This window comes from Aquarana catesbeiana, linkage group LG05 (genome assembly GCF_042186555.1).
Source record: "Aquarana catesbeiana isolate 2022-GZ linkage group LG05, ASM4218655v1, whole genome shotgun sequence".
Taxonomy (NCBI): domain Eukaryota; kingdom Metazoa; phylum Chordata; class Amphibia; order Anura; family Ranidae; genus Aquarana; species Aquarana catesbeiana.
Window position 1 is genome coordinate 347,111,838 of NC_133328.1, and position 72,089 is coordinate 347,183,926.

Sequence of the window (72,089 nt, forward strand, 5' to 3'; positions counted from 1 at the left end):
TGCGAGTAGGGGGACAAACTAGCAGAGGCGGAGCAGATCAGCCTCAGCGAGGATTCTATAGACAAAAATATAAGAGCATGCTGTGACATATGTTGAAAAAGTAAGTAGAAAAAACATCATAAATGAAAAAAAGCAAAAAAGTTAAATGTATATGATCGCATAAGATCACATAGTAAGAACTGTGATACACCTATACAATACCTTTTAAAGGTGTAGAACTGCTTTACCAAACACAGTAAATCAAACTTCAAAACTTGTAAATTTTTATAACTGTAAAAATTGTTCTTTGAACCCTGCGAAGGAAGAGAAGAAAAAAAAAATCCAGAAGAAGGGTGAACTTTCAGCCACAGGTATGCATCAGTTTTATCTTCAGGTATCCAGATTTCTGAATGATGGACGTCATCTTCCTTGTCCACGACGAGTGGCTGGGGTGGCCCAAATAGGTGAAGTATGAGGAGTAGGGATGAGCCCAACACCTCCCGGTATGGTTCGCACCAGAACCTGCGAACGGACCGAAAATTCGCACGAACATTAGAACCCCATTGAAGTTTATGGGACTCGAACATTCAAAAACAAAAGTGCTCATTTTAAAGGCTAATTTGCATGGTATTGTCCTAAAAAGGGTTTGGGGACCCGGGTCCTGCCACAGGGGACATGTATCAATGCAAAAAAAAAGTTTTAAAAACGTCCGTTTTTTTGGGAGCGGTGATTTTAATGATGCTTAAAGTGAAAAAAAAAAAAAAGTGAAATATTCCTTTAAATATCGTACCTGGGGGGTGTCTATAGTATGCCTGTAAAGTGGCGCATGTTTCCCGTGCTTAGAACAGTCCCTGCACAAAATGACATTTTTAAAGGAATAAAAGTAATTTAAAATTTCTTGCAGCTTTAATGTAATGTCAGGTTCTGGCAATATGGATGAAAATCAGTGAGACAAACGGCATGGGTACCCCCCAGTCCATTACCAGGCCCTTTGGGTCTTGTATGGATATTAAGGGGAACCCCGCACCCAAATTAAAAAAAAGAAAGGTGTGGGGGGCCCCAGGCCCTATATACTCTGAACAGCAGTATACAGGCGGTGCAAACAAGACAGGGACTGTAGGTTTGTTGTTAAGTAGAATCTGTCATTTTGAACTGGTACATTTTTAACGTGTTTAGCTCCAGCCAAAAAATCTATTTTAAGCTTTTTGGAAAACATAGGGAAGGGTTATCACCCCTGTGACATTTGTTTTGCTGTCTGTGCTCCTCTTCAGAAGATTTCACCTCACTTTTTGTCCCAATGACAAATGTTTTTTGAAAATTTGGGTTTTTAGTGAAACAAGGATTGGTGATAAAGCATCAGTGTAAAGGAGAAAAGTTTTCCCCATATTAACTCTTACAGGAGAGAATTTCCCTTCCTAGGGGTAGATTTCATCTCACTTCCTGTTGTCTCCTTCCGTTTGCAAGTAGGAGTCGTTTGTAAGTTGGATGTTTGAAAGTAGGAGCCTGCCCTATATACTCAGCAGAAATTTGGGCCTTAGGTGTTGTTGTGGCCACAACACTGTAAGCCCTCACAGGGCCCTGCTGTGAAATATTAGATCAAGAATTGTAATTACATGCCTCTGTTGAACAGGGGCAGAAAAATTGGGCCTTTGGTGGTGGTGGTGGTGCTGGTGCCACAACACTGTAAGTCCTCACAGCTACGCTTGGTGGGCACAGAAACAGGCCCTGCTGTGAAATATTACATCAAGAATTCTAATTACATGTCCCTGTTGAAAAATTGGGCCTTAGGCACTGGTGTTGGTGCCACAACACTGCAATCCCTCACAGATACTCTAGTTGGAGCGCAGGAACTAGCCCTGCTGCAAAGTATTGCATCAAAAATTGTAATTACACGCCCCTGTTAAACAGGGGCTGAAAAATTGGGCCTTAGGCACTGGTGGCGGTGTCCAGAACCAAAAATGTTCTTACAAGCTATCAGCATGATCATTGAGGAGGAAGAGGATAATTACTCAGCATAACAGGATAGTCACTCAACATCAGCATAGGCAGTCTTTGAAGGGATCTGACATTTAAAAAAAAAATATTCAATTACATCAGCATCAGTTGCTTGGTAACTGGTGGTGAGCCAAGACTGATTCATTTTTATGAAGGGCAGTCAATCGACCGAGTCGGTGGACAGATGCACCCTGTGATTAGTTACAAAGCCTCCAGCAGCACAGAATGTGTGTTCTGAAAGAACGCTGGATGCAGGACAGACCAGTAGCTCAATTGCATACTGTGCAAGCTCTGGCCAGTGATCCACCCTCAAGACCCAGTAACCCAGAGGATTTTCGGTGGGAAAGGTGTCCAAGTCAGATCTTGCCCCTAGGTATTCCTGCACCATGTAAAACAGACGATGGCGATGGTTGCTGGAACCGATCATACATTGGGGCTGCGGACTAAATAATTGTCTGAACACATCAGTCAGATGGCCACCTTCTCCACCGCTCCTTCTTTGACTGACCGAAGCCTCAGCAACACGTTGTCCAGAAACAGGAGTTTGTAACCTCTCAGTCTCTGGGAACGCGTTGCACAGAACTTTCTGCAAGGCCTCCCGAAGATGTTTTATCCTCTGCTCCCTCTGCGATGTCAAGATAAGGTCTGCAATCTTACCCTTGTAACGTGGATCAAGGAGGGTTGCCAGCCAGTATTGTTCCTTCTCCTTGATACCACGAATACGAGGATCCTTCCGCAGGCTTTGCAGGATCAGGGAGGCCATGCAGCGTAGGTTTGCTGAGGCATTCGGTCCGGAGTCCTCTGAGTCACTAAGGACGACATGATCCGCAGCCACCTCCTCCCAGCCATGTACAAGTCCATGTGTTTCTTGGGACTGTAAATGATCCCTTAAAGACTGCTGCTGATGCTGAGTGCCAGGCTCCGCCTCCATATTGACACAATCCTCCTCCTCCTCTTCCTGTGTGATCGGCAGGCACGCAGGAACACTGTCTGGATAAAGGGGGCCCTTGAGAGCTAGGGAAGTCCTCCTCTTCCTGCCTCTAGTGCCCTGTCCATTATTCCACGCAATGTGTGCTCCAACAGGTGGACAAGTGGGACAGTGTCACTGATGCAAGCACTGTCACTGCTCACCATCCTTGTGGCCTCCTAAAATGGTAACAGGACAGTGCATGCATCCCTGATCATGGCCCACTAGCGTGGGGAAAAAAAACAAGCTCCCCTGACCCTGTCCTGGTGCCATAGTCTCACAGGTACTCATTAATGGCCCTCTGCTGCGTGTGCAGCAGCTGCAGCATGGCCAACGTTGAGTTCCAACTGGTGGGCATGTCACAGATTAGGCGGTTCTTGGGCAGGTTAAATTCCTTTTGGAGGTCTGCCAGTTGAGCACTGACATTATATGACCAGCGGAAATGCACACAGACTTTCCTGGCCTGCCTCAGGACATCCTGTAAGCCCGAGTACCTGCCCAAGAACCGCTGAACCACCAAGTTAAGGACGTGAGCCAAATAGGGCACATGGGTCATTTGTCCCTGTCGGAGGGCAGAGAGGAGGTTGGTGCCATTGTCGCAAACCACCATTCCTGCCTTGAGTTGGCATGGCGTCAACCACCTCTGAACCTGCCCCTGCAGAGCTGACAGAACCTCTGCCCCAGTGTGGCTGCTGTCCCCGAAGCACACCAGCTCAAGCACCGCATGGCATCTTTTGGCCTGCATACTTGCGTAGCCCCTTGAACGCCTATGGAGCACCGCTGGTTCCGAGGACAAAGCACAGGAAGAGGCCATGGAGGAAGAAGAAGAGGAGGGGGTGGAGGAGAGAGGTGTGTCAGAATCACTAGTAGTGGCATTTTGGAGGCGTGGTGGCGGAACAACCTCCAACACTAGTGCACCCTGTCCTGCATCCTTCCCAGCTGCCAGAAGAGTCACCCAGTGCACGGTGAAAGATAGGTAATGTCCCTGTCCATGCCTGCTGGACCATGATTCAGTGGTAATATGCACCTTACCGCTGACCGCCCTGTCCAGCGAGGCCAAGACATTGCCTTCCACATGCCGGTAGAGAGGAATCGCCTTCCGTGAGAAAAAGTGGCGTTTGGGAACCTGCCACTGAGGAACCGCACATTCCACAAACTCACGGAAGGGGGCAGAGTCTACCAACTGAAAAGGTAGCAGTTGAAGTGCTAGCAATTTAGCCAAGCTAGCATTCAACCGTTGGGCATGTGGATGGCTGGGAGTGAACTTCTTTTTGCGGTAGAGCAGCTGGGGCAGGGAAATTTGCCTGGTACAATCTGACATCAGTGTACCGATAGCAGATTGCCCACAAGTACTTGGCTGTGACACACCTAATTCTACACCTTCATTCCTCTCAGTGCATGTCTCAGAGAGGACTGAAGGTATAGTAGGGTTGGAGATCCCAGATGATGAGGAGTAAGGAGAGTTCCTCTTTGTTTTTTGGTGTGGGTCTTTTAGGTATGCTTGCCAACGTATGCATGGCAGGTCAACATATGTCTGGTCAAGCATGTTGTGCCCAAGCGGGAGATGTTTTGGCCATGCGAGATACGCTTGAGACATATGTTGCAAATAGCAGTGGTGCCATCTGATGCACTTGTCTCAAAAAAGGCCCACACCAAAGAACTTTTGGAATAACGCGCAGAGACAGCAGCACCCTGCACATGTGGAGCTCTGAGGTGTGATGCAGTCAGTGTGCTGCCCTTAGGCTGGCCCTTGGAGGGCATCCTCCCTCGTCGGTGATGTGCCTCCTCCTCCTCTCTCCTATCAGGCACCCATGTTGAGTCAGTGACCTCATCATCCCCTCCCTCCTCATCACTGGAGCAAACCTGGCAGTATGCTGCAGCAGGGGGAACATGACTGCCAGATTGCTGTCCTTCTTGGGCACCCCCTCTGTCCGTGCTCACGTTACTGCCTTCATCTAGCTCAGGATCATCATAAAGCCTTTTAAACGCTGGTCATCCTCCTGGAGCATGTACCCAACACTGTGGTCAAACAGTTCGAGGGACTTCTCAGGAGGACATGGTGGGGCTAGGGAAGGAGTCACTGATGCCATTGAGCCAAGGGAAGAGGCCGCATTGGCAACTGCTTTGCCAGACAAAGTACCCTGAGCATGGTACTTTGTCTGGAGGATGAGGAGGATGATGACGGCTTGGTCATCCACTCGACCAAGTCTTCCGCATGTTGCGGCTCAACATGGCCAGCTGCCGAAAAAAAGGCCAAGCGTGTCCCACGGCCACGTGCTGATGAGGATGCACCGTCTCCACGACCAGCGCTGTTGCCTCTAGACACAGAGCCTGCTTGCCCTCTTTTATTGGCTTGTGACTGTCTGCCTCTCCTTGTTGGCCTTCCAGACATACTAATGGCCTGCAGTGAGATGTAGCTGCACTAAGCTGGGATAATTATATATATATATATATATATATATACTGATACTGCAGCTAACAAAATCAACTGCCTGGCTTTAGTTGAACACAGAGGTACAGAGTACAGAGGTCGCAATACACTAACGTGTAAATAATGTAGCTGCCTGTGGTAATTATAGGATCAGGAAAACACCACCAACCTTCTACAGATAGCTTTAGCTGAACACTGTGCAGAGGACGCACTACACTAACGTGTAAATAATGTAGCTGCCTGGGGTAGTGATAGGATCAGGAAAACAACAACAACAACCTTCTACAGGTAGCTTTAGCTGAACACTGTGCAGAGGTCGCACTACACTAACTTTGAGCTTTAGCTGAACACTGTGCAGAGGTCGCACTACACTAATGTGTAAATAATGTAGCTTCCTGGGGTAGTGATAGGATCAGGAAAACAACAACAACAACCTTCTACAGGTAGCTTTAGCTGAACACTGTGCAGAGGTCGCACTACACTAACTTTGAGCTTTAGCTGAACACTGTGCAGAGGTCGCACTACACTAACGTGTAAATAATGTAGCTGCATGCGGTAGTGATAGTTTCAGGAAAACAGCACCAACCTTCTACAGGTAGCTTTAGCTAAACACTGTGCAGAGGTCGCACTACACTAACTTGTAGCTTTAGCTGAACACTGTGCAGAGGTCGCACTACACTAACTTGTAGCTTTATCTGAACACTGTGCAGAAGTCGCACTACACTAACTTGTAGCTTTAGCTGAACACTGTGCAGAGGTCGCACTACACTAATGTGTAAATAATGTAGCTGCCTGCGGTAGTGATAGGATCAGGAAAACACCACCAACATTCTACAGGTAGCTTTAGTTGAACACTGTACAGAGGTTGCAATACACTAACGTGTAAATAATGTAGCTGCCTGCGGTAGTGATAGGATCAGGAAAACAACACCAACCTTCTAGAGTTAGCTTTAGCTGAACACTGTGCAGAGGTCACACTATACTAAAATGTAGCTTTAGCTGAACACTGCAGAGGTCGCACTACACTAACTTGTAGCTTTAGCTGAACACTGTGCAGAGGTCACACTACACTAACTTGTAGCTTTAGCTTAACACTGTGCAGAGGTCGCACTACACTAACTTGGAGCTTTAGCTGAACACTGTGCAGAGGTCGCACTACACTAACTTGTAGCTTTAGCTGAACACTGTGCAGAGGTCGCACTACACTAAAAAATAATGTAACTGCCTGCGGTAGTGATAGGATCAGAAAAACACCACCAATCTTCTACAGGTAGCTTTAGGTGCACACTGTGCAGAGGACGCACTACACTAACTGTAAATACTATAGCTAATAGGACTAATAGGATCAGAAGAACACTAAACACTAAACTTAAAATACTGTAACAACACCTGCCTGCCTGTAGGAAGATAATAACAGGAACGGATCTAGCTAAACTGAATACAGTATATATATATATATATATATATATATATATATATATATATATATATATATATATATATATATATATATATATGTATATTTATGGTTGGAGCCCTATGTCCGGTATGGACATAGATAACATTTGTAGTTAACATAAGACTAACCATCGGAAATAGACCTGGAAGTGTGGACTTACCATATGAAATGGACCTGAAAGTGTGCCTTGGTCTGCTGGTCAGTATGCCAAAATAAGGGGGCAAAAACATTCAGGTAGGGGTGTAGTTTTATTAGTTTTAGCTTTATTTATTGAGCAAGTTTGGTAAATGCTTGTGCCATTTCCACCTAAGGAGTGGGGATGTACCGGGCGAGGTAGGCAGAGTTTCACCTGCTAAGTCTCTTAATGACGTGGTCTGGGACCCATGCCGAGATGGATGTCTATCCTGGAGCTTGATTGCTGGGTTTTAGACACTGCAAGGTGGAGGATGAAATGGTGTTGGCAGCGAGCCAACTACACAGAACTTAGCCTGCGGGATTGCTGCGGGTGAACTTGCTGGGCCGCCAGAACCCGTGGTAGGAAAAGTAAATGGCTGCTTGTATGACCAAACTGGGGAGAAGGCCAAATGGTGAACTGGTTAATATAGTAGATATGTCCCAGAAGATGGCAGCCTGGAACGAACATGCAGTGGACATTAAACTGGTGTTGCCAAGATAATTACACCAGCCTGCACAGGAAGGACATAACAGAGCGATGCGGACCTGGCTTCATCAAGAGGCTCACCTCGGACCGGATGTCGGTGGCAAAAGCCACAGCCTGTCCTTTCCAGATAAGACCCTAGAGTTGAGCGGCTGCCATGACCGGGTGTAGCTTGAAGAGGGAAGAAGTCCGGGTTTAGGAGTGTCTCTGGAGGCCATGTACTTGTAAACCAATGGTGGCCAAAAATTGCAGCGATGCCTGTGGCGGCTGTGGCATCTGTCACTACTTGGGGTGACAAGGGCGACGTAGATGGTATAATCATTGATACACTGATCCACGTAGTATGGGACCTTCTGTCATTGATAGGTCCGCATTCTCAGGAAAGACTGCAGCTACTTCTTAGTACACACCCGTGTATGGGTGAAGTCTTGGGGAACTGGCCTGATGCGGGTCAGCTTGTCAAGGGGGAGGCTGGCCTGCGTGGAGTTTGTTAATTCGGAAAAGGTTATTGTAGACCTCAGTTCCGGATTGTTGAGTTTTAGAGACTACAAACTGAAGGACATAATGGTATTACCAGCGAGTCAAGTGGTGTCTACATAGTACCTGGCTGCCTGTGCCAGTAAAAGTGAATTTGTTAGGCCGTAGAAAACCACAGAGGGCCAGGTAGATGGCTGCTTGTATGACTAGCCTGGGGAATGTCTGAGGTTTTTGACATGTCCCTAAAGATGGCAGTTGTGATGGGCAAGCGTTTGCCGTTAGCTATGGGCTGATGTTTCTGGACGCCACGTAGAAAGGATCCTACTGTATGAGTCGTAAACACGGATGACTCTCTGGGGTCCTGTAAGGACAAGAAATGCTGGATGCTGGCTAGGTATAGCCTGATAGTGTTACGAGGAGCCAGCTGTGTGTGGCAATATGATACCTGGTGCGGGATGGAACCTGAACTCAACTGACCTAAGCGAGAAATGATACAGAAAATGATTTGTGGCTCGTATGAAGATGCCACTGGAGACAACTGGCTGATTAAGTGCCACTGAAGAATGATGTGTGACTGATTGTGTGCCACTGGAAATGTGTTTGTACTGATTGCAAAAAGTCATGCTAAGATGCGAACCCTGCAATGATTGCAAGAGTTGTGCTTAAATATGTGCTTGCAACAATTGCCAGGGAGTTTGTGTCAATGGAGATGTGTTTGCAGTGACTGCGAGAAGTCCGTATTACTGCATGTGCTTGCACGGACTGCAAGGAGTTATACTTGGATGCGTGTTTGCAACGGTTACAAAAATTATGTTTGGATGCGTGCTTGCAATTTATGCTTGGATGTGTCCCTGCAACAATTTGCAAGAAGTTGTGACTGGATGCGTGCTTGCAACGTTTGCAAGAAGTTATGCTAAGATGCGTGTCTTGTAATGATTGTAAGAGTTGTGCTTGAATGTGTGCTTGCAACGATTGCAAGGGAGTTCCTGTCGCTGGAGATGTGTTTGTAGTGACTGTGAAAAGTTCGTATTGCTGCATGTGCTTGCAAGACTGCAGTTAAGCTTGGATGTGTGCTTGCAATGAGTGCAAGAAGTTGTAATTGGATGTGTACTTGCAACGATTGCAAGAAGTTATGCTTGAATGCATGCCTGCAACGTTTGTAAGAAGTTTATGATTGGATGCGTGTTTGCAACGATTGCAAGACATTGTGCTTGGATGTGTGCTTGCCAGTGGTGGCTGGTGCTCCATTTTTTTTAGGGGGGCGCAAACAAAATCCCCACCAACCCCCCCCATGACATCACTCGCCCGTGTTAGGGCCTATAGGATATACAGATACAGAGAGAGATATACAGAGAGATAGAGATAGAGATATACAGAGAGATAGAGATATACAGAGAGATAGAGATATACAGAGAGATAGAGAGAGATAGAGAGAGATAGAGAGAGATAGAGAGAGAGAGAGAGAGAGAGAGAGATGAGATGATAGAATGCACAGCATGACTCCAGGACGCAGTGCTGGGAGCCCCCATGATATACACATACAGCAGATGTGTAATGAAGGCTCCAGCACATTTGTCGGGTGAAGGGCTGGAGCAGAGATTCCTGGCAGGGCAGAGGTGAAGCACAGCTCCCTCCACCCTCCGATCACAGACTGAGAAGAATATAACACGTGGAAAGACAGGCTGTCAGTGACACAGTACCTTGTCATCTCCATTCACACAGAGCCGGCCCGAAACAGGAAGTGACACGCCGCCGGGAAACAGCACCACCCAGACATGAAGACACAAAGGAGAATGGCCCAATCAGCGTGTAGAGGCGCACTGCATAGCGCCACAGGGCATCAAAAAACCCTGCAAATGAAGCATCTTGCCTGCAATCACGGGATTGCGTTGGCATGATGCTTCCATAGTGCACCGTGTCTGGCACCCGCCCGGAACACAGTGCACTTAAAGGAAATTTTTTGTTTTTTTTAAAGGGACTTTTTTTTGGGGGGGGGAGCGGGGAGGCGCCCATACGCCCCCTATGGACAGGCCGCCACTGGTGCTTGCAACGATTGCAAGAAGTTATGTTTGGAAGCGTACTTGCAACAATTGCAAGAAGTTGTGCTTGGATGTGTGCCGTGACTATGAGGGGGGATAGTAGTGAGGCGAAGGTTTCAACGAATGAATTGGGACTATGACTGAGCTTCGAAGGAAGACGGGGTGTGGCCCTTTTTTTTTTTTTTTTTTTTGACTGACCTAGAGGAAAATAACAGATGACAACCGGTGAAGGGTTTGACTACCTGACTTGAAAAGTAACTTGTAACATGTTTAAGCGATAGGTGCATGACATTAAATAAAATGAGCTAAATGTTTATGCCATGACAGAGGCACGAATCGGTGTGCCATGACTGCGCCAATGAGGCCAAGCCAACTGGGGCTTGCCGGGATGAATCGATGCCTGACGGATGCCCTAAACTTGAATCGGGGCGTGGCATGCGACAACTAAGTGAATGAAATGTTTGCCTTAGAGTGAAATGAATGAAAATGTTTCACCATGACAGAGGCATGAATCGGTCGTGCCGCAGCTGCGACTGACAGCGACCCAGACTCTGGAGCATGTACTGAAATGAGGCAAAAGAAAAACGCTAGTGCATGCCGGAACAAATCGGTGCATCACGGATGCGACTGAATTTGAATTGAAGTGCGGTATGTAACAGTGAAATGTTTGCCCTGACAGAGGCACGAATTGGTCATACTGCGACTGACAGCTAACCAAGCTCTGATGCAGGTGTTGGATGAGGCCAAAACGTTTTATTTATTCATACTACTTTATTTATTTTTTGTATTATTATATATATATATATATATTTTTTTTGACTGCGACAAATGACGAGTCGGACTATGGAGCACGAATGAAATGAGGCCAAGACAACTGGGGCGCGCCGGAACGAATCAGTGCATCTCGGATGCTACTGGATTCGAATCGGGGCGCGGTACGTGACAGTGAAATGAGTGAAATGATGAAACAAATTAAATGATTTGTCATGGTAGAGGCACGTGCCATAACAGAGGCACGAATCGATCATGTCGCAACTGCCACTGACAACGAACTGGACTCTGGAGCATGTACTGAAATGTGGCCGAAAATACCTGGGGCACGCCGAAATGAATCGTTGCATCATGGATGCGACTGGATTTGAATTGGAACGTGATACGTGACAGTGAAATGATTTCCCATGACAGAGCCACGAATCGGTGAGCCGCAAACTGCGACTGACAATGAACCGGACTCAGAAATTCAGAAATGTGGCCGAGCCCTGGGGCACGCCGTAATGAATCGGTGCATCAAAGATGCGACTGGATTCGAACCGGAGCGCGGTAAGTGCAGGTGTAACAGTTTGTTTGCCATGACAGAGGCGCAAATCGATCATGCCGCTGTTGCGGCTGACTGCGAATCGGACTCTGGAGCATGTACTGAAATGTGGCAATACCTGGGGCACGCCGAGATGAATCGGTGCATTTCCATGCGACTGGATTCGTATCAGAGCGTGATACGTGGCAGTGAAATGATAACCATGACAGAGGTACGAATCGGTGAGTCGTAACGAGCGACTGACAATGAACGTGACTCTGGAGCATGTACTGAAATGAGGCCATAACTACTGGGGCACACCGGAGCGAATCGGTGCATCTTTAGATGCGACTGGATTCGAATCGGAGCGCGGTACGTGACTGAAATGAATGAAATGATTCAAAATGGTTTGAAATGTTAGAAATGTTTAGAAATGTTCTGAAATGAGAAATGACTTGGTATCGAACTGACGTCGATAAGAAATTGCGAATTGCGAATCACAACGGTTGTCTACTGACGCGTGGTAACAATTTAGACATGCCTGAAATGAAGCGACGTCTACGTCGCAGTGGTTTATTCAAATAACGAGAAATGGTAACATAACGATGGTGCGAGTGGTATGCATTGCGGTTACGTTGTGAAATTTGCTAGTGATTCGTGAGTTTGATATCACGGTTTAGTGACATGATATCTAACAATGCGTGAAAAACAAAAGTCCGACAGGACCCTACCTGCGACAGCCAAGCCAGACGCGTGGTACGGACTATGAATCGGTAACACGGACTTCAAAACTCTCGAGCACGGAAATTGCGAATGTGGGAATTTGCGAGACAAGAACTTGCAGACGCTGGTATTCGAATCGTCGGCCTAGTGACGTATATCACGCACAGGAAACTGACAAGCACCACAGGTGAGCGGGCTGCTTAAATACCCCCGGGCTCCTCCCATAAATTCAGGCCACCATACTGGCCTTCCTATATATATATATATATATATATATATATATATATATATATATATATATATATATATATATATATATATATACACATATATATACATACACACACACACAACACCTGGGATGCATATATATATATATATATATATACACACACAATACACTGTAAGTGTAGCTAACTGACTGACTGTCCTGCCTAATCTATCTAACTTAAATCAAATGACACTGTCTCTCTGTCTCCGTCTCTCAACTCCGGAACACACTACACAGGGCTGACATGCAGGCGGCCTTATACAGTGTGGGGCATGTACTAAACCCCCTGAGCCATAATTGGCCAAAGCCACCCTGGCTTTGGCCAATTACAGCTCTCTGTACAGACGGCACTGTGATTGGCCAAGCATGCGGGTCATAGTGCATGCTTGGCCAATCATCAGCCAGCAATGCACTGCGATGCCACAGTGAATTATGGGCCGTGACGCGCCACTTGAATTTGGCACGAACGGCCCATATCGTTCACAATTCGGCGAACGATCGAACAGACGATGTTCAAATCGAACATGGGTTCGACTTGAACACGAAGCTCATCCCTAATGAGGAGTGGTAGGAGGTCTTGCAACTGCACACGGGTCTAGGAGACCCAACTTTACTAGGAGATCTTTACCTTCTGAGATGTTGAAAACTGTGTAAGTGGTGCCATTGTGTGGTACTGTTAATTTAAATGGAAAATCCCATCGGTATCTGATGTGAGCTGATTGTAATACTTAAGTTCTGATTTTCCAAATTAAACCTCCCCGGTGGATACAATCATCTACATTTCCTGTAGCTAGCGAGCTTATAAAATAACTGGGCATTAAGATAGGGAGAGAGCCTTCTTTATATTACCTTAGCTATCCTCCTTTGATAGCAAAGATAGTGTCAGGAACCATAAACCAGATGGAGACAGGAAATGCAGTTTAAATCACACCTTTCGTAGTCAAAAACAGAAGCCAGGGTATGGAAGCCAGAGCGGGTAATCAGACAATCTGGGATCAAGAAGCCAGGAACAAAAGCAGGAACACACTGAATGTATTGACCACACAAGGGCATGGAGGGAATGAACAAAGCTATTTAAATGGCCAAAAGGGGCTGGTTGAAGGCTGGACTAATGAGGCAGGTAATGGTAACCAGTTGAATCACTGTGGAAACAACAAGTGGCTGGTAATTAACCAACTGCTGAGCAGCCTCTGTTCACTGAAATAAGGGAACTGCTAGTAAATAGCAGGAGCCCAACCCTTATGCCGCGTACACACGGTCGGACTTTTCGTCTACAAAAGTCCGACAGCCTGTCCGACAGACTTCCGACGTACCTTCGGCGGACTTGCGGCAGACTTTGTTACGAACGGACTTGCGCACACACGACCACACAAAAGTACGACAGCCTAGTACGCGGTGACGTACACCAAGTCCGACGAGACTATAAAACGGAAGTTCAATAGCCCGTACGACACCCTTTGGGCTCCTTCTGCTAATCTCGTGTTTATCTCGTGTTAGTAGAAGTTTGGTGAGAGACGATTCGCGCTTGTGAGACTCGTATTTTTCAGTTCGTTTTAACTGTTGTTCAGTCTGTGCTTGTGAGGTTTGTATCTGCTTTTCAGTGCGTTTGGTCAGTTGGCATTGAGAAATCTTTGTTTTATTGGCCGCTCGTTCCTGATTTTCAGGTCGTTCTTCACAGGCCTTGCTGTTCTTCAGTGCGTTCTGTTTAGTGCGTTCTGACCAGCCGACCGTTTTGAAGCCATGTTACCTGTACGTACTCGTCGTAGAGCTCGTGCATTGTATGTGCTTGGTGCTGTAGTTTATTCTTCAGCCCAAGACCAGTCCATGAACAGGGCGAGGAGGAGTTCATGGACCAAGAATTGGTTGCTTCAGCGTGACCAGTTCTGTCACATGCCTTTGCTCCGTGAGATCCGTGAGAATAATCCTGAGGATTTCAGGAACTTTCTCCGGATGACGGACCCCGTTTTTGACCGTTTGTTGGCTTTGCTGACCCCCTATATCAGCAGGCAGGATACCTGCATGAGGCAAGCCATCACTCCGGAGCAGAGGCTGGTCGCTACCTTGCGGTATTTGGCCACAGGGAGAAGCCTGCAGGACCTTAAGTTCTCGACAGGCATCTCCCCCCAGGCTCTGGGGATCATTATCCCAGAGACCTGTTCTGCCATCATACAGGTCCTGCAGAAGGACTATATTAAGGTAAGATATTTTTCTTTTATTAGCATCACATGTTCTTTTATGTAATCTTTGATAATATAATGTATTTCTTGCTTCAAACACTACTTACCATCATTGCAATATAGTGTGAATGTCCCCTTTTTATCCTCACACATGCTGGATTTTTTTCCTGTTATTTTTTGTCATGCATGTATATTTTCCTTCAATAACCTTCCCAGCATGAAGTGATGGGAACATATCCACCTAGTCTACTCATTTGGAATGTATTTTGTTTGAGTGTATTTAGTTTGCTGCTAATGAGCAATTATCTAGATTTCACAACCCCCCCCCCCCCACCTAAACTCACTCCAAATAGTTTGCTGCTAATGAGCAATTATCTAGATTTCACAACCCCCCCCCCCACCTAAACTCACTCCAAATAGTTTGCTGCTAATGAGCAATTATCTAGATTTCACAACCCCCCCCCCCCACCTAAACTCACTCCAAATAGTTTGCTGCTAATGAGCAATTATCTAGATTTCACAACCCCCACCCCCACCTAAACTCACTCCAAATAGTTTGCTGCTAATGAGCAATTATCTAGATTTCACAACCCCCCCCCCACCTAAACTCACTCCAAATAGTTTGCTGCTAATGAGCAATTATCTAGATTTCACAACCCCCACCCCCACCTAAACTCACTCCAAATAGTTTGCTGCTAATGAGCAATTATCTAGATTTCACAACCCCCCCCCCCCCCCCCACCTAAACTCACTCCAAATAGTTTGCTGCTAATGAGCAATTATCTAGATTTCACAACCCCCACCCCCACCTAAACTCACTCCAAATAGTTTGCTGCTAATGAGCAATTATCTAGATTTCACAACCCCCCCCCCCCACCTAAACTCACTCCAAATAGTTTGCTGCTAATGAGCAATTATCTAGATTTCACAACCCCCCCACCCCCACCTAAACTCACTCCAAATAGTTGGCTGCTAATGAGCAATTATCTAGATTTCACAACCCCCCCACCCCCACCCTCGTTAAAATTTGCTGGAATGTTCTGTGGTGTTGATTTGTCTAAAGCAAATATATGTGGCACTTTGCAAAATGCATGTGCACTCTACAAGTGCATTTGTTCCAGTGCTTTAGTAAATGAGCAGAAGCTCTGTTGATTTCCATCATCAAATCATATGCAAGCCTCAAAGTGTTTTCATTAATTGCCCTTGCATGTGATTGTGTACTCCTTGCAACATGAATGCCTTTTTACATTACCTCATTTACTGTAAGCTGGTTAGCAACTGCACCTGCAGAGTGCGACAACTGCAGTCTTGTAGCCTTTTTAGTCCCTAAATTCCTGCGTGTCCTCAAAGTAATTTTTTTTAGGGATTTCACAACCCCCTAAAATGTAATCAATGTTCCATCAGAGGGGGTGAGCAATCTGATAAGTGTGCCTTTCCATATTAGTTATTCCAGAACAATTAAATTATTGAATGTTATACTGATGCTGGGGAATAATGTTTTTAATTGTCTAATTTTCTTGCAATGTTAGCTTACAAATTAATTGATTTTGGTTTTCTTTTTTGATTTCCCAGTTTCCTTCAACGCCACAGGAATGGCAGACTGTGGCATCCCATTTTGCCAGCCGTTGGGACTTTCCCAATTGTGGAGGGGCTATAGATGGGAAACATGTCCACATTGTGCCACCACCCCATTCGGGGTCATATTATTTTAATTATAAGGGGTTCCACAGTATTGTTTTAATGGCGGTGGTGTCGGCACACTATGATTTTTTATATGTGGACGTGGGGAAGAATGGCCGGATGTCGGATGGAGGAGTATTTGCCCAGACGGAGTTCTGCCAGCGTCTCCAGAGTGGTGGCCTGGGATTGCCACCTGATGAGGATAACGTGGAAGGACTCCCCTTTGTCTTCATTGCCGATGAAGCCTTCGCTCTCAGCAAGCACCTCATGAGGCCATTCCCCCAAAGAACACTCACCCCGGAGAGGAGGGTTTTTAATTACCGGCTGGCCAGAGCTAGAAGAGTGGTTGAGAATGCGTTTGGAATTCTGGCCAGCCGGTTCCGCCTGTTTCAAACAGCCATTAATTTGGCGGAATACAAACTTAATTTTATTGTTTTATCGTGCTGCATTCTGCACAACTTTTTAAATAAGCATGCTCCAAATTATATAGGCACAGTTGGGCCTGAGGCCGGACAAATAGAAGCCAACCTTCCAGGCCTGGATACTGTCCGTACTGGCTTGGCCCCCCAAAGTGCCCGTCAAGTTAGACAGCAATATGTTAATTATTTTATGGGTAGGGGGGCCATTGCAATGGGCCAGGATATCTAATTTTTGACAATAAAAAAATTATTGATGAAATCTTGCATTATATTTATTGCTTGCCTTTCTTTTGGGCTGTCTCCTAGGTTATGGTCGAGCAGTTGTAGTGCCAACTGTATTGTAATTTTAAATGTCTAAATAAGCTCCATTGCCACTGTAAACAACTTTTTTACAATTATAACTAAAATGATACTGAGCCTTGAAATAACAAACCACACATTTATTTAATTCCTATAAGGAGATGTTTTTATTAATGGTTGTTATGCATTCAGTTCTGCATTTAGTATAAAATGTTCATTGACAAAAATAGAATGATATCTTAATAATGTAGCAAAATATAATTATATCTAAATATTTATACCTAAATCCACAAAAAATATTTTTGGCTTTTTGATTTTCACAAACAGGCTTTTTTTTGGTTTTGGGAAAATCAAGTTTTGTTTTGTGTTTTATTTTTTTTTTTGGGTTTTTAAAGCAATTTTTGTGTTTATGTTTTTATTTTTTTAGCAAGTTATTTTTGTTTTTATTTTTTTTGAATAAAGTTTGTATATTTTTGTTTTTTTGGTTTTTTAAAATCAAGTGTTTTTTATTTATTTTTTTTTTTTTAATCATGTTTTTTATTTTTTTTTGGTTTTTTAAAATCAATTTTGTTTTTTTTTTTGGTTTTTTAAAATCTATTTTTTTATTTTTTTTTTTTTTTTAAAATCAATTTTTTTTTTTTTTTTGGTTTTTTTAAAATCAAGTTTTTTTTTTTTTTGGTTTTTTTAAAATCAAGTTTTTTCTTTTTTTTGGTTTTTTAAAATCTATTTTTTTATTTTTTTTTTTTTTTTAAAATCAATTTTTTTTTTTTTTTTGGTTTTTTTAAAATCAAGTTTTTTTTTTTTTTGGTTTTTTTAAAATCAAGTTTTTTCTTTTTTTTGGTTTTTTAAAATCTATTTTTTTATTTTTTTTTTTTTTTTAAAATCAATTTTTTTTTTTTTTTTTGGTTTTTTTAAAATCAAGTTTTTTTTTTTTTTGGTTTTTTTAAAATCAAGTTTTTTCTTTTTTTTGGTTTTTTAAAATCTATTTTTTTCTTTTTTTTGGTTTTTTAAAATCTATTTTTTTATTTTTTTTGGTTTTTTAAAATCTATTTTTTTATTTTTTTTGGTTTTTTAAAATCTATTTTTTTTTTTTTGGTTTTTTAAAATCAAGTTTTTTATTTTTTTGGGTTTTTTAAAATCAAGTTTTTTATTTTTTTGATTTTTTGTGTTTTTTTGAAAATCAATTTTTATTTTTTTGTGGATTTGTGAGGTATTTACAAGAAACAGCCCTCCTTTTTTACATTAGCTTAAACAGCCATTTATGTTCTGGCCAAAACAAAAAAGAGAAGGCCCAGAATGGGGTCAGCAAAACAGGAAATGAAGGACATGATTGATGTTTTGGGGTTTAAAAAAGGGCATTTAGATTCGACCCAAAACATCAATCATGTCCTTCATTTCCTGCTGCATACGATCCAGCCGATTCCGCATTTGATCGATCTCCCCATTCCAGGCCATGATTTGAGCAATTAGCCGTTGGGCACTGTCTGGGGTAAAATAGTCAGTTGGACCTAAAGTGGAATGAAAAAAAAAAATATGTTTAGAAATATGCACACATAAGTTTACCTTACCATAAAGCTGGTGTCTCAGACACTGACCTGGTGGGGTGCCCATGTCGCAAAGTTCATTAACATCCTCGGGGGTGGCGCTGTTGCTTGACTCCAGCACAACCAGATCACCTAAAATAGAGTAGAAAAATTACATAAAATAAAAGGCAGCCATGCATAGATTACCGTAAGCTGGTGTGTCAGACACTGACCTGGTGGGGTGCCCATGTCGCCCACCTCTCCTTCCTCCACATCCTCAATGGGACTTGGGCTTATTTCCCAATCATGTTTTGCTTTGGGTTGGCTGAGTGATTTTTCCCCTATGTGAAACAAAAAATTATTTTAATCTAATTAGCACACAGATATTTTAGTACATAGTAATTTTCCAACATTTGTAATGAAGTGGTTTGTGTAGAGTTCCTATTTTACCTCAATATTTAAAATTTGAAAGACATATCGGATAGATAGATATCAATATCTCAAAATATAGTTAATAATCTTTTGATCTCTCTCTATATCTGGACCAAAATCTCAAACTATCTAACTAAATGTAAAGCCAAAAAATTAAGATAACTTCAAATCTTCCAAAAGAATGTTTTAAATTTCTATATCTATCTATCTACCTATCTCTATATTTCTCTCTCTCTATATATATATATATTTCTCTCTCTCTCTCTCTCTCTCGTTTTTATATATATATATATATATATATATATATATATATATATATATATATATAGTTAGATATATATATATATATATATAGTTAGATATATATATATATATATAGTTAGATATATATATATATTTATATATATATATAGTTAGATATATATATATATATTTATATATAGTTATATATATATGTATGTGTGTATATATATATATATATATGTATATATGTATGTGTATATATATATATATATATATATGTATATATGTATGTGTATATATATATATATATGTATATATGTATGTGTATATATATATATATATATATATATATATGTATGTGTATATATATATGTATGTGTATATATATATATATATATGTATGTGTATATATATATATATATATGTATATATATATATATATGTGTGTGTATATATATATATATATATATATATATATATATATATGTATATGTGTATATGTATATATCTATAGATATGTAACTAACGAGGTTTCTTAAAAGATCGTTTAAAACGATGAAAACAAAAATCGGATAGGAAGGAAAAGCACATGGAGCAATATACAAGGTAATAAACACAAGATAAAAACACGACAAGTACTTACTTTTTTTAAGAACTTTCCGGATACGTCGGTATTGATCCGGCTCCCTGAGTTTCAGGTCAGACCATCTTTTTCGCAGTTGGTCTTTGGAGCGCTGGACCCCAAAAGATGCCTGCAAAGTTTCCACCACCTTCGCCATTATTTTGGCCTTGCGCAAATTTGGCCGTGCGTACGGCCCATACTTCCCATCATAGTCGTCTTTGTGAAGAATGGCCACCATCTCCACCATCTCTTTAAAACTCATATTAGAGGCCTTAAATCTAGGCCTCACAGATTTTGTTGACGTTCCAGCCTCCGGGCTGTCTCCACTACCTGAGGTCGTCAACATTTCAGGTGTCTCCGCCATTCTTTAACTCCACTACGCGCCGTAACAAAAAATGGGCGGAGAACATGAGTTAATTTCGAACGTCAGGGGCGGGCGACGCAGGCGGAGTTTCACACATGCGTAGTGTATAAAGAGCCTTGCGCACGTGTCGTACGTACGTTCTGTGGTAGGTGATAGTGGACCTGGACGTTACAAAACGAAGGTAATTTTAGATATATTCTTTTTTTATTTATTTTTTTTTTTTGGTTTTTATGGTCATGACTTTGTAGCAAGCGGCCTATATGGCTTGATAGATTGATGAGGCCTACATAGGGAGAAGATGATGAGGGGTTAGCCGAAACCTATAATAAAAGTGTTTTTTGTCTTGTGACTTCATCTTTTCCAGATATAATGAATCCCCTATTTAAGGATCCAGAGTTCCTTACATCTTTTATTTCCAAATATCGAGAGATGAGGAATTTGTGGGAGGTGAAACACCCTCAGTATTATGCTAAGCATGTGAGGAAGTCAACGCTGGAGAGACTTCTGGCCTTTGTCCAGGCGACCATCCCGGAAGCAACAATGGAGACATTGCTCAAGAAAATTGGGGGCTTGAGGAACATGTATAAGAGGGAGCATAAGAAGATCCAGGAATCAAGGAGATCAGGAGCATCAGCAGATGATGTTTATGTACCCAGGCTGTGGTACTACAATCAACTCCGTTTTCTGGATGACCAGAATGAAGCCAGGCCATCACTTTCAACCCTTCCCTCCACCCTTCCCTCCACCCTTCCCTCCACCCCAGCAGAGGCTGATGAGGAGCAAGCTGGGTCTTCCATCCTGGATGAACCAGATATGACCATCTGGAGTCAGGTAAATGATTTAAACAAATATTTACTGTACTAATATTAATGATGTTAACTGGATGTTATAATTGTCTAAAATAATTTGGCACTCAAAATTGGGTATACATATCAATTGACAGTAGTGGCTAAATATGTTTGGCACCTGCTTGAAATAATTATGGTGTCTGATTAGACTCTTTTATTAAAGAGAAGTATTCACATTGAATTTGCTATTCATGAGAAGCAAACTGTGTGTCATTGATGAAGCCAAAAAAATATACTCAAACTATTGTCCTTTTTTTATACACAGGATGAGTCCATCCAGGAGGAATGTGGGGAAAGTGGAAGGCAGGAGGAGACCAGGCCCATGGACAGCCTGGAGGAGGCCGGATTCACCATCATCCTGGAGGAGGCTGGGCCCAGTGTCAGGCAGGAGGTGGCTGCTCCCAGTGAGGTGGCTGCTCCCAGTGAGGTGGCTGCTCCCAGTGAGGTGGCTGGGCCAAGCGAGGTGGCTGGGCCCAGTAGAAGCCTGACCGAATCCCAAGTGCCTCCCCTCCACCTTCCCAAAAAAAGGGCCAGGAAGGGGATGGTCACACAGGACGCATCCCTGCGCCTCATGCAAGAGGCCACCCGTTTTTTAAAAAGCCCCCCCGAAGCGGAAGAATCCTATGGCTGCTACTTAGCCAGCAGGCTTCTTCAGATGGATTGGGAGCAGCGCCTCATTTGTGAGCGCCTATTTGGGGAAACAATCCATAAGGGGCTGCAGGGCACGCTAACACAAAACACCCAACTACATGAGGCAGCCCCCCCTCCTCCTCCTCCTCCTCCTCCTCCTGCCACAACTGAAACACCAGAGCCACAGCCTCAAAAGAAGGCTACAGGGAAGGCTGCAGGGCAGCGTGGAGGAAAGGCTGCAGGGAAGAGAAGAAAATGATGACCTGGGTTCAGTCTGGTCTGACAGAAGACGCAGGCTGTTGTAGGACCACAGTCTGGGGACATCTAGATCATCTGCTGGTGCTGTTGATCTCTGGGATTCTTGGACCAGATTGTGCTCCCTCTTATATGGACTCCTCAAGATCCCAATTTTCTGGTACACCGACTTTTTCCAGCGTTGACTTCCTCTTTATTTTATTTTGACCATGAATAAATGGATATTTTTTGAGTTTAGCAAAAGACTTTATGTGTTTTCTTTGAAATCATTGATTTTACACACAATGTTAAATTAACAAGGGACAACAATCTCATTGAGTTTGAAAAAAAACACACCAAAAATACATTACTAATGTTAATAATGTTCAAGTGGTAAGTCTTGAAAATCCAAAAAATTACGTAACCAAAAACGGTGCTTTGGGTTAACTTTATCTAAAAACTAAAAAATAAACACTATAAAAAAAAAAAATAATAATAATGGGTTCTTTGTGTTAACTTTACAAACCTAAAAAAAATAAAAAAAATAAAAAATAAAAAATAAAAAGGGGAAAAAGTATTATTAGTATGGAAACATTGTTTTAAAAAGGCATACTATATCATTCATGAGATCAAAGAGAAAAAGAATCCAGAAATCAGTTTGGGAGAACTCTGATTATGAACAGCAAAACACCTTCGTTCTTTAGAGCCTTCGTAAAGAAGAAATAAAATGCGCTGCATTGAACGATCACAGATTTTGCAGCGTGATGAATGTGCTACCTACAATACGAACACTAGTTTTACTAGACCGAGTGCTTCCGTTTAGTTTTTGCTTATGAGCATGCGTCGTTTTTTTGTCCGTCGGACTAGCATACAGACGAGCGGACTTCGGGGTCCGTCGTACTTACGACGTAAAGATTTGAAGCATGCTTCAAATCTAAAGTCCGTCGGATTTGAGGCTAAAAAAGTCCGTTGAAAGTCCGGAGAAGCCCACACACGATCGGATTACCAGCCACCTTTAGTCCGTCAGCGTCCGTTGGACTTTTGTAGACGAAAAGTCCGACCGTGTGTACGCGGCATTACAGATAGCGTGGGAGCTGGAAGCATGGATGGACCTTCCACTTTCACGCTTTGAAAGATGCCACCTCTTTTAAATGGTAAGCTTTGCACTCCTACTATTCCCCTTTTCAAACTATTCCATTTTTGTTCAGAGACAAAGATCTCCAAACTCTTAACCGGGCAGTTACTTCATTTATATGGCACACAAAAAGGCCTCAAATAGCCTAGGCTAACCCTCCTAACAATCAAATGTATAATCTAGCTTGTCTGTTTTACATTGGCCTACATTGGATTCTGTGCTCAACCTAGTTGTCTTCTTACATTGCAAGCTTCAGTGCCTCCCACAACCTTTACAGCATAACCTTCTGATTTGGAAAACTATCCTTGCTTGGAAAGTAGTCCAGTCCAAACTGGATCTACAGTGCCTTGAAAAAAGGTATTCAAACCCCTTGAAATTTTTCACATTTTGTCATGTTACAACCAAAAACGTAACCACTTCCCGCCTGGCCCATAGCAGATGATGGCTGGGCGGTGGTTCAGTTATCCTGACTGGGCGGCATATGACGTCCAGCAGGATAACATAACGGCGCGCGCCCGGTGACGTCGCGGCTATCGGTGGATCGGTGTGTTAGTCTGCCACACCGATCTTGGTAAAGAGCCTCCGGCGGATGCTCTTTACCACGTGATCAGCCGTGTCCAATCACGGCTGATCACGATGTCAATAGGAAGAGCCGTTGATTGGCTTTTCCTCACTCACATCTGACAGACGCGAATAGAGAATGCAGATCGGAGGCTTTCCTGACAGGGGGGTCTGCGCTGATTGTTTATCAGCGCAGCCCCCCTCAGATCACCACACTGAACCACCAGGGATCGCCACTAGGACCACCAGGGAAGGGGGCAACATGTGGATGGCCAGGTATGTACCCCATGGCCATCTACATGTGCCCAATGTGCCCAGTCAGTGCCCAATCTGTGCCAATCAGTGCCCACAAATGGGCACTGATTGGCACCATTATATAGCACTGATGCCCAGCAATGCCACCTTTAGGGGCATCAGTGCTATCAATCAGTGTCACCAGTGCCATCCATCAGTGTCCATCAGTGCCACCTGTCAGTGCCCATCCATGCCACCTATCAGTGCCACCAATAAGTACCCATCAATGCCACCTACAAATGCCCATCAGTGCTGCCTATGAGTGCCCATCAGTGCCACCTATGAGTGCCCATCAGTGCCGCATACCAGTGCCACCTATCAGTGCCCGTCAGTGCTGCCTATCAGTGCCCATCAGTGCCGCCTATCAGTGCCCATCATCAGTGCCCGTCAGTGCCACCTCATTGGTGCCACCTCATTGGTGCCCATCAGTGCCACCGTATCAGTGCCCGTCAGTGCAGCCATATCAGTGCCCATCATTGAAGAAGAAAACATACTTATTTCCAAAAATTTTTAACAGAAACAAAGAAAAACTTGTTTTTTATCAAAATTTTCGGTCTTTTTTTATTTGTTGCACAAAAAATAAAAACCACAGAGGTGATCAAATACCACCAAAAGAAAGCTCTATTTGTGGGAACAAAATGATAAAAAAATTGTTTGGGTACAGTGTTGTATGACAGCGCAATTGTCATTCAAATTGCGATAGCGCTGAAAGCTGAAAATTGGCCTGGGTGGGAAGGTGTCTAAGTGCCTGGTATTGAAGTGGTTAAATGTATTTTATTGGGATATTATTTGATAGACCAACACAAAGTGGCACATGATTTTGAAGTGGAAAGAAAATTATAAATAGTTTTCAATTTTTTTTACAACTAATTATTTGAAAAGTGTGGCGTGCATTTATATTTAGCCCCCTTTAATCCAGTACTCCTGACTAAAATCTAATGGAACCAATTGCCTTCAGAAGTTACCTAATTAGTAAATAGAGTCCTTCTGTGTGTAATTGTAATCTCAGTATAAATACAGCTGTTCTGCGAAGGTTTGTTAGAGAACCTTAGTGAACAAACAGCATCATGAATGCCAAGGAACACACCAGACAGGTCAGGGATAAAGTTGTGGAGAAGTTTAAAGCAGGGAAAGGTTATAAAAAAATATCCCAAGCTTTGAACATCCCACCGAGCACTGTTCAAACCATCATCCAAAAAAAGAAAGCGCATGTTACAACTGCAAATGGCAAGGAGAGCATTAATCAGAGAAGCAGCCAAGAGGCTCATGGTAACTCTAGAGGAGCTGCAGAGATCTACAGCTCAGGTGGGAGAATCTGTCCACAGGACAACTATTAGTCATGCGCTTCACAAATCTGGCCTTTATGGAGGAGTGACAGACCCCTTTTCAGTTTGCACCAGAACTTCCGAACACGGCAAAAGTTCGGACTCAAATAACGAACCCCATTAAAGTCAATGGGACCCAAACATCAAAAATCAAAAGTGCCCATTTTGAAGGCTTATATGCAAGTAATTGGGCATACAATGGTTTTAGGGGTCCGGGTCCTGCCTTGGGGGACATGTATCAATAAAAAAAGTTTGTAAAAAATGTCATTTTTAAATGAACAGTGATTTTTTTGATTTTTAAAGTGAAAGCATAAAAATTAAAAAAATCCTTCCAATATAGTGCCTGGGGGGTCCCCTTAGTCTACCTGTACAGTGGCACATCGGTATCATCTCTAGAATCTGCTGCAATAATTGCATTTATAAAGCCCAAAAAATGAAATTTTCCCTGCAAGCTGCCTTTATTTTGCTCAGCAACAGCTGGGGAGCCAGTGTGAATGATGAGGCCACAATGTAGTGCACTGAGAACAAGATTAGAGATTTTTTGGATACATTCTGCTGTCACTTTGACTTTGGATAGAAGTAACGGGTGCATTAAAAATTGGTCTTTGGGTGTCAGTGGTGCCTTCCCACCATAACCCTGAAGAGGTACTCTTGATGAAAGCAAGAATTGGTCTTGCTGTAAAAAATTGCAATGATATGCACCTGTCAAACAGGCAAAGAAAAATTGGTCTTTGGGTGTTAATTGTGCCCATGAAACCTATACCAAAAACATTCTTCCAGATGAAATGATTGAATACCCTCAAAGCTAGGCAGCCTCGAAGTTCTGCAGAGATTCCACATCCCAAGAAGACTTAATCAGTGACATCGGCATCAGGGACTTCATAGCTGCAATCCAGGACTGATTAATTTTTATAAAAGTCAAACGGTCCACAGAGTCTGTGGACAGACACATTCTATGATCAGTAATGAAACCTCCTGCATGTACCAGGCATGGCACATGTGTCAACTTTCCCTGTCTAAGGGCTGACAGGAAGTTTGAGCCATTATCGGACACCACCATTCCTAGATCCAGCTGGCGTGGTGTGAACCACCTCTGGGCCTATCCCTGCAGAGCTGCCAGAATCTCTACTCTGTTGAGGTTCCTGTCCCCTAAACTCACCAGCTGAAGCACTGCATGGCACCTTTTAGCCTGACTCTGGGAATAGCCCCTTTAAATGCTTAGGGGGTACCTGATGTTCGTAGGACAATTCTGCAGAGGAGGGCATGGAGGTGGCATAGGAGGAGGAGGGGAGGGTAGAGCTCACAGGTTTGGCATCATCACCACCAGCTGTATGGAGACATGGGGGAACAACAAGCTTCAGCACCGAGCCCTGTCCTGCATAACAAAATATTTAGTCTCTGCCAAAGCTTGCTGGACCACGTGTCAGCAGAAGGGATGAGCCGAACACCCCCCGGTTCGATTCGCACCAGAACCTGCGGACGGACCGAAAATTTGCACGAACGTTAAAACCCCATTGACGTCTATGGGACTCGAATGTTCGAAATCAAAAGTGCTAATTTTAAAGGCTAATTTGCATGGTATTGTCCTAAAAAGGGTTTGGGGACCCGGGTCCCAGGGGACATGTATCAATGCAAAAAAAACTTTTAAAAACGGCCGTTTTTTCGGGAGCAGTGATTTTAATGATGCTTAAAGTAAAAAAAGTGAAATATTCCTTTAAATATCGTACCTGGGGTGTGTCTATAGTATGCCTGTAAAGTGGCATGTGTTTCCCGTGTTTAGAACAGTCCCTGCACAAAATGTCATTTTTAAAGGAAAAAATCTCATTTAAAACTGCTTGCGGGTTTAATGTAATGTGTGTATGTGGAAAAGGCTGCGCTGCTAGTTTTGAGTGAAAGTGATTGTGATTAATTAATGTGACCACAACTATGACACCCTTGTGTGGTGAACAACAATGGGAAAAAAAGAAAAATTATTAGTTTTTAGTGATGCTGACAAACAAAGAAAACTGGGATCTCATAGAATTCAATTGATGCATTCCAATCTTAGGGTAAAGGAATACAGAGGCCATGAAGTAAGTAAAGTCCATACAATGAAAAAAATAAATTCCTTGTTGAAAAAATTTTTACAATAGAGAAAAAGCACCACCAGTCTTCTAAAGGTGTGACGCATGCAACACTGTCATCCTGGGGAGCGTGATGATTGAAAGAAAAGTCCTCCACCACAAACACATCTGCCCCTTACCAGATCACTAGATCTCCTGTCACAGAGATCATGCGGGCAAGTGGCTGTGTCCCCCAGCCACTGGGTCTCTGTTGGGAATATTGCACAGGTCACCGCTCAGAGGTTCCACAGACTGATAGATAACCACTCAGATCCCAAAGATAAAAAGAGAAAACTCCATAGTGTAACACAGTAACAAACATTGGACAATTCTGTTATAAGACCCCCTCTTGGGCTCATCCCTCATGCAGAAACCCAAAGTGTCCTATCGTAGAGCGTTTTGAAGGCAGCTATTAATGTAATGTCGGGTCCTGGCAATATGGATGAAAATCAGTGAGACAAACGGCATGGGTACCCCCCCAGACCATTACCAGGCCCTTTGGGTCTTGTATGGATATTAAGGGGAACCCCGCACCCAAATTAAAATAAGGAAAGGTGTGGGGCCACCAGGCCCTATATACTCTGAACAGCAGTATACAGGCGGTGCAAACAAGACAGGGACTGTAGGTTTGTTGTTAAGTAGAATCTGTTTGTAATTTTTAACGGGTACAATTTTAACGTGTTTAGCTCCAGCCAAAAAATCTTTTTTAAGCTTTTTGGAAAACATAGGGAAGGGTTATCACCCCGTGACATTTGTTTTGCTGTCTTCAATCCTCTTCAGAAGATTTCACCTCACTTTTTTTCCCAATGACAAATGTTTTTTGAAAATTTGGGGTTTTTTGTGGAACAAGGATTGGAAAGCATCAGTGGAAAGGAGAAATGTTTTTCCCATATTAACTCTTACAGGAGAGAATTTGCCTTCCTAGGGGTAGATTTCATCTCACTTCCTGTTGTCTCCTTCCGTTTGCAAGTAGGAGTCATTTGTAAGTTAGATGTTTGAAAGTAGGGGCCTGCCCTATATACTCAGCAGAAATTTGGGCCTTAGGTGTTGTTGTGGCCACAACACTGTAAGCCCTCACAGGGCCCTGCTGTGAAATATTAGATCAAGAATTGTAATTACATGCCCCTGTTGAACAAGGGCAGAAAAATTGGGCCTTTGGTGGTGGTGGTGGTGCTGGTGCCACAACACTGTAAGTCCTCACTCGCTCTTGGTGGGTGCAGAAATGGGCCCTGCTGTGAAATATTAGATCAAGAATTGTATTTACATGCCCCTGTTGAACAAGGGCTGAAAAATTGGGCCTTTGGTGGTGGTGCTGGTGCCACAACACTGCAACCTCTCACAGATACAGTACTCTAGTTGTAACGCAGAAACGAGCCCTGCTGCAAAGTATTGCATCAAAAATTGTAATAACACGCCCCTGTTAAACAGAGGCTGAAAAATTGGGCCTTAGGCACTGGTGGTGGCGCCCAGAACCAAAAATGTTCTTACAAGCTATCAGCGTGATGATTGAGGAGGAAGAGGATAACTACTCAGGGATAGTCACTCAGCATCAGCATAGGCAGTCTTTGAAGGGATCTGAGATTTCAAAAAAAATTATTCGGTTACATCAGCACATCAGCATCAGGTGCTTGGTAGCTGGTGGTGATCCAAGACTGATTCATTTTTATGAAGGTCAGTCGATCGACCGAGTCGGTGGACAGACGCACCCTGTGATCGGTTACAAAGCCTCCAGCAGCACTGAATGTGCGTTCCGAAAGAACGCTGGATGCAGGACAGGCCAGTAGCTCAATTGCATACTGTGCAAGCTCTGGCCAGTGATCCATCCTCAAGACCCAGTAACCCAGAGGATTTTCGGTGGGAAATGTGTCCAAGTCAGATCTTGCCCCTAGGTATTCCTGCACCATGTAAAACAGACGCTGGTGATGGTTGCTGGAACCGATCATACCTTGGGGCTACGGACCAAAAAATTGTCTGAACGCTTCGGTCAGACGGCCACCTTCTCCACCGCTCCTTCTTTGACTGACTGAAGCCTCAGCAACACGTTTTCCAGAAACAGGAGTTTGTAACCTCCCAGTCTCTGGGAACGCGTTGCACAGACCTTTCTGCAAGGCCTCCTGAAGATGTTTCATCCTCTGCTACCTCTGCGATAGCAAGATAATGTCCGCAACCTTACCCTTGCAACGTGGATCAAGGAGGGTTGCCAGCCAGTATTGGTCCTTCTCCTTGATACCACGAATGCGAGGATCCTTGCGCAGGCTTTGCAGGATCAGGGAGGCCTCCTCCTCCTCCTCTTCCTGTGTGATCGGCGGGCATGCAGGAACACTGTCTGGATAAAGGGGGCCTTGAGAGCTAAGGAAGTCCTCCTCTTCCTGCCTCTGTTCTGCCTCAAGTGCCCTGTCCATTATTCCACGCAGCGTGTGCTCCAACAGGTGGACAAGGGGGACAGTGTCACTGATGCATGCACTGTCACTGCTCACCATCCTCGTGGCCTCCTCAAATGGTGACAGGACAGTGCATGCATCCCTGATCATGGCCCACTGGCGTGGGGAAAAAAACCAAGCTCCCCTGACCCTGTCCTGTGCCATAGTCGCACAGGTACTCATTGATGGCCCTCTGCTGCGTGTGCAGCCGCTGCAGCATGGCCAATGTTTAGTTCCACCTGGTGGGCATGTCACAGATTAGGCGGTCCTTGGGCAGGTTAAACTCCTTTTTGGAGGTCCGTCAGCCGAGCACTGGCATTATATGACCAGCGGAAATGCACACAGACTTTCCTGGCCTGCCTCAGGACATCCTGTAAGCCCGGGTACCTGCCCAAGAACCGCTGCACCACCAAGTTAAGGATGTGAGCCAAACAGGGCACATGGGTTATTTGTCCCTGTCTGAGGGCAGAGAGGAGGTTGGTGCCATTGTCGCAAACCACCATTCCTGCCTTAAGTTGGCGTGGCGTCAACCACCTCTGAACCTGCCCCTGCAGAGCTGACAGAACCTCTGCCCCAGTGTGGCTCCTGTCCCCCAAGCACACCAGCTCAAGCACCGCATGGCATCTTTTGGCCTGCGTACTTGCGTAGCCCCTTGAACGGCTACGGAGCACCGCTGGTTCCAAGGACAAAGCACAGGAAGAGGCCATGGAGGAAGAAGAAGAGGAGGGGTGGAGGAGAGAGGTGTGTCACAATCATTAGCATTTTGGAGGCGTGGTGGTGGAACAACCTCCAACACTACTGCACCTTGTCCTGCATCCTTCCCAGCTGCCAGCAGAGTCACCCAATGCGCCGTGAAACTTAGGTAACGTCCCTGTCCATGCCTGCTGGACCATGAGTCAGCGGTAATATGCACCTTACCGCTGACCGCCCTGTCCAGCGAGGCATGGACATTGCCTTCCACATGCCAGTAGAGAGCCGGAATCGCCTTCTGTGAGAAAAAGTGGCGTTTGGGTACCTGCCACTGAGGAACCGTTCATTCCACAAACTCACGGAAGGGGCAGAGTCTACCAACTGAAAAGGCAGCAGTTGAAGTGCTAGCAATTTTGCCAAGCTAGCATTTAACCGCTGGGCATGTGGATGGCTGGGAGCAAACTTCTTTTGGCGGTGCAGCAGCTGGGGCAGGGAAATTTGCCTGGTACAATCTGACGTCGGTGTACCAAAAGCAGATTGCCCACAAGTACTTGGCTGTGACACACCTAATTCTACACCTTCATTCCTCTCAGTGCAGGTCTCAGAGAGGACTGAAGGTATAGTGGGGTTGGAGATCTCAGCTGATGAGGAGCAAGGAGAGGTCCTCTTTGTTCTTTGGTGTGGGTCTTTTAGATACGCTTGCCAACGAACTGCATGGCAGGTCAACATATGTCTGGTCAAGCATGTGGTACCCAAGCGGGAGATGTTTTGGCCACTCAAGATACGCTTGAGACATATGTTGCAAATAGCAGCGGTGCGATCTGATGCACTCGTCTCAAAAAAGGCCCACACCAAAGAACTTTTTGAATAACGCGCAGAGACTGCAGCGCCCTGCACATGTGGAGCTTTGGGGTGTGATGCAGTCAAGGTGCTGCCCTTAGGCTGGCCCCTGGAGCGCATCCTGCCTCGTTGGTGATGTGCCGCCTCCTTCTCCTCCTCCTCTCTCCTATCAGGCACCCACATTGAGTCAGTGACCTCATCATCCCCTTCCTCCTCATCACTGGAGCAAACCTGGCAGTATGCTGCAGCAGGGGGAGCATGACTGCCAGATTGCTGTCCTTCTTGGGCACCCCCTCTGTCCGTGCTCACGTTACTGCCTTCATCGAGCTCAGTATCATCATCAGAGCCTTCCAAACGCTGGGCATCCTCCTGGAGCATGTACCCAACACTGTGGTCAAACAGTTCGAGGGACTCCTCAGGAGGACATGGTGGGGCTAGGGTAGGAGTCACTGATGACATTGAGCCAAGGGAAGAGGCCGCTGCTTTGCCAGACAAAGTACCCTGGGCATGGGTGAGAGAGGATGAGGAGGATGAGGACAGCTTGGTCATCCACTCGACCAAGTCTTCCGCATGTTGTGGCTCAACACGGCCAGCTGCCGAAAAAAAGGCCAAGCGTGTCCCACAGCCACGCTCTCCTTCTTGACCTTCCAGACATACTAATGGCCTGTAGCTGCACTAAGCTGGGATATATATATATATATATATATATATATATATATATATATATATATATATATATGTACTGATACTGCAGCTAGCAAAATCAACTGCCTGCCTGTAGTATGAGAACACCACCAACCTTCTACAGGTAGCTTTAGCTGAACACTGTGCAGAGCTCGCAAAAAACTAACTTGTAGCTTTTTTTAGCTGCTTGCAGTAGTGATAGGATCAGGAAAACACCACCAACCTTCTACAGGTAGCTTTAGCTGAACACTGTGCAGAGCTCACAAAAAAATAACTTGTAGTTTTAGCTGAACACTGTGAGCAGGACGCACCGCACTAACTTGTAGATGAACACTGTGCAGAGGTCTCACTACACTAACTTGTAGGTATAGCTGAACACTGTGAGGTGGACGCACCGCACTAACTTGTAGTTTTAGCTGAACACTGAGGTGGATGCACCACACTAACATGTAGTTTTAGCTGAACACTGTGAGCAGGACACACAGCACTAACTTGTAGTTTTAGCTGAATACTGTGAGCAGGACGCACCGCACTGACTTGTAGGTTTAGCTGAACACTGTGAGGTGGACGCACTCCACTAACTTGTAGGTTTAGCTGAACACTGTGAGCAGGACGCACCCCACTAACTTATAGTTTTAGCTGAACACTGTGAGCAGGATGCACTGCACTAACTGTAAATAGTCTAGCTGCCTGACTGTGGTACTAATAGGATCAAAAGAACACCAGCAATTTTCTTCAGGTAGCTGTAAATACTGTAACAAGACAAGCCTGCCTGTCAGTAAGAAGATAACCGGAACGGATCTAGCTGAACACTGTGAGCAGGATGCACTGCACTAACTTGTAGCTTTAGATGAACACTGTGCAGAGGTCTCACTACACTAACTTGTAGGTTTAGCTGAACACTGTGAGCAGGACGCACCGCACTAACTTCTAGGTTTAGCTGAACACTGTGTGGTGGACGCACCGCACTAACTTGTAGTTTTAGCTGAACACTGTGAGCAGGACGCACCGCACTAACTTCTAGGTTTAGCTGAACACTGTGAGGTGGACGCCCCACACTAACTTGTAGTTTTAGCTGAACACTGTGAGCAGGATGCACTGCACTAACTTGTAGCTTTAGATGAACACTGTGCAGAGGTCTCACTACACTAACTTGTAGGTTTAGCTGAACACTGTGAGGTGGACGCACCGCACTAACTTGTAGTTTTAGCTGAACACTGTGAGGTGGACGCACCGCACTAACTTGTAGTTTTAGCTGAACACTGTGAGCAGGACGCACCGCGCTAATTTGTAGGCTTAGCTGAACACTGTGAGGTGGACGCACCACACTAACTTGTAGGTTTAGCTGAACACTGTGAGCAGGACGCGCCCCACTAACTTGTAGTTTTAGCTGAACACTGTGAGCAGGACGCACTGCACTAACTGTAAATAGTCTAGCTGCCTGACTGTGGTACTAATAGGATCAAAAGAACACCAGCAATTTTCTTCAGGTAGCTGTAAATACTGTAACAAGACAAGCCTGCCTGTCAGTAAGAAGATAACAGGAACGGATCTAGCTAAACTGAATACAGTGTATATATATATATGCAACACCTGGGATGCATATATATACACAATACACTGTAAGTGCAGCTAACTGGCTGACTGTTCTGCCTAATCTATCTAACTCAAATCAAATGACACTGTCTGTCTCTCTCTCTCTCTATCTATGAACGCCGGAACACACACTACACAGGGCCGCCGTGTAGGCGGCCTTATATAGTGTGGGGCGTGTGCTAAATCCCCTGAGCCATAATTGGCCAAAGCCAAAACTATATTGCAGTAAACTGGCAGTAACAGGCAAAACTATATGGCGTTAAACTGGCAGTAACTCACAAAACTATATGGCGTTAAACTAGCAGTAACGCACACAAAACAATATGGCATTAAACTGGCAGTAATGCACATAGAACTATATGGCGTTAAACTGGCAGTAACGTACAAAACTATATTGCGGTAAACTGGCAGTAATGCACACAGATCTATATGGTGTTAAACTGGCAGTAACTTACAAAACTATATTGCGGTAAACTGACAGTAACGCACACAGAACTATATGGCATTAATCTGACAGTAACGCACAAAACTATATGGCGTTAAGGTGGCAGTAATGCACGCAAATCGATATGGCATTAAACTGACAGTAACGCACGCAAAACTATATGGCGTTAAACTGGCAGTAACGCACGCAAAACGTTATGGTGTTAAACTGGAGTAACGCACAAAACTATATGGCGTTATACTGGCAGTAAAGCACACAAAATGATATGGCGTTAAACTGGCAGTAACAGACAAAACTATATGGCGTTATACTGGCAGTAACGCACACAAAACAATATGGCATTAAACTGGCAGTAACGCACACAGAACTATATGGCGTTAAACTGGCAGTAACGTACAAAAGTATATTGCAGTTAACTTGCAGTAACGCACAAAACTATATTGCGGTAAACTGGCAGTAACGCACACAGAACTATATGGCATTAATCTGGCGGTAACGCACACAGAACTATATGGCGGTAAACTGGCAGTAAAGCACACAAAATGATATGGCGTTAAACTGGCAGTAACACACAAAACTATATGGCGTTAAACTGGCAGTAATGCACACAAAACAATATGGCATTAAACTGGTAGTAACGCACAAAACTATATGGCGTTAAACTGGCAGTAAAGCATGCAAAATGGTATGGCGTTAAACTGGCAGTAACACACACAAAACAATATGACATTAAACTGGCAGTAATGCACACAGAACTATATGGCGTTAAACAGGCAGTAACTTACAAAACTATATTGCGGTAAACTGACAGTAACGCACACAGAACTATATGGCATTAATCTGACAGTAACGCACAAAAATATGGCGTTAAGGTGGCAGTAATGCATGCAAATCGATATGGCATTAAACTGACAGTAACACACGCAAAACTATATGGCGTTAAACTGGCAGTAACGCACGCAAAATGGTATGGCGTTAAACTGGCAGTAACGCACACAAAACTATATGGCATTAAACTGGCAGTAACACACACAGAACTATATGGCATTAAACTGGCAGTAACACACACAAAACTATATGGCATTAAACTGGCAGTAACACACATAGAACTATATGGTGTTAAACTGGCAGTAATGCACACAGAACTATATGGCGTTAAACTGGCAGTAACACACGCAAAACTATATGGCGTTAAACTGGCAATAATGCACACAAAACGATATGGCATTAAACTGGCAGTAACGCACACAGAACTATATGGCATTAAACTGGCAGTAACGTACAAAACTATATGGCTTTAAACTGGCAGTAATGCACACAGAACTATATGGTGTTAATCTGGCAGTAACGCACAAAACTATATGGCGTTAAGCTGGCAGTAATGCACGCAAATCGATATGGCATTAAACTGACAGAAACGCACGCAAAACTATATGGCGTTAAACTGGCAGTAATGCACACAGAACTATATGGTGTTAAACTGGCAGTAAAGTACACAGAAAGATATGGCATTAAACTGGCAGTAACGCACAAAACTATATGGCGTTAAACTGGCAGTAATGCACATGGAACTATATGGCATTAAACTGGCAGTAACGCACACAGAACTATATGGTGTTAAACTGGCAGTAAAGTACGCAAAAAGATATGGACAAAAGCGGTGTTGATACGGGCCCTCAATCACACCACTCAGCGCCAGGACAAGATGTAGCCTCAACAGCAAGCAACAATTAGACCAAAGTGACCGTCCAATTTGTTAAATACAGACTGGCACGGAAAAAAGACAAAAAATAGCAGCTGTTTAAAATTTAAACATAAGACATAACTATCGCGGCATAGCCTACTCATATGAACAGACTATAATATACCACTAAACAGCGCTAGTGTTGAACAGAGATACATATACATGCGGCCAACAACACATGAACAAAAAGTCCTTTTTGTAAGAAGCGGTGATGAATACAGAGTGTAGTTAAAACAGTGTCCACCAGGTGTTTGTAACGCTGATCTTCAGTGTGCACCTTCCACCAATCAATCAGATCCCACCATGTGATGGCACACTTCCCTTAGGGGGTTAAACTCACCAGAACTAGGTAATATTAAAGCCTTCAGGGACAAACCAACCAATCCATGCACTGCTGCAACCACCACTTCGGAGAGTTCTCAGATGATCAGGGACCGAAATTAAACAAACAATGAAAGAAAGGGGTACATAGCGTAATCCTGTTTATTAAAAGTAGATCCTATCACATCACACATAAAAAAACCCCCCTTCAATATAGGTTCGTACATTCACAAAACAGTCAACTAAGCATAACGATGGCGTTTACTTCATCGCTGTAGATACCGGCTCAGCTGTCCAAGAGCCGCAATCCACTTCCTGGTTCTCGGTGGAACGCAAACGTCACTTCCAGCGTCGTGTAAGCCACGCCCTGACGCGTTTCATCATATCCTGACTTCGACATAGGGCGTGGCTACACGACAAACACACAGGCTTAAATTGAACCACCTCCACCTCCTCAGCCAATCACAATGATAATGCAAATGACGTGACGGCTGGTGCACGCCGTCCGTCGGAGTAAATAAAGGCGGCTTATTACAGGAGGGGAAGAGGAACATTTCGCCGTACTGCATTCAATATAGCAAAAGACAAAAATCTGCATATCTAAACACCCACGAACCAAAATAGGCTAAATCCTGGGTGCATAGATAGCTACTACTACATATCATATTATATTATTCTTCATGGGGCTAAAACTAATATATCTGTACAGAATACCGCAAATTCCCACATAAGTGGAATACTGTAAAATGTAGCATATGCGATCTGTCAGATGTCAACACCAACTTCATTAACATATATTGAATGGATTAATATGTATAAAACATCCCTAATTCAATATAATCACATCCGTTATACATAACTTAGTAGAGAATATATACAATATTTAACATGGAATGTGGTTATTGTCACAATCATATTCTCTATAACAGCCTATTACACAATATTTTTCCAAAAAATGGTTAATCTCATTGTTGTAGTGGAGACATTAAAATCCAATGCATTAATTAAAATCATAAAAATAACTAGAAAAGCTGCATAAAAAATATATACTTCCACCTAGCTCGAAATAGCCACTGTGTGAGTTCTAAATATAATAAATTTACCAATATAGATAAGGGGAGCAATAAATAATCCCAAAGGGAGAATAGAGCAGAACCGGTATAGGCAATATAAAAATATATATATAAAAATGCTCTATAGAGAAAAATAATTCGTATCAAAAAACATTCACATAGAAAAAAATCGCATAAAGAGCGATTCATATAAAAAGTGATTCGCATAAGATAATAAATCCAGAAGGTCAGTAGTCGCTTATAAAGCAGTTAATATCTAGATCCACATTCAGCCTTTTAGGCGATAATGTGACAGCCAGAAAGATCCATTGAGTCTCTCTCCTAGATAAATCACGAACGAGATTAGAGCCCCTCCATTTTGGTTTTAAGTGGTCAACACCCCAAAATTTGAGGCCTGAGGGATCCTGATTATGCTTTAATTTGAAGTGGAGCGAAACATTGTGGTCTTTAAAGCCTATTTTTATATTTGTTATATGCTCTGCAATCCTGACTTTTAAAAGCCTCTTAGTGCGTCCAATATAAATGAGCCCACATGGACATTGCAGAGCATATACCACAAAGGAAGTGTTACAAGTAATAAACTCATTGATGGCAAATTCCTTATTATTCAATGTGGATATAAAGCTTTCCAAAGCCCTCATTGGTCTCTCAACTTCCCTACATGCGCGACACCTCCTACAACTAAAAAAGCCTTTTCTATCCCAAAAAGTGGGAGGCCTGGAGGGCGGATCCAACACCTTCCGCACTATTTTATCAGCAATGCTCTGGGACCTTCTATAAATAAACTTAGGCCTATCTGGAAGAACACTTTGTCCATACGCAAAATGTGCCAGTGGGCATTAAAGATGTCTTCCACCTCCTTGTATTGGGAGTGGAACCCGGAGATGAAGCTCCATTCATGATTATTCATATTCTGAACCACTGGTCCTTCTTCTAGAAAAGAATCTCTTGGTTGCGCAGCTAACTCATAAATAATGGAGTCCAGAGCTTCCCCACGATAACCCTTTTCCATGAACTTTTTCTTTATAGTTTGGGCTTGCTGCAAAAAATCTACTTCTTCCGAACAGTTCCTTTTTACCCTGGTGAATTGTCCCTTAGGTATATTTTTTAACCATTTAGGGTGGTGACCACTATCAACTGGTAGGTAACTGTTGGAGTCGGTAGGTTTAAAATAAACCCTGGTTCCCAACTTATTTCCTTGCCGGAAAATACTCACATCCAGGAAGTGAATCTCACTCTGACTAAACTCACTAGTTAGTCTGATATTATTGGCATTAGAATTGAGCTCCTTCAAAAATTCATGTAAACTCTCACTTGATCCCTCCCAGATAAAGAACAGGTCATCAATATACCTTTTGTATAGCAAAAGTTGGGTGCGGGTGGTGGAAAAAATTACTTTATCCTCCCACTCCCCCATAAACAAATTTGCTATACTCGGGGCAAATTTGGCCCCCATAGCAACGCCTCTACATTGGGAAAAAAAATGGCCATCATATCAAAAGAAATTGTGGCTTAAACAAAAATCAAGGGCATTCCTGATAAAAACTTTTTGGTTATGTGGTAAATCCTCACGTTGGCATAAAGCCCAGTTGAGAGCTAGAAGGGCATCATCGTGTTGGATGATTGAATACAAGGATGCCACGTCTGCAGTGACCAAAAAAAGCTCTTGTTTCCCCGTTAGATCAACCTGTTTTAAAATCTGCAAGAGACTCTTAGTGTCCCTAAGATATGCCTTGGTCTGTAACACACTTCCTTGCAAAAAATGATCCAAGTATTGGCCCATCCGGGACGTTATGGAGCCAATACCGTTTACTATTGGTCTCCCGGGGGGATTATTCAGGTCTTTATTTATTTTAGGGAGGGTATAAATAGTAGGGATTCTGCTACTACTTGGCACAAGGAATCTCCTTTCTCTATTGGACAAGACACCAGTTGCATAGCCCATTTCCATGAGATTCCTAAGATCTTTCTCATATTGTGCAGTAGGGTCCTTCGGTAGTCTCACATACGTGTTACCATCATTTAACATCTCAGTGAGTTGGTTGTGATAAAAATCCTTATTTAAAATCACTACCCCACCCCCTTATCCGCAGGCCTTATGACTATCTCCTTCCTTTTTTCAAGAGCGGAGATACCATCCATTATGTGTTGGGGATTAAAGTTCTTTTTTGGTATTAACTGCTCCAGATCCCGTATTACCAATCCTTTAAAAACCTCAATATGCTGGTTCGCACTATTGAGGGGATTAAAGAGGGATTTATTCCTCAATCCACTATCACAAGGATCGACAGTCCTGACTGTAGTTGATAAGGGATTCCTATTCAGGAAGTACTTCTTGATATTTATTTTTCTTATATACTTATGTGTATCAATAAAAACATCAAACTTGTTAATAGGCCTTTTAAGGCCACACTTTAAACCCAAATGTAAAATGTTGGTTTCTTTATGGGATAAAATCACATTACTTAAATTAAAAATGCCTCCTAGTCCTTCTCTCTGCTTCTTTTTTTGGGCCCTTCTTCCTGCCCTGCAGCCCCTTGTTCTTCTCTCCACTGACTGGGATAATGGGCATAATCTCCCTCCCATCGCGGCTGCTCCCTCCATTGCGGTTCGTGGTAGTATTGTCTCGACTGTGCCTGCCCTGGAGGCCTCTCCCTTCGATGGGGGTGCCCCCGACCACACAAAAAGATATGGCATTAAACTGGCAGTAACGCACAAAACTATATGGCGTTAAACTGGCAGTAACGCACGCAAAACAATATGGCATTAAACTGGTAGTAATGCACAAAATGATATGGCGTTAAACTGGCAGTGACGCACGCAAAATGGTATGGTGTTAAACTGGCAGTAATGCACAAAACTATATAGAGTTAAACTGGCAGTAAAGCACACAAAACGATATGGCATTAAACTGGCAGTGATGCACACAGAAGTAAATGGCGTTAAAATGGCAGTAATGCACAAAACTATATGGCGTTTAATCTGGCAGTAACGCACACAAAACTATATGGCGTTAAACTGTCAGTAAGGCACGCAAAACGATATGGCGTTAAACTGGCAGTAACGCACACAAAATATTATGGTGTTAAACTGGCAGTAACACACACAGAAGTAAATGTCGTTAAGCTGCATTAACACACACAGAAGTAAATGGCATTAAACTGGCAGTAACGCAATCAAATAGACGTTGTTTAACTACACTGACGCTATCTGAACTGTCCTTACTCTAGCTATACACTAATGTCAAGATTACTGACACGGTCTCACTACACTACACTGAAACTATATGAGCTGTCCCTACTTCACACTAATGTATGTATGAATGACGCGGTCTCACTACACTACACTGAAACTATCTGAGCTGTCCCTACTCTAGACTGACACTAAACTAATATTCTACATTGACAATTAAAGCAAAATAGCACAGTATAGCACACTAATTAACCGATAGCACTGAACAGAGCCCTGTTCTATCTCTCTCCATGCTGAAATCACACTGAAAATGGCTGCCATTGAAACAATACTTTTATACTAGGGGGCGGGAATGAGCCATGATTAGATAAAGTCATGATGACAGTGTCCGATCATGACTCTGACAGTGCTCTGTGCCCTGATTGGCTGAAAATTTCACTGCTTCAGCCAATCAGGGCTTGCAATGCACTGTTCAGCACCGCAATGCATTGTGGTTGGTTCGGGGGGGGGCGAATAAACGGTCAAACTACCCATTTGTTCAGATGTTCATCGAACATCCGAACAGCTACAGTTCGGCCTGATCTTATGCTCAGATGGAACCATTCGCCCATCCCTAGGGGCAAGAAGAAAGCCTTTGTTGAAAGAATAACGCCATAAGAGGTCCCGTTTGCAGTTTTCAAGAAGCCATGTGGGGGACACAGCAAACATGTGGAAGAAGGTGCTCAGGTCAGATGAGGCCAAAATTTAACTTTTTGGCCTAAAAGCAAAACGCTATGTGTAAAAAATAGTGGTGGCAGCGTTATGTTGTAGGGATGCTTTTCTTCAGCAGGGACAGGAAAGCTGGTCAGAGTTAATGGGAAGATGGATGGAGCCAAATAAATGGCAATCTTAGAAGAAAACCTGCTAGAGTCTGCAAAAGACTTAAGACTGGGGCAGAGGTTCACCTTCCAGCAGGACAATGACCCTAAACATATAGCCATAGCTACAATGGAATGGTTTAGATCAAAGCATATTCATGTGTTAGAATGGCCCCAGTCAAAGTCCAGACCTAAATCCAATTGAGAATCTGTGGCAAGACTTGAAAATTACTGTTCGCAGATGCTCTCTATCTAATCTGACAGAGCTTGAGCTATTTTGCAAAGAAAAATGGGCAAAAATATCACTCTCTAGGTGTGCAAAGCTGGTACAGACATCCCCAAAAAGACTTGCAGTTGTAATTGCATGGACAGGTGGTTCTACAAAGTATTGACTCAGGGGGGCTGAATACAAATGCATGCCACACTTTTCACATATTTATTTGTAAAAAATTTAGAAAACCATTCATTATTTCTCTTCCACTTCACAAGTATGTGCCATTTTGTGTTGGTCTATCACATAAAATCAAAATAAAATACATTTAGGTTTTTGGTTGTAACAAGGGGTATGAATACTTTTTCAAGGCACTGTATCACCTTTTATAGCTAAATACTTACCAATACATGGAAACCACATGTTTCCGCATAGTACACATTATCAGGCCTTCCGCTCATGGATATCTAAAGGACTAACCTGCACTGCTTCCCTGTATAACACAACTTCAGGAATCTTCTGTCCTATTGAATCTCTGGCTGAGGAATTTAGTCTCCCAAGCCATCATGCCTTCCATGATCAACAGTTCGCAGACTACGTCAATTCAGATTGCTCGTAACAAACCTCTTTTTTGGACCGTCTACTTAATTTGCAGCACCAAAGCTTCCATCTGACAAAATCTCTGCACCATTCTTAGGTATTTTTGTGATGCAAAGATATCCTGGCAACAGATATATTTGACAGTATTTTAGAGGGGTACAACAAAATTCAGAAACTGGTGGTGAACAAAACCTGGATAGAAACACAATTTAAGATCCTACCATACCTTACATACCTTTTCTATCTTCAAAGTCCTCTCCACAATCTGAAATGTGTCCTCTGTGCCATGCTATCCAACCATTCCCAGATCACTGTTTGTGGGTATATCCTATCATCTTACCCTTTTGGGATCAAATCCTAGCTCTTATTATAGGAGTAAGAAAATGAAATATCCCAATGGACCCACTTCTCATATTTGGAATTGACAAACATGTGCCCATGCCCATCTCCAGGAGAGATTCAACAACCACTCCCCAGCAGAATATGCAATGGCTCTATATATGTCTGCTGGTAGCGAGAAGAGCAATCCACTTTCACTCTTGGTTATAACAATTGATAGGAAATATAGCAAGGGTAAATCTCTCTAACGGGGGCACAGACAGCAATAGGAATCTAATGTTAATAATCCCTCTCCAACCTATTTACACTAAAAAAGTTTTGCTTATTGATATGCCAGTGTAACAATTGACTTAAAATTTTCAATTTGCTATTTAGACTCTTTTTGCTCATATCTAAAAACATAAAAAATATTTTATAACAGCAATTGGCGTTTGCTCTCATCAGCTACTGCACCCTGTAGTACCATTACAGCCAGCAAGAACTACAGAGCCCAGTGTGATGATGATGCAAACTTGGCACCCCAAATACTGTGTGAGAAGAAGCAGGGCCTCCATGTTACTTGAAATTCATAAGTCGGCCATGACATGTTTTTACCAACAGTGACACCCCTTTCATGACAGGGCAACATGAGGTCTGCATCTTCTACAATTAAAAACTTAGAAGCTGGCCATAGATGGAGCAAACACACAGCCACTGGCAATAATAGCAAGAAAAATCCGACAGGCAAACTTGTCACCTGTCGTTAATAGTTTAGCAAATATACATTCCTGGCTGATTAGGCCTGCCAGGAAAATCAAAACTTCAGTGTATATCATAACTCCTGAGATGATAACAATACAACCAGAATAAGGAAAATCTTATATCAATTATCAGCATTTTAATCCCAAACACCACTTTTTTTAGAAGGTATCAGAGGCGGGTTGGACACATTACATCTCCCAGGAGAAACAGACATCTGATATCCATCATATTTGTATTTATTAAATGGTCATTTCATGTTGGACAATAATATACCAGTTACCTGGAATTTAACCTCTAGGTATTGAAAGTTATTAAAGAGGAGCTTCAGTCTCCCCCCAAAAAATTCTAAGTCAAATATTGTAGCTGCTGACTTTTAATATAAGGACACTTGCCTGTCCAGGGATCCAGTGCTGTCCTCACCCTAGCCGATTCTTCAATGGGCTTTGGGTCCAGGCACTGTCATCTTAACTAAGGGAAACAGGCAGCCAGCTTTCCACTTTGCATGCTTTGTGAATGATCCCATAGTCTTCTGTGACCTGTGATGTGTCTCAGAAGGCTGCATGCAAAGGGAGAGTGAAATTCTATTTGGATTTCTGTGGTTAACTGGGCAGAAGTGGCAGCGGGTAACGGTGCCGCCCAAAAAGCTGAGTGCCAAATGCGGCAGGGGAGGAAGCAAACACGTGAAACTTCCTGTTTTGTGTGAAGTTTAATACACATATAAAACTGTATCTAAGGGAGTGGTAGCTAAATGGTCATAAACACTGTGACATCCCATAGGCCACTCCTCTTGATTGATCAGATCATTTCTATCAATTCCCTCCTCAGGAACTAGAAAAGAGAGACTGCATCAGCAGTTTAGAATTTTACTTTACCATCAACGATGGACAATAGCAAGATTTATTTTTTGAGAACCACACTCTATTTTATGCTCATTGAGTGGGTTTTGCTAAACTCACAAAACCAGAAAATATAAAAAAAATAGGAAAATACCGCGCTAAAGATCATATGTGAATAATATTCAAAAAAGCATCTGCTAGAACCATGAGATACACATAGGAACGAATAAAATAATACAAAGTAGCAGTGCTAGAACAAACGTGACCAAAATAATAAAATAAAAATTAATATAACCAAATCAATAATTAGGTATAAATTACATAAAATAGTGAGGATAACAGTCCAAAAATAACACATAGGTGAGTGCTAAAAAGTGACACCTCTGGACGACAGTGCACCACCACATAGATTGTGCACTTACCAGAAGGCAAGCTTTAGAGAGCCTGCGGCTAAATACCCAGCCAGGGCCTTTATCCAAACGGAAGATGATATTCCACCACTAGTTAGGGAAGGAGCTTGTATAAACCTTAATTTAGCCAAAGATACTCGAGCATCAACCACCATTAATCAATTGAGATATTGCTCATAAAATAGAAAGAGAGACTCCATAGTGTATATTGTACCATAAGGGATTTAATATAGTAAAAGTATTGCACTTACAATTAGTAAGATAAAAACAGTCATATCAAAACAGCCAGCCAGCAATTGAACACCCATCCACTGAGGTGCGTGATGATGTCAGCACGTCCACCTCCCTATGCACGTTTCGTCACAATCTGACATTGTCTTGAGGATCAGGCGACGCACTGAATCATCGTGCTAAATAGTGTGAAGACAGAACCACGCCTCGATGTGAATCTTGGGAGGTGGGAACTCGAACGTCTGAAACCATGGAAACTGTAAACTAAAAAAAACTTTATTGAAACATTTTATAAAATCCAAACTGTAGCATAACACATGGTAATGGATAGACAGAGAGCAACGTGTTTTTAGAAAAGCAATCGTCAAATGGCGCCAATTACAAAGTAAATCTAATTAATATATACAATTCAAAGCACCAAATGACGATTAATCATTATATATAAAGAGATTAAGAATTATATACCAAGAATATCTAAAGGTTAAAACCCATAAGGAAAACGCATAGATGATGAAACATAATGCATCCATATGGTAACCAATAAAGGCACCAGATGGACTAAGGTAAATAAATAGAAAAAATAAGTTAATAAGGTAGATAAAAATAAAAGTGAACCAAAATTTAAAAAATTATTTAGAAAAAAATTTACTTTTCCTATTAAAAATCTTTTGGAAAACATTTTCTAATAAACTTGTGATATATCTAGGAGAAAAAAGGTCCAACAGAACCATTTTTCCACATAGGCACCCAATTTGAAAATTCAATAAAAAGGGGGAGAAGGGTAGGCTCCCCAAGATTCACAGCAAGTTCACAGAAATGACTACATGAACATAGAATCGAAATATGGGCCTATAACCATGCATAACACAATCAGGCGTTGTCAATAAATGCATTAACATCTATGTCTACATTAAGCCCTAACAGAGTATAACGTTTGATCTTATATATCCATGCCATTTCAAGTCTGCTGATGTCATGCACCAGGAAACTACCTCTCCACTGGGGACAGAATTTATCAATCCCCAGGAATATATCGTATATACTCGAGTATAAGTCAAAATTTTCAGCCCCTTTTTTGGGGCTGAAAGTGCCCCCCTCGACTTATACTCGAGTCACTGCTGTCTGCCTACATGATTAGCGTGTCATGCAGGCAAATGGCCGCCAGCGTGTGCTACATACCACTCGACAGCCTCTCAATGTCCAAAAGCCGTGCCTCCTCCTCGTCTGTGATAGGCAGTCAGTGTACAGCCTATCACGGACATTCTCTCATCCTCGTCCGTGGTATGAGGATGAGAAAATGTCTGGCTTAGGCTGACCGCTGACTGCTGGGAAATGGAGTTTTCTGCCTATCATGGACGAGGAGGAGGCGCGGCTTTTGAACAGTGAATGGCCGCCGAATAGTAATAGCACACGCTGATCGGTGCAGAGCGGCACATGGAGGCATGTGCAGGTAGGATGCACACAGACACATGCACACAGACACATGCACACATACACAGGACACATACAGAGGTATATTTACACATGACACATGCACACATACACGAGACACAGGTACATATACACATGACACATGCACATATACACAGGACACAGGTACAGGACACATGCACATATACACATGACACAAGTACAGGACACATGCACATATACACATGCACATATATACAGGACACAGGTACATGACACATGCACATATACACAGGACACATGCACATATACACAGGACACATGCACATATGCACAGGACACATGACACATGCACATATGCACAGGACACATGACACATGCACAGGACACAGGGAGGTATACAGCTGCAGATGGGCATTGTTGACCCTCTTTTTCCACTTACAGTAGCTGCTGCATTTTTCACCCTCGTCTTATACTCGGGTCAATAAGTTTTTTCCATTTTTTTGTGGTAAATTAGGGCCTCGACTTATACTCGGATCGACTTATACTCGAGTATATACGGTAGTTTTGGCAGGATTTTTATCATGGACCAATGAATAATGTTTAGAGATAGAATGTTTCTGAAACCCATTTTTGATATTAGTGATATGCTCATTAAGGCGCACCGAGAAGGAACGTTTAGTCCTGCTGACATATTGAAGGCCACAAGGTCACTGGAGTAGGTAAACCACCCCCTCGGTGCAGCAGGTGATAAACAGTTTAATTTCAAATTCTATGGAAGTACTGGTTGAGAAGAATTTTTGTGTTCTTCTATGGCTACAACCATTAAGTGAACACACCCTACACCTGAATAAAAAAATGGTAAGGTCTTGAAAGAAGCCCCTCCTAACATGCGGAGGATCAAGAATATTCAGTGCCACTCTTGCCTTCAAGGCAGAGGCTGCCTTATAAATGACTTGGGGTCTATCGGGTAGAACTGATCTCAGAACCTGATCATTGACTAATATATGCCAGTGTTTGTTAATAAGTTTCTTAATGTTGAACAGAATAGGTTGTAATAAAAGATACTATAGGTGCCCTATCAGTACGGGGGGGCTTCTGTTTAAGTAAACCACCTCTCTCCATATTAGTGACCTCTTCAAGGGTATGACCCAAAAGGTCTCAAGAGTATGCTTTCTCTTCGAAACATCTAGTCAATAACCTGGCCTGTGACAAGAAGTCATTTTCGTTAGTACAATCACGTTTCAGTCGTATGAACTGACTTATTGGCACTGACTGAAGCCATGACGCATGATGACTATAAATGAGTTCCTATCGGTACTCTTGAAAAATGTTGAGGTATTGAATAGTCCATTCTTAATTGTAATAGTCAGGTCCAAAAAGTTTATCTCAGACTGGCTAGCCTCAAACTTAAGGGCAATACCTCTAGTATTATTATTTGGGCCCTCAATAAAGAGGTCCAGATCAGAACAGCTACCATCCTACTGGAGGAGGATGTTGTCAGTGTATTGCGCCCACAAAATCAATTGTGGTCTCCGATCAACATAGATGACATCCTCCTCCCATAAGGCCATAAACAAATTGGCCAAACTAGGGGCATATTTAGCCCCCATAGCAACACCCCTATCCTGGCGAAAAAACTGACCATTAAACCAAAAATAGTTGTGCTATGCCGCATACCCAAATAACACCATGATAAAAAAAATCTGTTCATCAAGTAGGCCCGAATCATGCCCGTGGTTGTGGGGGTCTGTGGGCAGGGGGCTTATTGGAATATGGAAGCCCCCTTTAATAAGGGGACCCCCATATCCAACAAATGTACCCCTACCATTTCACAAAAAAAGTGTCAAAAAGGTTAAAAAACACAAGGTTTTTGACAAGTCCTTTATTAATTTCTTCTTCTTTCCACTTCTTCTTCCATCTTCTTTCTTCTGGTCTTTTTTCGGTGTTCTTCTTCCTCCATCTTCTTCTTCTCCATCTTCTTCTTCCTCCGTTCTTCTCATGCCGCATCTTCCTCCTGCTTCTTTTCCGCTCCGTCTGCACGATCCGCCTCAGTGGGAGTCTTCCACCGCGTGATGCTTCGGTTCTTCTGACACTTCTTTTATAATGGAGGGCGATGCCACCCGGTGACCCCGCCCTCCTCTGATGCACGGGAAAGCCACAGGGAATTCCCTGTAAAGTTCCCGTGCATCAGAGGAGGGCGGGGCCCCGCCCTCCATTATAAAATAAGTGTCAGAAGAACCGAAGCATCACACGGCAGAAGACTCCCACTGAGGCGGATCGTGCAGAAGGAGCGGAGAAGAAGCGGGAAGAAGATGCGGGACAAGAAGAGCGGAGGAAGAAGATGGAGAAGAAGAAGATGGAGGAAGAAGAAGGACACCGAAGGAAGACCAGAAGAAAGAAGATGAAAGACGAAGAAATTAATAAAGGACTTGTCAAAATCCATCTCTTGTGTTTTTTTAACCTTTTTGGACACTTTTTTGTGAAATGGTAGGGGTACATTTGTACCCCATTACCAATTTACACAGGGGGGTGGGATCTGGGGGTCCTCTTGTTAAAGGGGGCTTCCAGAGTCTGATAAGCCCCCCCCCGCAGACTTCCACAACCACCAGGCAAGGGTTGTGGGGATGAGGCTAACCCAAAGCACCCTCCCAATGTTGAGGGCATGTGGCCTGGTACGGTTCGGGGGGGGGCGCTCTCTCATCCCCCCTCTTTTCCTGTGGCCTGTCAGGTTGTGTGCTCGGAAAAAGGACTGGTATGGATTTTTCTCCTGAAAAAACAGCAGTTTTTAAAGATTTTTTTTGCATTGATACATGTCCCCTGGGGCAGGACTCGGGTTCCCAAACACTTTTTATGACAATAACTTGCATATTAACCCTTAAAATTAGCACTTTTGATTTCTCCCATAGACAATTTACTATAGCCGACACCGCTATTACTTCATGACTTTTTTTTCCCTTTAGAAATATCATTTTTCTCCTGAAAAAACGTCAGTTTTTAAAACTTTTTTTGCATTGATACATGTCCCCTGGGGCAGGACTCGGGTCCCCAAACACTTTTTATGACAATAACTTGCATAGTAACCCTTAAAATTAGCACTTTTGATTTCTCCCATAGACTTTTAAGGGGTGTTCTGCGGCTTTCGAATATGCCACAAACACCCCAAATTGTTTGCTGTTCAGGCTTCAGATATAATTCACTATAGCCGACACCGCTATTACTTCATGACTTTTTTTTCCCTTTAGAAATGTCATTTTGCTCCTGGACTGTTCTAAACACGGGAAAAAAAGCGCCACTTCACAGGCATACTATAGACACCCCCCAGGTACAAAATTTAAAGGAATATTTCACTTTTATTGTTTCACTTTAAGCTTTATTAAAATCACTGCTCCCGAAAAAACGACCGTTTTTAAAATGTTTTTTTTTGCACTGATACATGTCCCCTGGGGCAGGACACAGGTCCCCAAACACTTTTTATGACAATAACTTGCATATAAGCCTTTAAAATGAGCACTTTTGATTATTCCTGTTCGTGTCCCGTAGATTTTAACGGTGTTCGTGTGTTTGAACAAATTTTTTGCCTGTTCGCATGTTCTGGATGCGAACTGAACTGGGGTGTTGGCGGCTCATCCCTACTGGTCATTACCTTTAAGGTTAGATTCAATTAGTGAGATATTCCTAATGCCCTTAAAGGCTCTAGAGTAGGATGTCCCAATGTATTGAGAGGTTGTTCTCCCAAGCGACCATATATGTGGTTTTGCATGACTGGTGGGCAAGTGTCTGATATATATTGGAGATTCCACCCCACTGTTCTGTGGTCTGCCCACACCATGTTTTGTATGGTGTGAATCTGGGTGGGTGGGTTTCTCCAGCCAGATTTTGTGAAGAAAATGATGTATCTGGTGAAATCTGAAGTAGGGAAAATGGTCCATTGGAGGTAAAGAAGTGTCTGTTTAGTGTTTTGCGAGAGGATTGGGGAGAGAACTGGGGGTAGGTCCCTGGGGGGGACCGATAACAAAAAGGTAGGGGCAGCCTGCCTCTCTATCTGTATCCAGTCAGGTTTCTCTAACCTGGAGTACACTGTGGAAAGCTGTGCTAATCTTGCTGCTTGATAATACCAAAACAAGCGAGGTAGCCCCAATCCCCCCCTGTGGGGGGGGGGGATAAGGGTTTTTGAGGAATTCTGTGACCTGTCCCTCCCCAGATGAATTTATTGACTTTTCTTTGTTATGATTTCAAATGATCTTTTCTTATGTTTATCAGGAGGGCCCTGAAGAGATAAAGTAGTCTTGGGAGGAGTGTCATTTTTATAGAATGAATTCTCCCTAGCCAGGAAAGTTCCCCCTTGGCATAGTTCCCAAGGTTGACTTCAGGTTTGTGGTATATAGGCGGGAAGTTAGCTGAGTAGAGTTGTTCTATCTTAGCTGTGAGTTTAATCCCGAAATGGTCTATGGAGGAGTCACTCCACCTAAATTCAAAGGTGCTCTGTAGTGTCGTTACTGTGTCTAGCTTGAGGGATATGTTGAGTGCATAGGACTTAGTGTAGTTCACCTGTAGCCCCGAGATCACTGTGAACTCTTTCAGTAGTCTGCATAGGTTTGGAAGGGAGGTGATTGGAGAGGTAAGGAGGAGCAGCATATCATCTGTGAACAGCCTGCATTTGTGGATTTGTGTTCCACAGGTCACGCCTGGGATGTTGGGATTGGTGCGTATTGCTATCTCCAGTGTTTCAATTGCGACTACAAAGATTAAGGGGGAAAGAGGACATCCCTGTCTAGTACCTCTAGCAATACTGAGGGGATTTGAGTAATGGCCTTGTAAGCGGATCATAGCCTTCCGGGTGGACTATAGGAAGTGGAGGACCCCCATGAAGCGGCTGCCGAAGCCCCACTGTTCCATAAGGGTGAAGACGTAAGGCCATTTGATCAAGTCGAAGGCCTTATGTAAGTTGAGGGATAGGAGCATTCCCTCTTGTTTGGGGCCTTTGTCCCAGTTGGATTGTAAAAGGGAGATAATGTCGACCGCCCTCCTGATTTGATCTGGTCCCTGTCTACTTGGTCCTTATGGACATAGAGATTAATGAAGGTGAAGAGTCGGTTGGCGAGGATTTTTGTCATTATATTTAGGTTATTATTCATGAGGGAGATGGGTCTGTAGTTTTCAACTTCTTCTTGATTTTTGTTGGGGAGCACTGTTATGTAGGCAGTATTAAGTTGAGGATCTAAGGGGGACCCCAGTGTTTTGGAATTGGAGAATTTCACCATGTGGGGGGCTAAGATGTCCCCAAAGGCCTTATAGTAAGGTACTGAGAGTTCATCTGGCCCCGTGGCTGAACCTTTCTTAAGGCCTTTGATAACCTCCATTATCTCTTCCACTGAAAAGGCTTTCTCCATTAAGTCTTTGTGTTCCTAAGATAGGGAGGATATCAGAAGGTTCTGGAGGAAACTAGAGGTCAATGAGCCCTTGTCTGTGGGGGCTGTGCTGCAAAGTTGGTGTAGAAATCGTGGAAGGCATTCAAAATTTTATTTGGGCTAGCTGTTGGAGGTTGTCCAGCTATTCTGAGTTTGGGGAGGGTGTGCATGCGATATTTGGGGGTGAGTTTGGAGGCTAGCATAGGTCCTATTTTATCTTTTGTGAATAAAATTTTGCTCCGCTCCAGCGGATGTGTTTCTCCACTTTCGCTGTTAGAGCTAAGTTGAGTTCCAGTCTGGTGGTATCTAATTGGTCCGCTAAGGCCTTAGAGGGTCGTTTTTTGTGTTCAGATTTTTAAGCTGCAAATGTAGTTTCCAATTTGTGGATGTCAACCTGTCGCTCCTTTTTGACCTGGGTCGCTATCCAGATTATTATGCCTCTGATGGAGACTTTGTGGGCTGCCCAGAGGATTTTGGGGTGGATATTATCTACGTCATTGAGACAAAAATATTCTGTAAGGGAGTCCACTATTTCCTTAGCTTTTATAGGGTCACTAAGAAGAGATTTGTTGAGTCGCCAGTGTGTACCCTGCATCCTGGTGAGGGTGTTTCACAGGGAGAGGAGGACCATCGAGTGGTCCGATCATGCCTTGTCTACAATGGTTGCCTTGTTTGTTGAGGGTATGAGGTTGGGGGTATCAGAATGTGGTCGATCCTGGCATAGGACTGGTGGGGGAGGAGTAGTGTGTGTAATCTCTTCTCTTAGTTCCCTCCAAATGTCTACTAGACCGTTGAAATGGAGGATTTTGGCTAATCTATGGCTTGCCTTCGTGGGGTTGTGTCAGCTAGTCCTTGGGGGGTTTTGTCTTGTCAAGCCCCTGGTCAAAAGCGACGTTGGAGTCCCCTCCAAAGATGACCTTGTCCTCCAGGAGGGGGTTTAGGGTTGTAAAGAGGGTTTGAAAGAAGTTGACTTGACCCTTATTAGGGGCGTAGTAGGAGATTATGGAATATAGTATTCCATCAATTATACCCTTTACAAGAATAAACCTACCCTCAGGGTCTCTGTAATCTTAAACGTGGGAGAATTTGCTATTCTTTGAAAATAGTATTGCTACCCCTTTTGTCTCGTTAGCCCCGTTTGTGAGGTAAAACGTTGGGTAGTGTGAGTGGAGGTATTTGGGGCTGTATCAAATTGGAAAGTGCGTCTCTTGAAGCAACACTACGTTCTATTGAAGCGATCGGTAGTGTTCAAATGCTATTCTCCTTTTCCTGGGGGAATTTAGACCCTGGATGTTGTGCGAAGCCACCCTGGAGTTTGGAGTCCAAGATGATTCTGCACCTGTTGATTGGCTTGAGAAGAAAAGATGGTTAGAAGGGGGAAGGAAGGGGAGGGGGAACAAAACATATAAACGCGTCTACATAGAAGACCAACGTTGACATGCGGTGGACATTTCCGCCAGACACCTACCATTGAACATCGGCTGCCCCTAGAGGCGGTCCAACAACCCATTCCGCAGAAACAAAACCTGCTTCTAAGGGATGGGTGGAGGTGCAAGGGGGTCACCCCGGACCCTTGCGACAGCATGTAACTAAAACAAAAAATATGCACAGCTAATAAAGACTTGTTTTCAGCGCTATCTATGAACCATAACAATAACTCTGTTACTCTGATAACTTGTATTAGGAGTCAGTCCCGGGTTCTCCTTCGATTGCCTCTCACTCCTCACAAGTAGGGGGGGAGAAGAAAGAGACCCCTAGTTAAGGAGAAGGATGAGTTCAAGATTAGGATTCAGTAAAAAAGCAGTGAGGGCTTCTGAACTAAACTTGCCGAGGTTCCCCGGTAATATTGTTCCTTGGGTTCTAGGGCTCTCGGAGACTGTTAAGTGTAGGGGGAAAGGTCCCCACAACTTGGAGCCCAAGACCAGCCCAACTTCGAGTCCCTGTGGAAAAAAAAAGCAAACCATTTAATCCCGAATTGGGATGGATAGGTGGGCAGCAAAGGAAGTCTCTCTGCCGTGACCTTTGGGTAGCTTATGGATATGGGACGTTTAAGAACTTGGAGGTTCAAGCAACTGGGGGCTAACAAAATGGTAAGTTAGGTTTGGAGCGCATAGCTCTACCAACGGAAGGGACTGCCGTCCCAGTAGAAAGTGCCCTATTGAGTGCGGTGTGATGAAAGGTTCAGGACGTCATCTTATGGAGGTCTTCCATCTTTGTATTTCTTGGTCCTTCCTTTGTTCCATAGAGGAGAGACTGGGCTTGCCGGGGGGGGTCACTTGGAGGATCCAGCTGAAGCCATGGGAAAAGTCCATGGGCGCTTCCTGCGAGATCAGCTTGAGGTGCAAGAAGAGTTTCTCACCGTCCAATAGACTTGAGAAGGAGTGTGCTTTACCTTGGAGTGTGAACTACACCGTGAATGGGAAGGTCCAGCGATACTTAATGTCCTGTTGAGTGAGGACTGTAAGTAGTGGTTTGAGAGTTCTCCTTTTTTGGATGGTGGAGGGAGAAAGGTCTACAAAAATTTGCATCTGGTGTCCCTGGTACTGTAGTTTAGACTTTGTGTGTGATTGTCGCATGACCTCCTCCTTTAAAGCAAAATAGTGAGGTTTAACGATGATATCTCTCAGGAAGCCATCTTTTCTGGGGGGTCCTAGGGCCCTGTGTGCCCTTTCCAGCTCCAGGCGGTGGGGCGGTGTGTTAGGAATCAGCTTGGTGATAATGTCATGCACAGTGAGGGGAATATATGTAATGGTTTCTGGGAGGCCACGGATTTGAAAGTTATACCTCCTGGACCTGTTCTCATGGTCATCAATCCTGGAGAGGGCCGTTTCTAGCTGATCCTGTAGGACCTGTATATGCGCTGCATTCTGGTTAGTTCTGGACACTGTAATATCCAATTTATTTTCTATGGCCTCCATTCTGGATCCAAGGTTAGCAATGTCAGACTTGATGTTGCTTGTAATTTGGGCTGCTGTATTGGCCAGTCCTCTCTCTAAAAGGTCAGAGAGTTTAAAGAAAAGGTCAGCTTGTGATGTAGAGGGGTCCAGGTCTGGCAAGCCTGGGGAGGGGGTAGCATGGAGGAGGGGCAGAGAAGGCCCAGCTGGGGACATGGCATATTCCTCCATTGTGAGGCCTAATAAGGACTCTGTGGAAGCTGGGAAGGAGCCTGGGGTGGGTGAGGGCTGCTTTGGGCCACTTAGGAGTAAGTAAGGGTCGCTGGGGCCAGGACTTGCCTGAGATCCCGTGTCCTTTCTGTGTAGGCCGCATGTGGCTGGTACACCTGCCCTCCCCTGTCTTGTTGAAGAGAAAGCCCGAGATCCCGTCGTACGGGGGGACCGGACATCCAGGGGTGTTCCTGAGGGTCTCCCTACAGCGGGCAGATTGGTGGTGAGCGTCCCGGGGGGTTATGGCACTGACTGTGCGGCTCATGGGTTCGGGGTGAAGGGGAACTCCTGGCTCAGGTGGCCATATTGGAGCTTTCGTGCATGCACACTCCGGAAAGTGTGTTTTTTTACTCAAATTTGGCAATATAATAAGATATTTCTCAAATGCTGCATGGGCATACCTAGAATTACACATCAAAACACATTCTACTACTCCCCAGAATATGGCGATACCACAAGTGTCAGCCTTTTTCACCATCTGGATTGATTATGTACCAGACATTGTGTCTTGTGTATCACATAAATTAACCAATTGTATCAAAACCAATGTACTGTAATGGTCGCCGCTATACGAATGGTCAGGGAATACAGTGTAGTGTATGGTCACCTATAGCAGTCCCAGTTCCTATCAGCCAAGCAAGCCTATGGTAATGGTACATGACTGCCCCCAGGACTGCCATGTTCACTGGCCTGATGTCTCACAGCAATGTAGTCATTGGGATGTGCAGATGGATCAGTTCAGGCTGTAGCCAGAGACATGGTCAGCAAACAGGCAAAGGACTGCTCCAGGCAGCAGGCAGAAATGTGGTCAATAAACAGGCCAGGGTTAGTACAGGCAACAGGCAGAGGCAACACTACACTGTAATTGTTGTGGCAGTCTTCAGTGACACAATAACTGATGTGGCGGTAATCAGGGGCACTGTAACTGGTGTGGCGGTGATTAAGAACAAAGTGATTGTTGTGGAAGTGATCAGGGACTATATGACTATTGTGGCAGTGATTAGGAACAATATGACTGGTGTGGCAATGATCATGGACACTGCGACTGGTGTGGCGGTAATCAGGGACACAGTAACTGGTGTGGTGGCAATCAGGGACACTGTAACTGGTGTTGCAGTGATTAGGAACAATATGACTGTTGTGGTGATCAGGGACAATATGACTGGTATAACAGTGATTAGGGACACACAGTAACTGGTGTGGCAATGATCAGGGACATTGTAACTGGTGTGGTGGGGATCAGGGACAATATGACTGGTGTGTTGTTGATCAGGGGCACTGTAACTGTTATGGCAATAATCAGGAACACTGTAACTGGTGTGGCGATGATTAGGGACAATATGACTGATGTGGCAGTGATCAGGAACAATATGAATAGTGCAGAGGTGCAGAGGGACACTGTGAGCTGGTGATGCTAATTAGAGACACTGTGAGTGGGCAGTGGTGATTACATATACTGTACATTACATTACATATACAAATACAGTGATATCAGAGAAGCCAGCTATTGTACATGATTACCACCACAGTGGAACAATGTCACCATAGTGACACTGTACTACTCTGGGTGGGTGATCAGGGACTTTTTCTTTTACATGCTGATTGCCTACCAATTGCAGAGGTCACACAGTAGTTAGCAAGGCATCATGAATGGCAGCCTTATTTATTTCTGTAACTGTGATTGCTGTGCTTGACCACAGCAATCACAGGGTACCAGGGCCACTCACAGTGGCCCTGTACAGTGATTGGTGATTGTGGCACTGTCACAGATCACGCAGCTGTTCACCCCAGGGGGCATGCGCAAGGCATGCATTTGGGAGGATATACGGCCAGGTCCTCCCAGAGCTAGAGAGCACCCATCCAGCTGATTATGTACATTGGTAGGGCAGAAAGTAGTTATAATGTTTTAAATAATTATTATTGTCTCTAATGCACTAAACCAGGAATTAAAGGATCCTTGTCTCTTTGATTAGCATTATTATACTGTAAATCTCTGAAATATTTCTGTCTATGGTGACAGGATGTATAATAGACATTTATTAAAAGTCATATTTGTTATTGTGAATGGTTGATAGGCCAATAGTCCTCCTCCCCACTTCAGGGAGACCAAGCCACGGCCCGATCTCCCGGAAGTTCGGCCCCCTCCTTCTTCCTCCACTGCCGGGCCAATCAGAAAGTGCAGAGCACTTCGTGCATGCACAGTGGGGAACCGGCCGTGAAGCCGAAATGCCTTGCGGCCGGTTCCCTTACCTGGAATGATGGCGGCTGCACCCAATGGTCAATCCGAAGATCGGCTGGGGTGGCGACATCATGGGCTCCCTGGACAGGTAAGTGTCCATTAAGTAAAAGAATCAGCAGTTACAGTATTTGCAGCTGCTGACTTTACATTTTTTTCCCCAAGGCGGAACTCTGCTTTAACGAAACCCAGTGAGGATCGCTCTCAGTCTGCTTGCATTTACATTGTGGTAATGTGAGCTGGAAAATCTTTGTTCAGGATGAGGCTAAGAGTGTTACTGTTGCATATCAATGAAAATGAGGTGTGCGTTTGACCAGCCATTTGTCACATGCTGGTGTAGGTGGCCGGGGTCTGACATTGCATCCATCACACTAAGAAAGGCACAATCTATCCAACACATCTTGAAGCAGTGGTACCAGAAGCTGTTCAAAACAAAAATGTTTTTAATTTCTGGCCACTAGAACTATAAGAATGTTACATCTTATTTTGCAGGAAACTGGTATGAAACACTTCCTACACTGCTGACAGTGTCACTTTAATATATGTAAGAAGAAAAAAAAACTTATACACAAATTCTAATTCAAGAATATTTATCTTTAACCAATAAGAGCAATGATATGTTTATTATCTGGAGGCTTTAATGCTTTAAAATGTGCCGTATGGTGTGGTCACTAGGGATGAGCTGAAAACCCCCAGTTCGGTTTGCACCAGAACTTGCGAACAGACAAAAAATTTGTGTGAACACCATTAAAGTCTATGGGACACGAATGTGAAAAATCAAAAGTGCTCATTTTAAAGGCTTATATGCAAGTTATTGCCAAAAAAGTGTTTGTGGACCTGGATTCTGCCCCAGGGGACATGAATCAAAGAAAAAAAAGTTTTTAAAATGGCCATTTTTTCAGGAGCAGTGATTTTAAGAATGCTTAAAGGGAAATAATTAAAATGAAATATTCCTTTAAATATTGTGCCTGGGGGGTCCCCTTAGTCTGCCTGTAAAGTAGCGCATTTTCCCCATGTTTAGAAAAGTACTGCAACAAAATGACATTTTTAAAGTAAAAAAATGTAATTTGAAATTGCTCATCGCCGTAATGTATTGCCAGATCTTAGCAATATACATAAAAAATCATTTAAAATAACAGCGTGGGTTTCCCCCCAGTCTATACTAGGCCCTTTGGGTCTCGTATGGATATTAAGAGAAACTTCAAGACCATTTTTTTTTAAAAACCCATGCCATTTTTTTTCTTAATTCTGTCATAGGGCTCCCCTTAAACACTTCAATACACCACATTATATATTGTACACTGCACTATATACCCTGCACTGTATTATAAATACTACACTGAGTGCACTATATACTCTGAACTGCAATATATACACTATACGGACTGCACTATATACTCTGAACTGCAGTATATATAATATATGGACTGCACTATTGTCCGGGCTGGGCTCAGCCCTTCCTTCTCTGAACTGGCTGCTCAGCCGTTGGCTAATTGCCAGCTCCTATCTCTCCACAGTGACTCACCTGTTGATGATATCCTGCTCATCAGTCCTGCCTACTTAAGCCATCCAGCCCAGATGATCTCTGCCTTCGCCTTGGTCATGTCTCTAGAGACACTCTCCTGTGTTCCTGTTAAAGACTTGCTTGGCTGACATTCCTTCTGGCTCCAGATCCTGCTTGCTGTTCTACTACGCTCATCTCTGGCTCCCTGACGTTTTGGCTTGTCTGACTATCCGATCCGGTTCCTGAACTCTGGCTATGTTTTGACTACGTTTACTCTGTTTACCTTTTTTTATTATTATTAAACAAGTGAGATTTAACTGTACTTCTGTCTCAGTCTGATTTATGGTTTCTGACAGTAGGCATAGGCCATGAATTCAAAAGATGCAGTCAATCCACTTGTTGGTAATATTTTTTCCAGATTGGATGAGCAGGATCACCACATGGATCAGTTTTCTCATCTGGAATCTCCCACTGTGGCTGCTCCGGTACAACCTGTGTTGCAGGCCATCCCTGCTGCTGCTCCAGTCTCTGTGCAGGCACCCACCTCAAGTATTACCTCTGTAAGAGGTATGTCTGGTTCTGCTCCACTTCCCCAGCGATTTGGGGGTGATCCAGTACACTGCAGAGGGTTTCTTAACCAGGTTGGGATATACATTGAGATGCTGCCCCAGGTGTTTCCCACAGACAGAAGCAAAGTAGGTTTTGTGATATCTTTGCTTTCTGAGAGAGCCTTGGCCTGGGCAAACCCTCTATGGGAAAAGCAAAAACCTGTTGTTTTGGGTTACCCTCCCTGAGTTTGTGGCTTCTTTTGAAAGGGTATTTGACATTCCCACATTCTCCTCTTCTGCTGCCAAGTGCCTCATGTCCATCAAACAGAGTACAAGAACTGTTGCCGATTACACCATTGAATTCCGTACTCTGGCAGCAGAGGTTGCTTGGAACAATGAGGCCCTTGTGGCTGCTTTTTTTCATGGTCTCTCTGATAGCATGAAGGATGAGATAGCAGCTCGAGATATACCCACTGAGCTGGAGAAGTTGATCATGTTTGCCATCCTCATTGACTCCAGACTCATAGAAAGACTCCCTTTTAAGGAACGCTTGCGGAAGCCTCCTGTACATTTGTCTCCGAACTTTGCAGTCCCACCCTTGCCTTCCTCACCTCCCATGCCTCCTGTTACCGAGTTGGTCTGTGAAGATTAACTCATGCACTTGGGCGTCATGTGTCTCTCTGCGGATGAGAGAACCCTTAGGAGGAGGGAGAGATTGTGCCTTTATTGTGGCCAGGCAGGTCACCTTTTGAAATCTTGTCCTACCCAACCAAGGAATGCCTGAACCTTGAAGTCCTGTCACGGACAGACCTTAGGTGGCATTGTTTCATCTCCAGTTATCCAGAAGGATAAGCCCCTGGTTTCGGTTACACTTTCTTGGGCTGAGTCGCGGGTCGAGATACAGGCTCTAATCGACTCTGGAGCTGCAGGCCTGTTCATTGATGCTGCCTTTGTATCGAAGCACCCAATTCCACTGCAGCTGCGTGACACTCCACTTGCCATTGAGGCTCTTGATGGAAAAACTCTACAGCCTGCCCATGTGACTCATGAGACTGTTCTGTTGTCCATGGCCGTAGGGGCTCTTCACCATGAGATAATCCAATTCCAAGTTATTTCCTCACCTAAGTTTCCACTGGTTATTGGTTATCCTTGGTTACAGAGGCACAATCCTTCTTTTGGTTGGTTCCATGCTGAGGTTCTCTCCTGGTCGCCACAATGCAGTAAGACATGCTTCAAGAAGGTAGCCAAGGTCCTGTGCATCTCTTCACTCTCCTCCATGCCGGAGGAGTACTGCGATTTTAGCGATGTCTTTGACAAAGGTCAAGCCGGTAGTTTGCCTCCACACTGGTTGTATGATTGCGATATTGACCTTCAACCTGGTGCCATACCCCCTCGTGGCTGGGTTTACCCTTTGTCTCGGAGGATAAGGCCATGGTATGTTGCAGACGCACTTTCTCGAGGTTTCATCCACAAATCCTTGTCTCCTGCTGATGCTGGTTTCTTCTTTGTGAAGAAGAAGAGTGGTGAACTGAGGCCTTGTATTGATTATAGGGGTCTCAATCATTTCACAAATAAGAATGCCTAATCGATTCCATTGATTATGGAGTCATTTGACCGCCTCAAGGGAGCAACAGTTTTCACAAAGCTTGATTTGAGAGGGACATACAATCTCGTGAGGATTAAGGAGGGTGACGAGTGGAAAACTGTTTAATACCAGAACAGGCCATTATGAGTATCTTGTAATGCCTTTTGGCCTTTGTAAAGCCCCAGCATTTTTTCAGGAATTTATTAACGATGGCCTCTGAGATTTGTTGCAGTTATGTGTGGTGGTTTATCTCGACGATATCCTCATATTTTCCAAGTCCCTGGAGAGCCACCGCACACATGTCTGTCATGTGCTTCAGAAACTAAGAGAGAACAAACTCTATTGTAAATTGGAGAAGTGCGAATTTCATCATGAACAGGTTAAATTCCTGGGTCATGTAATTTCCACTGCTTGTTTTTCGAGGGACCCAGAGTAACTTACAGCAGTCCTACAGTGGCCCCGACCTGTGGGTTTACATCCTCTGCAGTGTTTTCTTGGCTTTACCAACTATTATTGGAAGCTTATTCGTAACTTCTCGTCTCTGGTCAAGCCCCTGACTAATATGACCAGAAAGGACGATAACCCACAGTGTTGGTCTCCGGCGTCCATTAAGGCCTTTGAGAGTCTCAAGGCTGCCTTTTTTTCTGCTCCTGTGTTGGCACATCCTGATCCTACGTTACCTTTTATCCTTGAGGTTGATGCTTCTGAGACTGGAGTTGGCGCCCTTCTGTCTCAACGTCCTACCTCTAAGAGTGCTATGCATCTTTGTGGCTACTTTTCCAAGAAATTGTCACCTTCAGAGTGCAATTACAAGATTGCTACAGAGAGCTGTTAGTGATCATTTTAGCCCTGAAAGAATGGAGACATCTCTTTGAAGGTACCACTGTGCAGGTTTTCATTCTTACTGACCATAAGACTCTCACATTCTTGTCTGAGGCTAAACGCCTCTCTCCCAGATGGGTGCGATGGGCTCTTTTATTGTCTAGTTTCAATTACATTGTCTCATTCTTACCCGGTACTAAGAATGTAAGGGCTGATGCTTTGTCTTGACAATTTTACTGCCTGCACTGTAGTAGAAACTGTACACCGCCGAATGCACTGTAAAGATACTATAGGCCATGCTGAATGCAGAGTATATAGATATCTATATATGTATATATATATATATATATATATATATATATATATATATATATATATATATATATATATATATATATATATAGTGGGGACGGAAAGTATTCAGACCCCCTTAAATTTTTCACTCTTTGTTATATTGCAGCCATTTGCTAAAATCATTTAAGTTCTTTTTTTTTCCTCATTAATGTATACACAGCACCCCATATTGACAGAAAAACACAGAATTGTTGACCTTTCACAGTAGGAATGGTGTACCTTTTCATCATAGGCCTTGTTGACTCCTCTCCAAAGGTAGTGTTTATGGTTGTGGCCAAAAAGCTCAATTTTGGTCTCATAACTCCAAACTACTTTGTGACAGAAGGTTTGAGGCTTGTCTCTGAGCTGTTTCATGTATTTTAAGCAAGATGCTTTGTGGCTTTTTCTCTACAGGCCTCCCCTGATCCTCTGTAGTGGGGGATTATGGGGTTCTGGTAAGCGGCAAATCTCTATCACTGGTGGTGGATTGAACACAAGATTTTTTCACGTCATAGAAGATTACATTTAATTCATATTTTGATGGACTTTTCCAATAAATTTTTTTGTATTTCACCATATTTATTTGTTCACGGGTGTTTGGCCATTTTTAGTGTTTGAACATTACACTATATGCTATATACATTTTTAATTTCATCAACATTTATTGTTTTTTATTTTTGTTTTTAATTTTGGTGTCACGTCATTATTTGCCAATTTGTTTGCGGTATATGGTACATGCACATGGTACATGGGCAGTATTATGGATTAATGTACACATTATTAAGTTAATGCCTTAGCGCGACTCTATTATCTTTCTATATTTACACTGCTATTTTTTTGTACAGAAGAATCACTGCTTTTATTATCTAAGATTTATTTACCATTAGTACAATTTGTGTTTAGGTACACTATTTTGATTCACCTTAGCGCAGTTTTTTTTCCCCTTTTTTACAGGTCTAATGCGTAAGCCACTGAGTTAATCCTGCGAAGAATACGGAAAGGCCCAATAAACCGAGGTACAAACTTCAGAGAGGGAACACAAAGTCGGAGATTGCGAGATGATAGCCAGACCCTGTCCCCAACCCGGTTGAAAGGCACAGGCAGGTGTCTGCGGTCAGCATTGAGTCTTTACCTATCATTAGCATGTTGCAAAGCCTCCTGGACTTGTGCCTGAGTGGAATGAAGACCACGGAGATGCTCCTCTAATGCAGAAATACTCTGCAGAACAAATCAGTCAGGCAACATGGAAGGTTGGAAACCATAGTTCGACAAAAACGGGGACAATCAGTTTGCACAATTCAAGGCACTATTGTGAGCAAACGCCGCCCACGGTAAGAGGTCTGACCAGTTGTTATGATGATCAGAAATATAGCAATGTAGGAATTGCTCCAAGGACTGATTGGCTCGTTCTGCGGCCCCATTAGACTGCGGGTGATATGCAGAGGAGAACTCAAGCAAATTCCCAACTGTGCACAAAAGGCTCGCCAGAACCGGGACACAAACTGATTATCCCTGTCCGAGACAATCACCTTGGGTAGCCCATGTAAGCGAAAAATCTCCCGAGCAAAAATGGAAGCCAGTTCCTTAGAAGTGAACAACTTCTTAAGTGGAAAACAATGGGACTTTTTGAAAAACGGTCCACCATCATAAGGATAACTGTGTCAAAAAAGGAGACTGTCCCCCATCGGGGGATTTCTAGGCAGCAAAAGATAAGAATATATCAAAGAATTGTATAATAGTTGAAATTCTTTCATTGTATTGCTATGGGGAGCGTGACCGGATGTTGAGGTGAGGGAGAGCGGTGCAGCCGGACCCAGTCCCCGCTCCCATGCTGGATGCAGTAGCATAGAGCGGAGAGGGAGACACTGAACGCCCGGACCACACAGACCCAGATGCGGCCATCAAGGTTGGCGCGTGAAAGGAGGAGAGGAGAGCCGGTCTCAGCGCCTGAAAAGTTACACACACTTGAAGCTCTCCCGGGTAATCCAACAGCTGCGCGCAGCTCAGTGAGAGAGGGGGGCGCACTTACCCGGGATCAAGCAAGAGCTGGTAGAATCAGCTGTGTGTACCGTGCAGCCATAAGAAGCACTAGCCCCGGGTTAGAGGGGTGAGCAATCCGCATCTTGGAGATACATTGTACACACTGGAGGTATTCTGTACTGTAACCTGAATCCCTCTCACGGACAGGACAATAACAGCAGCTAGCCTGGGGAGAGAGAGAGCAGTCCTAGGGGGAGTGAGGCTGAGGAATTTTTGCCCAGTCGTTCAGGCTGAAGTAACAGTGCCAATATGACCAGCAAGAAAGGGTTGGAGGAGGCATCAGCACAGGAAGGCACAGGGGTCCCTGCACAGCAAAATTCCAAGGAAAAAGGAAGCCAGGTGGCCGCCAAATTAGAGCGTTTTGCTCATATACCAAATCAGACATCAAATCTGACACCTAAAAAGAGCATCCATACAGGGGGATGCAACATCAAGCTGGCCAGCCTGGGAGGAGAAGTTTAGCCCCCACTGGGGGGGCAGTGGCAACACCGCCGCTAGACCCGGAGGTGATTGGGGTCTTGAAAGGGGTATCCGACCCAGGTATGGAGCCAGGATATGGAGCATTAGCACCAGCAGCTGAGAAGGAGCCATCGTTGAAAGACATTTTCCTAGCAGTTAACAACTGTAAATGATCAATTACTGATCTATCTGTACAAATTAAAGGCATTAGAGATTAATTTTTGACTGTTAAAATGAAATACAAGTGGTTTTGATATTTTTCCATTAAGACAAGAAGTTTCAGTTATGAAAAATCAACTAAACGCATGCATGCAGAAGATGGACAGTATGGAAAATAGATTGCGTAGAGAGAATTTAAGGGTATTAGGCCTTCCTGAGGGTTGTGAAGGAAATAACCCTATAAAATTTATGGAAGATTGGCTAAAGGAGAGATTTGGGAAAGACTCTTTTTCAGATTTTTTTTCCCATTCCATTGAGTGGCCTCCAGGACTCGGTCCCTGGGGGGATAGACAAGACCCCTGATTTTTAAGCTGCTATGTTTTAAGGATAAAATCACCATTCTTCAGAAGGCAAGAGAGATGAAGAATATACAATATAGTGGTGCAAGGATCTCAATACACCCTGACTTTTCCCCTGAGCTTCAGAGACAGAGAGCTAAATTCATAGAGTATAAGCATAAGCTTCAACAGTTAAGATTTAACTATGCATTACTATATCCCACACGCTTGCGCATATCAGCTTTGGAGGAAATTAAATATTTTGATACTCCTACAGAAGTTGCAACCTGGTTAGAGAAAAATGAAGGAAGAGTACAGCGAGGCGAAGAAATGTGAGAAGATCAGCAGTTTACAGTAGACCTTTGCACATATATACAAATGAAAAGGGGGGTCGGGATGGGGGGAATATGTATTTTGTATTGTTTATACTTATGTTAATAATGTTAATGTTAATAATGGGGATAGTTTCCCTCTTATTGGGTCTGGGGGTTGTTGTTTTTTCTCTCACCCCAAGTAGTAGGGCCAGTCACAATAGAAGCCATAGGGGTAGGCTCAAAGTTGGGCAAAGGGGTAAAGAATAGGTGGTTGGGAGGGGTGGTTGGAATGAATATTTTGAGGAAAGAGTACGAGTGGTAGGTGGAAGGCTAAGTCACAAGATTCACAAAAAGAGGTGGTTTAGATATGCTGAGAGGTATAAGGATATAGGGTCTACAGAATGATGAACGTTGGAGGTGGCTGTAACAGACTCCGGAATTTAAAAAAGCAGTTTACAATATGCTCTTGGAACATTCGGGGAGTAAAAAATTACTCTAAAAGACAGGCAATTTTCTCTATGGCAGATAAGAGGAAAGTAAAAATACTCTGTCTGCAGGAGACACACTTGGAAAAAGATACAATTAAGATAATGGATCATAAGAAATTTCAGATACAGTATCATTCTACCCACTCCTCATATTTAAGAGGTGTGAGCATTTTGATAAATTCAATTTCTCCTGCAGCCAGAGTAAGGTGGATACATATGGACGGTATATTTTTCTTTACTGTTTAATTGAAAACAGTAAATTTGTAATAGCTAATATCTACACCCCCCCCCATTTGGGATGGAGATATTAGATGAGTTGACTAGATTTATGGTGGGTTTTCCTGGGGTTCCGGTTATAGCGGTCGGTGATTTTAACATGACTATGAACAATGGAATAGATAGGTTTCCACCAAAAAACATCAGCAGTGGAGCTCCCAAGAGTCCTCTTTCACAATATTGTAGGAGGTGGGATTGGTGGATATCAGGAGGAGGAGGAGGCATCCTGAGGTGAGACAATATTCATGTAACTCCAGGACACATGCCACCCTTTCCAGAATCGATCTAGTGTTGGGTAACAAGGAAGCTTTGAATGTGGTGGAGGAAATAGTCTACGAGCCAAGGGGGATCTCGGACCACTCACCAGTGGTAATCGACATAAAGGGAGAGAGGAGTTTTAGTAGAGGTGACCGGAAAGTAAATCCCTTCTGGCTCGAGATTATTGAGGATACAGGTACCGTTATGGAAAGGTTGGCGGAATTGATAAATTTAAATTTAGGAACTGCTCCATTAGTGATAGTTTGGGATTCCCTGAAGACCTTTCTCTGGGGAGCCTTAATACAAAAAATTTCCCATACCAAGAAACAATCACAAGTTGAAGAATTAATGGCAAAGGAAAGGGTAAGACGAGCGGAAGAACAGTATGTGAAGACACCAACTCCATCTAGATATGAGGCATGGGTGGAGAGGCAAAGTGAGTATTGTAGAATGATTTTGGAAAAGATGGAAAGGAAAAAACTATTTCAGAGACAGAGTTTTTTTTGTGAGGGGGAGTGTGTTGGGAGGACTTTGGCCTTGATTATTAGGGCCAATGGCTCCCCAAGCACTGTACCGGCAATTGAAGGGAGAGAGGGAATAACTAAAAAAACGAACCCCGAAATATTAGAAGAATTCAGAAAGTATTTTAAAAATCTATATAATACGGCACAAATAAATGTGGAGGGGGAAATGGGGGACTTTTTTGGGATGCTGAAGTTAACCCCCCCTTCAAAAGAAGATCGGGAAATGCTAGAGGCTCCATTAACACTTAAAGAGTTACAAAGGGTTGTGGCAGATATGGCGAATCAGAAAGCTCCAGGTCCCGATGGCCTACCTATAGAAATATTTAAAAAATATGGGGAGGTTTTACTTCCCATGCTTCTGGAGGTGTTTAATGGATCTACGAAGGATAGTAAACTACCCGCATCCATGACAGAAGCCATTATATTAATCTTGCTGAAGGAGGGGAAAAATCCGTTGGATGTGACATCATATAGGCCTATATCATTGCTATGTTCGGACGTGAAGATCCTGGCAAAGGCTTTGGCAACAAGGCTAAAGAAAATAATTTCTAAATTAATTCATATAGACCAAACCGGGTTTGTCCCGGACAGATCCACAAGTACGAATATAAGACGGGCATGTTTAAACATACAGATACCCATAGAAAACAGTGGTAAGAGAGCCCTCCTCTCATTAGATGCAGCCAAGGCATTTGATTGCCTAGAATGGCATTATATGTGGAAGGTATTAGCAGAATATCAATTTGGCCCCAGTTTTGTCCATTGGCTGAGCCTATTATATGACAATCCAAGAGCCAAGATTAGAGTCAACAGTGAATGCTCAGAGTGGTTTCACTTAAGAAGGGGCACAAGGTAGGGGTGTCCTTTATCACCCCTGCTTTTTGCACTAGCAATGGAGCCGTTGGCTGTTGCACTAAGGACCTCCCAGGGGGTACAGGGTTTTAGAAGAAGGAGGGGAGAGAATCCGCGATGTATGCGGATGATATTTTGTTATTTTTGGGGGATACACAGGACTCATTGAGGACTGCTATGGGTATAATTGAGACTTTTGGCCACTTTTCTGGGCTAAAAATGAATTGGGAAAAGTCAGTAATATTGCCAATAGACCCACTTACAGAGCCACTCCCATATCAAATTCCCCAAATTAGGGTAGTAAGCCAAATGAAATATCTGGGTATTAACATCTCAAGGGATCCAGAGCAATATATTACAGAAAACCTAGTCCCACTTATAAAAAAATTAAAACAGAAATGTGGGGTTTGGGGACGGCTGCCTCTCTCGGTCGCCGGGCGCTGCAATTTGATCAAGATGGTTTGGATGCCTCAAATTCTATATATCTTACATAACTCACCAGTTTGGATTCCCAAGCACTGGTTCAATAAATTGGACAGTGTATTTAGAGAGTTAATTTTGAAAAACGGGGTGGCAAGGATTGGCCTGCAGGCACTTCGGCGGCCGGGAGAGAAGGGTGGGATGGGAGTACCGGACCCCGGGTTGCTATTTCCTGGCGTCCTAAATGCAACATGTGGGATGTAGTAATAGGCCGGGGAATTGGGTAGCAGGGAATAATGTACTACTGAATGACACCAAACACGATACAATAGTTGAAGCGTTGGAGGCGGACTCCTTTTGTACTAGATGTCCCACCACTTGGATGATGGTTAAGGGCTGGGCAAGTGTTAAAAAAATAATGGGCTATGCGGGCTTTTCGGAGTTCTCTTCAGTATGGGAAAATAATAATCTTAATGAACTTAAAACAATGGTTAAGATTAAGGAGTGGGACCGTCAGGGCATTCATTGTTTGTCGCAGCTATATAAGGCAGGGAGATAAAAACATTCCAGGAGTTAGTGAAAGAATATGCGATCCCCAACCGATCATTTTATAGGTATTTGCAAATAAGGCATGCCTTAGATGCACAATTTAGCGGAAAGGAGCCAATGTGGAGTGATATGACCTCTCTGAGAAAGTTGGTTAACGCCGAATCTACAAAAGGTCTAATTTCTGATATATATAGAAGCCTAATTAAAGGGTAAAGGGAAAAAATCTTTTATATCTCTTTGATGATATAGTACGGTTCATAGATGTTTTGAATTGATGTATAAATGAGATAAATACAAGGATTGAATAGATGCTGGCTTTTTAGCCTCTGCTCGCTTGTTTTTAACAAAATTTTTCAATAAAAAGATATGAATTAAAAAAAAAAATTCTTTATTTTTTATTTTTGTTGTAACAAAGTATCAAAAAGTAGCTATTTAAAATATATATAGTCAAAACATGAGCTGTGGTACATATAGGTAAGTAAAAACAATGTCACTAACATGACGGTATACAATAATAATGCACCATAATCAAACACCATAAAGGAAGGTGATATATATATATATATATATATATATATATATATATATATATCTTGTATTTCCTGTGCCCGCACGCGTGGGTGATGTCAGGGTGGTCATGCAGCTGCGGCGGAAGCAGTGGCGGTGCCGAGGTCTCTCCTTCCAGAACGCCGGGGGAATCACACTGGGAGTGATGCCTCGTGCCACTATCCCCAAGGGGGGATCATCTGGGGGGCAGAGCGGCAGCACCTGCACACTGTTAAGGTAATCTCTTTCATTAGATGTTTACCTACATAAGGAGACTGGGCACTATGGGGATCTATTGATATCCCCAATGCTCCATCCAGACATTTACACGTTTGCAGCGTCAATTGAGGATTGGTAAGATTAGCTATATTACTTTACCTGACTTCATGGTGTGTGCTCTCCACCATGACTGTCGCTTACAACCCATACACACACAGTTATTATTTCTGATGTTTGCAGATCGCCTTTTACTTCCATTGTGTACACACCAAGGTGGCACACCCACGGGTGTCCCCTCTTCCTAACTGGAACCAATATTTATATATGAATTAAGGTAATCTTATCGTTGTTCATTCACCTCATGCAATCCCTCACCTTCTCCAGTATCACTTCCCTCTCTCTCCTTTTCCCATTCACAGTTCTTGGATATTTTGCAGTCACATGAGGTTCACTGTTTTTTACCAGTGTGGTCTGTCACGGTTGTGTTGTTCATTGGTACACTTCTTTGCACCCAACCTTCATTTCACTCTCACATCCTCTCCCTCCATTTCACTCTCATATTTTTTCAATTGGCTTTTTCACACTCACTCAGTCATTTACCCTGTATCTAATTTGTTATAATTAATTACAATTATTCCCAACATTATATTAATTTTGTTGCCACTGGTTTTGTTTGGTCTGTGTTCTCTTTCCTCCCTTTTATTCTGCAAATCTATCCCTCACTTCTTCCACCTACCCTCCCTTCCCCTCCCCCCCCCCCCTTTCCCCACCAGACTGCCCCACACATGCCCTTTTTTCCTCTTTTCCTTCTCCCACTTTCCTTGTTTTTATTATCCGAGTTTCTATACAGACCATCCAAGTCGCAGTAATTGACACATAATACACGTATAGTGCATAGACTATAGATTAGTATGTAGATACATATGTATACTTTCTCACCATCCTCTTGAGCTGCTCATTTATTATATTATATATAACACCTTGACTACAGGTGCCGCCCGTCCCTCTCCTAAGTCTCCCCAATTGTTTGGGATTTCCCATTGTGTGACTCCTCGTAAGGCGCGCATGGGCAGTGGGTTCCCCTCTTGCTGACGGTGCCGACCAATGAGAGATGTTGAGATTGTGTAAGGGGGTTATTTTCATACAGAGAGCACTGAATATGGCCTAACACAGTGCGATTGGTAAATATAAGAAATTGTTTATTATTGTTTTTTTTTTTCCTTTTTTCCTTATCAATTAAAAATTTCAACACATGCTAACTTTTTATAGTTTACATAATCTTCTGAAGAAGACCCGTTGGGGTTGAAATGCGTCAGATTTCAAATACAAGATATATATCACCTTCCATTATGGTGTTTGATTATGGCGCATTATGTCAGGGGAATAGCAGAGTCAGAGCCTGTCAGTATCGGTGCTTTCCCATGCGCCTGCGTGGTAGAGTTGCACATCAGCTCGTACCATTACACGATCGGCGGGTACGAGCGAGTGTCCCGAATGGATTAGCTCACGTGGGTGCACGACGCAGCGCATCAGCATGAACACATGCGTAAACAGCAGGACGTCCCCCCCGGCGGGCCTATATAAATACTGCTATGTCCTGTGTTTGTTGCTGGTTTGTCTTTTCAGCTCCTGTAACCTTTTCCTGAACCTGTGTACCTGTGCCTGCCTGTAGTGACCCGGATCGACCCTGACCTCGCCTTGAACATCTCCTGTGTTTGACCCTTGGCTAATCTTCTGGACTTCTCTACCTGCCTGATCACCCATGTTTGAGCCTTGGCCTGCTCTTGGACTTTGCCTCTGCCTTACCCCAGTGTTGGAGCTCCAGCCTGATTACTTCTGCCTGTGTTTGACCCCTGGCCTGTTCTTGGACTTTTGCCTTTGTGTTTGACCCTCTGCATCCTCTACCAGCTCCAGTCTTCATCTCCAGACTCCTGCCTAGCCAGTTCCAGTGAGGTGTCAGCCACTCAGCACGGATCACTTCTCTACCTGAAGAACCTCCCAGCTGCTCTGCTACCTGCTGGTGACTCATGCTTCTTCGTGCCCAATACCCACTGTGCCACTTACAGTGGGTATCGTGCGCCCAGCTGCAAGGGGAGCCTCTCTCAGCAACTCGGCCTTGGTAAGTTCCTGACAGTACAAACCAGCCATGAGCGAGGCCGACAGAGCTGGCTCTCCCCTTGAGGCACTCTGCCAGCAGGTTTCAGCCCTCACCCAGGCTGTTCAGAGACTCCATGAGGGCTATTTCCAGATTGAAGGCCGTCTTCAACACCTGACTACTTTTCCAAGCCCCTCGGAAACCATGTCAGCATCTGCCAGTGGGACATCTTCCTCTCAGAAACAAGTTAACCCAGCTCCTGCAGTAGTAATGACCCTTCCTGAACCCAGGGTCCCCACTCCGGAACGATTTTCCGGGAACCGGAAGAAGTACAGAGCGTTCAAAAATGCTTGTCTACTATACTTTGCCCTCCAACTCAGGACTTTTCATTCTGAATCTGTGAATGTGGGGTTTATCATCTCTTTACTATCTGACGAACCGCAATCCTGGGCTCACAACCTTCTTGAGCAGAAGAGCCCCCTCCTCGACTCGGCAGACACCTTCTTTGACTTCGTGGCCCAGCTATATGACGACCCACAGTGCACGGCCACAGCCGAGTCCATCCTGCATACCCTGACCCAGGGAAAAAGACCTGTGGAAGACTACACTGTGGAATTTCGAAAATGGTCTGGGGACACCAACTGGAATGAGGATCCAGCTCGCTACTAAACTTGACAGACGTTTACGGGAGCGTTGCTCCGAGTGTTTCCAGTCCCCAAGACCCACCTGGATGATGCCACGGGTGTCACCTGTTCCTGTACCTTCTGCAGCATTTTCCTCATCCTCCGATGGTGAGCCCATGCAATTGGGTTTAGTTTGATCCCCACTCTCTCCTGATGAAAGACTCTCTCCTGATGAAAGACTCTTGGAGCAAGAAAGAAATCCTTTTCTCCTCTACGTACTGCTCCCAGCATTGTCTTTCGCCAAAATACGACAGAACGGCTCCTTGTCTAGCTTTACAACCAGACAGTCTGCCACCCCATCGACCTTATGATTGCCCTATTGATCTCCTACTTGGGTCCGAGATCCCTTTCGGACGCATTTTCCCTCTATCAGAAATCGAACTAGAAGCCCTCCTCTCCTACATCGATGAGAATCTTGAAAAAGGGTTCATCCGTTCTTCTTCT

At 43.6% G+C, this 72,089-nt stretch overlaps 1 protein-coding gene across 2 annotated transcripts; it reads left to right on the forward strand.

Annotated features, from left to right (window-relative positions):
* The first annotated feature begins 20,358 nt into the window (after positions 1-20,358).
* LOC141144828 (uncharacterized) lies at positions 20,359-22,840 on the forward strand. Of its 2 annotated transcripts, XM_073630888.1 has the most exons (3): positions 20,359-20,884; positions 21,167-21,328; positions 21,365-22,840. In XM_073630888.1, exons 1-3 carry the CDS (start codon positions 20,423-20,425, stop codon positions 21,788-21,790), a joined length of 1,050 nt encoding a protein of 349 aa, XP_073486989.1. In that variant the 5' UTR covers positions 20,359-20,422; the 3' UTR covers positions 21,791-22,840. The 2 variants fall into 2 exon arrangements, with proteins under 2 accessions (XP_073486989.1, XP_073486987.1); XM_073630886.1 differs by having other exon boundaries at positions 20,366-20,884; positions 21,167-22,840.
* The last annotated feature ends 49,249 nt before the right edge of the window (positions 22,841-72,089 follow it).

Bases quoted from the DNA above. Each gene is read 5' to 3' on its own strand.
- LOC141144828 (XM_073630886.1), top strand. From the start codon at position 20,423: ATGAATCCCCTATTTAAGGATCCAGAGTTCCTTACATCTTTTATTTCC. The intron at 20,885-21,166 runs GTAAATGATTTA...TTTTATACACAG, and splicing joins ATATGACCATCTGGAGTCAG to GATGAGTCCATCCAGGAGGA.